This window comes from Phoenix dactylifera, chromosome 14 (genome assembly GCF_009389715.1).
Source record: "Phoenix dactylifera cultivar Barhee BC4 chromosome 14, palm_55x_up_171113_PBpolish2nd_filt_p, whole genome shotgun sequence".
NCBI classification, from domain to species: domain Eukaryota; kingdom Viridiplantae; phylum Streptophyta; class Magnoliopsida; order Arecales; family Arecaceae; genus Phoenix; species Phoenix dactylifera.
In genome coordinates, this window is record NC_052405.1 from 11119142 (window position 1) to 11186489 (window position 67348).

Here is a 67348-nt window from a genome sequence, read left to right on the forward strand (position 1 = left end):
ACTAGTAAAATATCATATTGAATTGAGATGCTTACATGAGTTATCACATATAGCACTAGTGATAGATATTCAGAATCTTGGTGAAGACGGATTTGGAGGTTAATGAAGTTAATTATACTTATGGTGATATTGGCTCAAAGACTTCTAACCTACTGAATTTGAAGTAAATCCTCTTGGAAGGAAGATCAATCTAGATTATCTAAACAAATTGCTAAGAGAATTTAGGGCTAATCTACTTTAAACTAAACCTAGATATTTTGGGTTCTAGAAAGATTGCGGAGATCATGCAGTGATCTTAAACTTGACTAATGACTTGAGGGTTAGTTATGATAAGTACACACTATATAAATTGACGACAAGGAGATCTAGATGTTCTGCTCTAGTTCTGCTTGAAATTTTGAAATTTGGATTTTCTTAGTCTCAATGCAAAGATATATTTTGGTCAGAACTTATTTTAAGGTCACAAAGTATTTTCTGAGTTAGATCGGAGTGCATAGTGGAAGTATGGTGGTTTAAGTTACTTTAAAACTGGTTAGAAACAATGTTACTTTGATCCGAAAGGTATTATGATAGAAGACCCGAGTTAGGGAAGGAGAATATCACAAATCTTTGGCTATTGAAGGTAGTTATGCAATTTTTATCAATAGGTTCTTCTATAATTGACAACTCTTAAGAGAATTATTGGTCATTTCAAATTTACCGTTAATAGATTGATGGTTCCATAGTTAAGCTTAGATGTGGAATGTTTTAACATAGATCTCTTTTTTCTAGCTCTAATATGGTCACTTCATCAATTTGAAGAGGTTTGAGGTTTTCCTAGAATAAAAATCTAATTATTAAATTATGGTCGAAGTTAAGAGAAGAAAGAGGATTATAGATTATGAAGAGCATTTGATGCTAAAGCTTTCTCGTATTTCTGTTAAGCCGATTATGATTTTTGTGTGGAATTAATTAAGAGCAATTAATTTCTTGGGCAAAGAATTATGATATTTAAATCCAAGGTTGGGAGGTTAGCATTCTTTTGAAAGAGATCAAAAGAACCTGCTATGTATTATAGATGGAAAGGATCAAGTTTTGAGATGCCATGATTTTGCATGTTATAATTCTTTATGTCAAAATTTTGTGCACAAGTGCTTTGAGAGAAAGACTGTTAGGAGCTCGAGGATGATATTATGGTTGTATACTTTTAAAGTCTGAAAATTTAGGTATATTAATTTCGAGGATGAAATTTAAGTAAGGGGGAATGTAAGGACCCAAAATTTTGTTGGGCCTAGGCCGACCGCTGGGCTGCATCATGTGCTCGACACACGTGGTAAAGAGGAAGACTTCTGATTGGAGTCTTCCTCTTCTCCGGTTCTGATTCCTCCCTTCGATTCCGCCGGGAGGAGTCTAAGGGAACCAAATCCTACCATATTAAGGCCACTTTTCATCTATTAAAGGGACCTCTCTTCCTCTCCTTTAGCGTCAACCTTGGGAGCTCTTCCAATTGAAGCTTGAAACTACTTATTTTTCGTGGGAGATACTCGGGGTTTCACTATCAATCCGGCCGGAGGAACTCACCGAAGGCAAGGTAAGCTTCCTCTCCCCACTCTTTGATCTTTGGGACCACTATTGCACCTTGAATCCGGCTGGCAAGTCGTTGGATTGGTGATAAATAGGGACTCCTTTGTTTCGTTTTTTTCCTCTCATTTTGGCCCGTCGTCGCTGCGCGTGGCACACCTCCGGCATCGCCATAGGCCGTCGACTGCTGGGGGTCGCCGACAACGAGTGGCTACTGCCACCGAGCACCTCCCACTGCTCGAGAACATGAAGAGAGAGAGACTCACGGTTCTCTGTTCACTTATTTTCTCTCTCCTCTCTCTAGTTTCTCTCTCTTTCTATTTCTCTCTCTTTCTCTCTCTTTCTCTCTATGCTTTTAAGTGGACCAATAGAAAATCCTGCTCTCCTTTGTTCCTCTTCATGCTCTTTGGTCAACCCCATAGAGGATCTTGGATAAACATCATTATAATCTCCCCGAGTAGCTATGGAACATATTGGCCCTCAACATAGCACTTATTGAGCATGTTTGAATTTCATCATCATCAATCTTTATTGAGCTATCTATACTATAGCCTGACTCTGAGCATGTTTGAATTTCATCATCATCAATCTTTATTGAGCTATCTATACTGTAGCCTGACTCTTATTCTTGATTTGACTTATTAGACTACCTGGATCCGATCAATCTAAGTACCCGGATGTTACTACCTGGTTGACCCCAATAGAGGGTCTTGGTCTAGTGTTGTTACGACCACCCATCGCTTTAACTTTAGCCCGACCATCATCGAGTACTGTTGGACTCTATCATCATAAATTCCTATTGTGTTACCTATACCATGGTCTGATTCTTATTTTATGAGTTGACTGATTTGATTAGCCAGGACGGACCGTCCGACATCTGACTATTATCAGCTACCATTGGACCCATAATTGATAACCCCTAATCTATTACATTTTTCTTAATTGGGACATATGTTTCTTGATCAGATGGACTGAGTTGCATTGTGCCGACCGATTTGAACAATTGGGTGTTGTTATCTAGCTGGCCTTGTATATTTTTCTATATAAATCTATTTTCATAGTCAAGCCCTGGTTTTATATACTATAGTCATCCGAAAAGGAAAAAGCCCAATAAGATTCTATACTTTAGTTTCTAAATTAAGATAAGGTCTGGACCCTTTATTTTAATTAAAGAAGAGTAGAGAATATGGGTAATTCAAATATTAGAACTCCAAAATTAGGTAATTACTGAATAATTGATTCATTAATATGGCAAGTAATTGATAAGGGATAAGTTGGTGTTATATTGATATTAAATTGACTGCACATGTTATATGTGGATTGGTAACGTTGTAGCTGTGTTGGATTGCGATAAAGATAAGAATCCCTATACTCGATCACCAATTATTTATCTATATATATATGTGTGTGTGTGTGTGTGTGTTTATTGGTTTATACCGCTGGATTTGTATCATGAGATTTACATCGATAAATTTGGTTTAATGTATGATGGCATGTTTTACATAATTTCCAGCACAAATATATTCGTATGGTTATTGTACGTATCAGATATTGAAAACATGTATATATGTACAAAAATATCTTGAATTTGAGAGAAATTCATTATATAAGTGAAAACTGATTTGACAATAGTAACATGTAAATCAGATGAACAAGATATGATTTGGACTAATCTCGTCATGAGATAGCCTCCACGAGCTTATGCATAGGATAGCCTCCACAAGTTTATGCGTGGGATAGCCTCTGCAGGTTTACGTGTGGGATAGCCTTTACGAGCTTACGAGTAGGATAACCTCAACGGGCTTATGTGCGGGATATCCTCTATGAGCTTATACGTAGGATAACTTTCACAGACTTATGCGTGAGATTTTTTCAGCCTTGGACTGGATCATGATCTTGGTTAGTCCAAGGCCGAAAGTTAATTAATAAAAAATATGAAAATCAAGTTAATAAGAAATAGATGATATGACATAAAAAACTGTTGTTGAATAATTAGATACATTGATATATATAAATATAAATATATATATATACACACACACATATATGCCTTTATAATAAAATGATAATGTGTATATTATTTGTATGAGTTTTTCAAGTATTGATATGATATTCATTTTATCTGGTATTGCTAATTGATTATTTTCTTATTACTTATGGTGTAGTGATTCAGGATTTTTACTAGGTCGTAAAGCTCACAACCCTCTTTTCTTTTTTCTTTTCAGAGTTACAGGGTACAAGTGGTTTAATACTTGTCTACGGTTGAGATTATATGGTAAAGAGATGAATTGATAGAGCATCGCTAATACTGGTTGGATAATTAAATTCTGTAATTTCATTATTTTTATTGTTATGCATTGAGATCATTATTGTTCACAGATATTGAGGTTGTGATAAATTTTTCAGACATAGCATATTCTCTAGGGCTTTGCCCTAGGGAGTACGTGATCATGTCATGTGGCCGACCTAGGTGATGGGTTTAGAGTGCGAGAAAGGAGATTGCATATCTCCATGCATTGCACATGGCAAATTCTAGTTGGTTCATAGCACGAGCAATTTAACTCTTTACTACTGATGCTCGACCCTTCAAATGCTCGTGGGAAGGACCTCGCATTTTCTCTTAAAGAAATGAAGATCAAACCTTTTAGTCAGGAAACGTGGATCGATTCTTTTTTTCGATGGAAAGGAAATATTGCTAGATATGGCTCCCTAAATTGTTTTGTTCATATCAATAGCATCTTACTTAGTCCAGTGTTTCTTTATCATAGTGCAACAAGAGGAATGCACCAACTAGAATTCAAAACTTGTTGAACAACATTGGAAACTTTGGTGTTAATGCTTCCTCTTATGAAGAGGCAAGCGAGGTGGCCGTTTTTTTTTTCTTTCAGCAGGACTGCAACTTTTCCCAATGAACCGCAAACAAAGCTCATGTGATTAGCTGGTCAAAAAGCCTTGAGAGGAAAACAAGTCGGTTCGGCTGAGCCTTTTCCTTTTCCTTGAACTCAGACACACACACAGAGAGAGAGAGAGAGAGAGAGAGTGAGACCATGGCATGATTAGGTCCACCAACAGCTCCAGGCTCCAGGCTCCATCCATCATCACAGGTAGGTCCGAGATTGCCGCACGTGCAGACTGGCACTCCACTTTCACTCTCTACTGTAGCTCGCACGTGCGCGTGCGGGGTGGTGATTGATGGCGGACCCCTGGAGAGACGAAGTTGCTGTGGGTCCGGGTGTTGGCCGCTGGACCTGAACTGCACCCCATTTGGAGATCTAGCTGAAGCAGAGAAGCTGGTGGCACTGGCAGGAATGTTTCAAGGCCAGCCCTTCCTACTGAACATAATGAAGCACAGCACTCAGTGCATGAACAAGACTTCTGACCTTGGCATATCTAGTGGTGTTATCTGATTGCTAAGCAGAGGACTATGACCATTGACCGAAAAGCCAAGCCACACCAATGGCATGCAATGTGGCATGAGAGGATTGATACAAATCATGGTGAAACACCAACCTTTTACTATGAGGGATGTCATGTTGCCACCTAAGTATGGTATTTTTCTTGCAGTAAACTACTAGCAGGTTTGCACCTCGTAGCGATTCTCTTGTTGATGTACAAGTTTATGGGTTGTTTAAATAGAAATTGCTGTTAGAGCAGGGAAAGGAGACTGTGTCCCCATAGAAGGTATTGTCCGCTTTGGGGCAGGGTACGACACAGGTCGGCCTCCGTCATGGCTTTGCCCTTTAAAAGGGTCTCTTGAGGGAAGGGTAATCGAACCCTCTATTTAAAGCACAATCATTTCCGCTACTTAACCGATGTGGGATTAAAGTCTCGGGTCCCACATTCGTCCCCCAACATTACCTCCTGAGTGGAAAGGATTCGTGCAGAGTCCAGCCCCAACACGACCACCCGAGAGGATTCGTGCGAGGAAGTTACGGCAGAACCCTTCCTCTAGCGCCATCTATTAGAGCAGGGAAAGGAGCCTACATCTCCATAGGAGGTATTGTCCGCTTTGGGGCAGGGTACGACACATGTCGGCCTCCCTCGCGGCTTTGCCCTTTAAAAGGCACCTCCCTAGGAAAAATCGAGCCCTCCATTTAAGGCACAATGCTTTCCGCTACTTAACCGATGTGAGACTAAAGTTTCGGGTCCTCCATCCGCCCCCCAACAATTGCTATTGGCCCATTATTCTATCATAACAGCCATGTTATATGATATATTTATACTGTTCATTGTGTTTTTCTACTGATACAATGAATTAAGATAATGCCTTTAATTTAATATTTTAATATCTTTACCATCTTTAAATTTTATTTTATGCTTCACTCATGTCTGTGTAACAATGCAGTGGGAAGTTTCTTGCATCTGCATGAATGAGTTGGCCACAACAAACTCGATGGGTGAATCTAGTTCCTTCTTTATCCTCTGAGACTAATCTATTGAAATTAATCACTCTGGCAGAAGGCATGCCCAAGAAACACATGGGGTGAGATTGGTTAGCTTCGCCAGGGTTGTCCTACAGCCCTTGTATTGGTGATTAAATTCCCTTACTCACATTGTTCATTTGTACACTAATTTTGTTGCTTTAGCTAAAAATAAAAGAAGTATGCCAATTTGTTGAGTTAATAAAGTCTCTTTTTTTTTTAATATTTTCTGGAAAGATTAAAAGGATAGGGAGAGACAATGAAGTCACTAGATAGGCAGAATGCCCAACCAAAATAGGGATGAGAGTTGGATGGACAAATATCAACACTTACACAGTAGAGTCAGCGTGTTGAGCCCAATTTTTTTTCCCAATTTTGATTAAAATTTGTCCCAACCTAGTTCTTTAATAAAAAAACAACATCGATAGCAACAACAACAGCAACAGTAGCATCATCAACAACAACAACACAACTTTCTACCTACTAATGTTATGAAGCATCATTAAGCACCAAATTGTCAACTATTCTTCAATTTAACCCCCTTTCACTAATCGAGTCCACACTTTCATTTATCCATCTAAGATGTTTGCATGGACAATCAAGTTAGCGACTCTAATTGTTTCATAGATTTTTATTTTTTTAGTACCAAAACTGTCATTTATCTAATATCTAAATACGACAAGATACAAAGGTGTATGTCCATTATAATTAGTGGATCAAATAATAAGGTAATGCATTCCGAAAATACTAGCTTGCAATCTAGTTGGCAGCTTTACCAATGCATATAAAGTGAAAATTTTGATTATTTTTTAGTACAGAGTCATGCTTGTGCACACTGTATGGATAGAGTATTGTCACACTTGCTAGTTGATTAGTATCATCCTTAAATTAATATCTTTACAACGCAGCTCACCATTTTAGCACCTGCTGCTTTTTTCTCCTTTTTCCGCTTTCGGCTCTTCCAACTGCCAAGCAGCCGGGGTCCCCAACAACCACCGGTAATCTATAGCCGCAGGATGAATGTTATGTAAGCACAATATTAATTATATATCCACAGTGTACTCTCTCTCTCTCTCTCTCTCTCTCTCTCTCTCTCTCTCTCTCTCTCTATATATATATATATATATATATATATATATATATATATAAAGGATGGCATTAATCTTTAGTAGCCACGGCTTTTGATTATTTAAAATAATAATTATTAGGCGGCCCAAGTACGAAATACGCAGGCGTCGATTAAATTCGAGGACCAGATGCCCCACGTCTGCACGCTGCCGATAAAAGCGCTACTGCTGCTCTGGTACTGGGATGGCGCTAGGGTGACGTACTCACACATAAATGATAAACCTAATGAGAAGAGCCAATTGGTTGGAAAAGGTACGCGGAAACTTGCGGCCTGCATCGAACATTTTCTAGTAGAAGGAGAGCCCAGTAGAGACTGCTATGCGGATGAGATTCGCCTCCCCCCTCCTACTTTCTCGCAATTTATAATTATAACAATAGTTATAAATGAATTATAATGAAAAATGATGGTCTATAAAATAATAATAATAATAATAATAATAACTTATTTTAAAAATCACTGTTCATGATTTTCTAAAAATATTTTATTAGAAAATAATATAAATAGCATTTATTACTTTTGGTATATAACAACCATTATAATTAAACAATGGTCAAAAACATAATTATTAGGAGTACGTATGTAGTAACAGGTACCCTCTGAAACTGTCTCTCGTTATTTTAAACCATGATATATATTCTCTCTTTTCACAAAAGGCATTGCTGGAAGCCTGGAAGGAGAGAAACGTTTGATCTTTAGCACATCCGCGCGGCACCAGAACTTGCCCCGCCCCACGCGGCTAAAGTAGTCCTCAGAAAAAATTGCAGCCTATAATACCGAAGGGTGGCATTTCTAGAATTTTCATATTAATTGAGGGGATTCCGTAACCCCACTCTTATAAATAGGCTCCGTCTCCGTCTCCGTCTCCCCCCTCGGTCTTTTTTGAACTTTCTCTCGCTCGCTCCCTCCAAAGCTGGCCGTGCTCTCGCCTGCTTCCTTCGGGCGGTGGATCGGTTAAAAGATCAAAATCCAAGAAATCCCGCATCCGAAACCCTAGAATTCGGTGCTCTCGGATCTTTTTGGCGAGAATGGCGGAATTCTGGCTGGATTTCCTCTTCCCCTCATGGTGGGAGGTCGAGATCACCGTCGCCGCAGCGCTCTTTGTGGTCGCTGTCGGGGGTTTGATATCCGGAGCTGGTGGAGGCCAAGGCGACCGGCGTCGCGGTGGCGATGGTCCGGCGGTGGCCAAGGAGCCTCTTGTTCTTGAAACAGAGGACAGGAACAAGGTTAGATGCGTCATAATGTCATTGTCTTGGAATTTTTTTCGTTCGATCTTATTCGGATATTCTCTAGAAGGAAAGGAGTGTTTTGGGATTTTTTAGACAATTAGATTACTTCATGAGTTTCAAGAAGTGTTCATAAGTAGATGGCGATTAGAGAAGGGAGCTTAGTAAAAACACCTTAGAGAGAAATCATCAAAATTTGGCCAGAATTAGAATGGAATCCATTTTCTTGAAGTTATGTTCATTATATGAGTGACGAGTCCAATTTATAAATTACACTATTTATTTGATTAATTCGAGTGTTTTACTTACTTAGACTTTTTTGATCTCACATACAAATTAGTTTAACGAAATCAAGAACTTGAAAATTTAAAACCCTTCCCTTTTTATGATTCAAAGGAAGTTATCAAAAAATGGGTTCATTTAAATTTGAACCAAATTTGAGGCTTATAATGACAAAAAATCATAGATGTTTAATAACATGGATCATTGTTTATATTACAGTAGTAGTTTAAATCAATTGTTAAATTCTTAATGTAGGTGCATGAAAAATGACATATATGTCTCAAGATCCATCACTTTGGACAAAACTTTGCTCTCTCCTTTTCGGAGGGTGGAATGGTGGTTAAAGCTTGAGGATGCAGCTTGCTAGATGTCCGAGGAACTGTAAAATTTAAGCAATTTTAGATTTTGGTCAGTTAGGAAGTGTATTAGCTCGATAGGGGCCTAGGACCAGGATTGAGTATGGGAAAAAAATATCCTCTTTGAATAATTTCAGGTATTAGGCATAGTTTTAATAAATTGCTCCTTTTTCACATTTCATTGGAGAAGAATACCATGTTGGCGGGAGATTGACAATTCAGCGAAATGCAGATTATTGATGGCAAGATGCTATCAATTCCTTGAATTATAATGATGGGATGTTTCTTCTTTAGATCTGGAATTTCCTGTCAGCGAACTTAATTCACTGATATTTCTTTATTTTTGATTTGGAAGTAACTCTTGAGGTTGTCTTGCATCAACTGTAGGCTGGTTCTTTTTTGATCCAGAATAACTTAATTTTTGTTGGAGTCAAAGTGAAGAAAACTGCATCGGATCCCAAAAATTGTTCTCAAATAATTACAGATAGCTAAAAAGATTGCCAATCTCTAGGGATTTGTACTCATTCCTCCTGAAGCTGCATTGCAGCATTGTGGTTCTCTGCAGCTGTTGGCTTAATAGAAGCCTGTCTTTACCCTCATTGTTTAAACGAATTTTTCTTAACTTGCAAACCCATCTGAGACATTTATTTCTTTTTAAAAAAGAAATGTTCCAAACTAACAGCGAATAGCTGAGAATTATAATTATTTTAGCTACTGCTGATGTCTATGAAATTTTTATGTAAACAGATCTATCTACCCCTTTGTGAGGCATGATGGTATAAGTAGATTATCAAGCTATCAAGCTGTTTGGTTTTCTGAGTATTTTGTGGGATGCTACGACTTTCTATTGCATTTTTCACTTTATGATTGCCTAACTTGTTATTGATGCCATGGAATAATTTCTGTATTTTTTTGACATGCAGTCATCCACTTATTTTGTAAATGATCCAGTTAAAAAAGATGACCCTCAAGACACCTCTGTTTATGTAATTGAGGTATTCTTTTTTTGTCTTGTTGCATTTGCAGTAATTTCTTGAATAACTTGAGAATTGGTGCACACATATCTTGCTTCTCAACCTTTTCTCAATTTTACACTGGAAAAGTTTTGATGTTTTTAGGATCGCATTTAACCTTTTTAAAAAGTAATATGTCTGGCTGTGTTATTGTATTACAGTTGGAACTACTAGCTGCCAAAAATCTAGTTGGTGCAAACTTGAATGGCACATCAGATCCCTATGCTGTAATTGCTTGCCGTGCACAAAAACAATTTAGGTGACCAACTATTACTTTTCTTCATGATGATTTGTTCAGAAACTTTCTATTACTTTGTGCTCCATTATTTATTCATAAAACTTTAATTTGCCTCATGTTTCTTAATATTTTAGTGCATGTTGTTCTGATAGAACTTTAGGTCTATTGCTTGTAGATGTATAAAAATAACAAGGACACATGAAATCACAAGGGCAAAATTGAAGCTGAAAATAAAGATTTCAGAAGTAGAGGCTCTGCCCGTCCTTTTGATTTTTTTTTATTTTTTTTTGCTAAAGAAGGGAAAGATCATAAATGTAGTTTGTGAAACTTTTTTTTTTGATAGCGAAGTGGGCACTATTTATTAAAATACAATACTTTGCAGTACTAGAACCCAAAATTTTTGACAAGCAGTAGTACATGCTATGGGTAATTTGTCCTATTATCATGGATCCCATCATATTCTAATAATTAGGCAGTCTTTTGGATTGAATGATTGGCCAATATAAGCAGGTGCAAGCATGCGTTTATGAGCATTCTTCCTGCTGGTGTTTTTATCCGCACTTACATACTTGAAGACATGCAGATGAAATATGCAAGCAAATAGTTGTTGAATTTAGCTTGTTCAGAAAATGTTTCAAACTTTGATGAAATGAACCTTGATCTTTACATGTATCTCATAATAATGAGTCAAGGATGTTAGTAAAGTTTGATATTCATTTTAGTAGTGAATGATGGCCAATTTGTTGTTCTTTCTAGAATTTTTTACATGGATTTGTATAATTAGCTGCTCTAATCACATTAATAGATGTTAGATATTTCTTGTTTTAGTTCATTATTTGTTGGCTTATTAATTTTAATTGCTCTGGATATTAGAGGTTATCATTAATTTTTGCACTTCTAGCACTAATAGTAATTCGATTCTGAATGAAGTCTCTTTTTAAATTTAAGCTGTCATCTTGAATTATGTTGGAATAGAACTTATTAGTCAAATTCTGTTGGAAACTTTTGCTCGTCAGATTTTTGTTTTGGTCCTAGATACCGAGTAGTGAATTGACCCTTTTTTTTCAAAAAAAAAATCATGCTGATGCAGCTCCATGGTTCCTTGTTCAAGAAACCCTTTGTGGGGAGAAACATTTCATTTCTTTGTTGATGACCTCCCTGCCCAGGTTATCTCTGGCTCCATTTCTTTAACTTATTTTGTGTAAATGTGGAATATGTGGACCTTCAAAAAATTTGTACTCATTTTTAGAATACAATAAGTTCATATCAACCTTGAACTATATTATGCTTATTTCTTTAAAGTGCTGCAAAAATGCAGCCCACCTCTTCTTTTCCTGTCCCATGGTCTTCATAGCTATCTACTCTTTTTGCAGATGCATTTGATTGGAAAAGTTATTGGTTTCTCATCTATTTTAGTTGCATAAAATTAAAAAGGACTATCTTTTAAAGTCGCTATTAACAAATGGCATTGCTATGAACTGCTGAAATAGGTCCACATAGCATATCTTTTTATTCTGCCATGCTGTCTGTAGTTACCATATTGCACCATGACCAACGCATTTTTAATTCGTCTTAAGCCATTTCATAGTAGGGTTGTTCACATTGCTCGTTATATTTGTCATATAAAGTGTGTTGGTTATGCCAAAAAATTGAAATATCGAGTAGTTCGTCACGTACTGAGACCTCTGATATGGGGAGGCTCAGTTTGGATAAAAGTGACTGTGAAGTGATATGCTTGCGTAGTGGTCGAGAAGTGGAATAAGGGTGATTCCTTCTTGTTTTCCATCATTTAAAATTAGAAATGAGAGGAAGAAAGAGGGAACAAGCTGCTACAATGTCATTGCACTGGATTGACCAGTCCAAGATCATTTTTGCACTGGTGATGGCACATATACCCAGAATTTAATTCAAAGTTGGTGTGATATGGCATGCTCAGGTTCCATCCAAATGAAGGTCCAGAGTTATTATAAATTTCAAATTTATTATCTAGATTTGATTAATTTAAAAAATGTATATATATGTGTAAAAGATGTTGTCAGATAACCCAAAAAGGAGATAAACTAATGCGAGCAGATAAGATGAATGCTTTGAGAAACTGCATGCAACAAATTTGCTTTTCAAGACATCCTATAAAAAAAATTGAGTATATAAAAATTAATTAAAAATATGGATAGGTAAGCTAGTGCCTAGTACATGATCATTGATAATAGAGGTGATCATTTGAATCATTGTAGATTGCAGTTGCTACTATTGTTACATTTTATTATAAATATACTCTTTCTTTGTTTACTTGTGTTTGAATTGCAATTTTAACTCAAATGTCTTCTAAATGTATTTTAGTTTGCAAGTTATGTAATGTTATGTCTATGCATGTTGATGATTTGAGCATTTAGAGAGGACCTTAATTAAGGAATTTAGCTCTATTCTCCTTTTTTTTCCAACAATATAGCATTTAGACAAGGGAACATGATGAAAAATTCAAAATCAATGTTTGGAGACCAGGAAGGGCCATATCAAGGGTTTTTGGGATGTACCATAACCATTGACACCTTTTGTTGATGCAATCCTTGATATGGTGCATTCTATACCCACCCTTCGTTGATAGTGTATCAATCTTGGGTATTCTGAACCTTGATTGTAGGTTGCATTTGTTACTATTGTTACATATTATTTAAATATACTCTTTCTTTGTTTACTTGCATTTGAATTGCAAATTTTAACTCAAATGTCTTCTAAATGTATTTGAGTTTGCAAGTTATGTAATGTTATGTCTATGCATGTTAATGATTTGAGTATTCAGAGAGGACCTTGATTAAGGAATTTAGCTCGATTCTGCTATTTTATTTTTTGCAACAATATAGCATTTAGACAAATGAACATGATGAAAAATTCAAAATCAATATTTGGAGGCCAGGAAGGGCAATATCAAGGATTTTTGGGATGTGCCATACCCATTGACATCTTTTGTTGATGTTGTCCTTGATATGGCGCATTCCATACCCACCCTTGGTTGATAGTGTATCAACCTTGGGTATTTTGAACCTTGATTATGCCATACAACATACTGAGACCATCATGTAAAGTTGTAAGCACATCATTAAGACTTATGTTAGGGTTGTTGATGGGCGGGGCTGTCCCTAGAAATCTGAGGACCTTACCTAGAAAGAAAACCAAGCCAACACAGATGTTTGTAGCCCTAAACCCAATCAAGCCCAGAAACTAGGGGGCATTTTTTGGGCTGGGCTGAATCTTGAATTTCTAGGACATATAAATTGAGCCCTCATTCAAGCTCGGCCTAACCTTTCAGGCTGGGCCAAGCTCCAGGCTCGAAGTTTTAGCTGTGGGCCAAATATGCTTTGCTTGACTCAGCCTGACACCCCTGCCTTGATGCTTTGGTCAGATCTCCTGTCAATGGAGGTGATTGAATACGAGATTAGGTTGCAAAACTCATATCTTCAGTGTTGAATCTTCGGTACTATGTTGTAGTTGAATTTTCTGCAGCAACATGGTCCCCCGAGCAAATATATTATCCTTATGTGTATCTCTCTATCTATATCTATAAATATGATCATCTTTGAGGGCATGAATGCTTTATAAGGTTTCCATAAATGGTCTGTCATACATGGCCTGTTAACAAAAATTATGGAAGCCAGTATGGGTCATAGAACTGATTAGGTAGAAGCAAGCTTAAAACCTGGTAATGCCAGTAGAACAACAAATTAACCAAGACAATTATATTAGAAGTGCTTCAAGTGGAAGATAACTGCTCAAGTCATTTTTACTATTGCCATCTAACAAACCAAGATTGTTATATCAAAAATGCTTCAATTGAAAGACAACCGTTCGTGTGATTTTTAATCTTTTAATCTAATATGTAGTTTTGTAATAGTGCTTTGTAGAATTCTTTATATCTTCAACAAAATCTTGAATTCAAGGATTGCGGAACTATCCCAAGCCGCACGGTTCGGGGCATACCGAGCCATGCCGACAGCGGACCGAGATGGTTCCGCCATTCAAAATGAGAAACTGGTAGGAGGGGGAGAGAGAAGAAAAGAGAGAAAGGGAGAGGGAGATGGAGAGGGAGGGAGGCCGTCGGAGGCCTCCATAGGGTGCCGGAGGGCTGGAGCAAAGGCTCCGCCCTCCAAGCCCGTATTTTGTTCGAAATAGGAGTCTGTCGGGGCTCCTTTTTTTTATTTTAAAACATTTAAGTGAAATCAGCCTTAAAATTTGTAAAATAAAAAAGGCCGCAAATTTTAAGTAAAGTCGGCAAATCACTTAAAATTTCTAAAATAAAAAAGGGCCTTGACGGACCCACCCCTGTTTCAAACAACATAGGGGACTGGAGGGTGGAGCCCCTGCTCCGGCCCTTTGAGGCCCTCCGAAGGCCTCAGTGGCTCTCCCTTCCTCTCCCTCTCCCTTCCCCCCCTCTCTTTTCCTCTCTCTCATTCTTCCTCTCCCTCTCCCTCGCTCTCTCTGCTGTGTCGGTACGACACTACGGCATACCGAACTATGCCACCAGCCGACCAGTACGGGCTCTGGTACCAGCACGACGAACCTTGCTTGAATTTGTTGAGGCTGTCATAGTTGGACTGAGCTTGAAAGAATGATCTAGCAGATTTTCTTCTTTGTGACTTGTGAGATGGTGAAAGAACTTCTTTGTATGTGGGGGATATCCTTCCTTTATCACTAAATGCATCAGATTTGAAATTCAAAATTCCGCTGTATCTTTGGTCTAATATTTCTAAGATACTCCTACTACGACATATCAAATTAGAAGGGGGTTCAATGTAGAAAGAAAAATAGAAAGAAGAGAAAAGGAAACAAAAAAGAAATGGAAACAGAAACTTGGTTTAATTCAGTTTAGATCCTAGCAACTGAAGTGTAAGTCACTAGATCAGATAGACATATCTATATTTTAAAGCAGTCTCCCACATTGGACCTTCTAGTGACATATTCTACTTCCTAGGCAATAGGACACCTTTTTTTTTCAAAAAAAATAATACTTAACTTTCTGTATGATATTGCTATCGGGCAAAATTTGTGTTTGTCTGCTAGCAATGAGTCATCAAGTACCAATGAAAACGTACATGTAAGTATGAACTTCCATGTTTCTCTCTATACCTAGTAGTCTGAGGGCATTTACATGACTTCTTCTGTAATTTCTAATGTTGGTAGTCAACCCCATAATATGTTGCCTGACACGAAAACCACATTTAGTCTTCCTCATGAAGATATGGTACTTGGTGCCTGAACAGATAGGTCATTTGTTCTCTTCTCATTTAAGGTTTGGAAATCTGCTTCATGTAAATGTTCAATACTTTAATTGTTTCCAAAATATTGTGCTACTTCTTTCTTTTTCTTTTTTCCTTTAGATTTCTGTAACAATTTATGACTGGGATATAATATGGAAAAGCAAAATTCTTGGATCCGTGGTAGTTCGAGTTGAAGGAGAAAGCCAAAGTGGAGCCCTCTGGTATACTTTGGATAACACACCAGGACAGGTGCCACATTAATTCATGCTGTCTTCTCTATGATAAACAAGAAACTATAATAGGTTTGCTTTAAATTTGCATTTTTTCTTTTCTCAGGTCTGTCTTCATATTAGTTCCTACATACTACCTGCAGTTTCATCTAGGTAATTTCTTGCTTTGGTACTTTGTAGTTTTGGACCTTTTTCCTTTGATGATTTTAATCTCAAGTCCGTGTTTATAAAGCTGAAAGTTCTAAAGCTTATCGCATTTAAACTTGGAACATATTTTTGCTTAGGCTGGTTCATGTATGTCTGGCTTGAACACAGATATTCTCTTTATCTCATGCTTTTTTTTTTATTTCCCATATTTTTCTTTATCTTGTGTCTGCATGTGTACATTCATCTATGCACATCCTTTTTCTGAAAACTCCAAGTTGATTGCAAATATATCTCAAAGAAATAAAAAAATTAGCCAACCAAGAGAGCTAGGCACATGCATTTAAGCTTATATGTCCTATGGCTGAATCAGTTAATGGAGTGCACTGAAGAATATTCATTGAGCACGAGATGTTGGGGGTAAGAATTTGTGAAGATTGAGAAATTCCAAAATATATCTTCAAATCCTACAATGTTTGTACGTCACAGTAGAGACAAAATAATGTACTTTTAGGAAATTCTTTAGAAAAAAAGGTTCTGGCTTCATATGCTCACTTCAAAAAAATCATACCCTATTGACAGAATGCCATTACTTGAGGTACATGGAAGAATCAATGCCATTATGCTCAAAAAATTCATTGGAAGGTATGTGAGAACTCAGACTCCTGTTGCTTGAACGGTTAAATGGGGCCACGTATGTCTTCTTCAAACTTCTTGATTTCAAAAGTACTTCTGGTTTATGTAACAAATTTTACCAAATCAAGGGAGAGATTTACTTAGAGCTTGGCAATATCCATGATGATTGAGAGAATCAAGGTGGATCCCTTAAAAGAGACAACAACTTGTGGTACTGGCTCTTTTAAGTCTATAATATGTGAATTCTTGTTTTAACTAGATGAATGATCAGATATGCTGCAATTATTTTGGAATATAGCAATGATTACTCTTTTTGTTTGGGTTGGATCTCAAGAAAGCCCTAGCTTTGTTGAATTATTGCTCAACCATTTGTTGGTGACTCTTAAACAAAGGGTTGGTTGGGGATCAAGTATGCCCCTAGGTCATATATTATGGTGATTGGTAGGGAAACACATGCTTACAGGCATACAAATAAAAAAAATCGTGGCAGGCAAACTTTCAAATCTAAAGAAAAGGAGCATGCAACTTCATAGGGCTATTAGGAAAAATCTGATATCTGCATCTACTATCAACAGGCTTTGATGGGCTTGAGATCTCTTGGTTTGGGTTGTACATTTGTCTTTTCTGGAGTTGCACCTATTTTTTTTTTCTTATTGAATCAAACAAAAGGGTGAATACTGTACTTTACATACTAAAGTAAGAGTTTACTCATGCAGATGCATGAACCAAATTTTGTAAGCATTCATATATGTTTTTGGAATTCCAAGCTGACAAACTTTTGAATCCCATTATAATCTGCTTAGTGGCTTCCATCGTTACCCCTAACGCGGTGTAGAGAGAGAGAGAGAGAGGTGGGGAGGGGGGTGCTAGGGGTCATGGGACAATCAAATATCAGCTTGAAGGATTGCTTTATGTTATATATCATCAAACCTTGGTTATTGCGTGATGATACCTGATAATTCATTGCTTCTCAAGATAATATTGAGTATGAAGTTTAGTATAACGAAAGAAATTGCTTAGGAGCTAACTCTTTTGATGTTGATGAAGTGCTTGATTTGGAGTTCACTTATCATTCCCCAATTAGGATGTTTTGCAGTAAGTTGGGACCAAAATAGCGAATTGAACTTTTCAAACCCATGCACTTTATCATATTGATTGTGGTCTAGGAGGAGAAGAGGCCGAGTTGTAGGAAGTGGAAGGAAGTCAAAACTAGGAATGCATATAGACTCCACCTAATCTAGACCCAGCCAAATTGGACCTATCTGGACTCAAAGTTATGCAACCTATAGGAAGTGGAAGAAAGTCAAAACTAGCAATGCACATAAACTCCACCCAATACATACCCAGCTTAACTAGACCTATCTAGATCAAAATCATGCAACTTGACTGATTGATGGCAACTTATGGCACAACTTGACTTGACTTGTCCAAGTGGACCTAGTCGAAGTATATTCAACCCCCCGTCCAAGTGAAAAATGGTTTTAAAAACTGCTAAAATGGGATGGTTACAAGTTCGCCGTACCGGTACCGAACCCCGTACCGGTGCCGCACTAGCATAAGCGTACCGAATGTCGGTACGGTACGGTACACGGTACGTCAGGCGTACCGACACTGGCGTACCGATACCGGTATCCATCGGTACGGGTACGGTACGCCCGGTACCGATCTGTACCGATCAGTACAGCATACCATGGGATGGTATGACTAGTACCATACCATGTTGACACAACTTTCGCACCGGATGGATGCTGGGATGCCGAAATAACTGTACCAATATATAACAAGTTAACAACTATATCGCTCTTTACTAGTCCATATTGGTGCATAGCAGCAGTATCACACTGGTCGTGCCGATGAGTACGACGGTCTTCAATTTTTTAGAATATGTCAGTTTTAGTATGTATCCTTAGTACTAATATCATTCCAATACCACCATTCTAATGGATAAATTGTACAGGTTTGGTGTCAGTCAGGGTTGGTGGAATCATCCCAAACCAGGTAGTTCCAGCCGTTTCGAGCCGTACCGGTGGCTCACCGGTATGGTTCTAGCAAAGGAAATGAAACCCGCTATCGGAGCCAAAGGAGAAGAAAAGAAAGAGCAAGCGGGAGAGGGAAGAAGAGGGAGAGGGCAGGAGGCTAGCAGAGGGCTGGCGGAGGTTGCAGGAGGCGAGGCCACGGCCGGTTCCTCTGTTTCAAACGAAACAGAGGTTCGGCTGCGGCTTCACTTTCTGGGGCTCCGCCAGCTCTCCGCCGGCATCCGCTACCCTCTATCAACCTTCCTTCCTCCCCCTTCTCTCTCTCTCTCTCTCTCTTTTCCTCTCTCCCACAGTCTGCGTGCCTTTTCCTCCATCGGTATAGGCCTGGCACGGCCCGTACCGACTCATGCCACCAGAGAACCAGTACGGTGTTCGGTATCGGTTTCGCCGACCTTGGTACGGGTATTTAAAACCTTAAAGTGAACCGAACTTGAGCTAACAAGATTTGATCTGAAGCAAGCCAAATCTATTTTGGTGTCATAACCATTTCAAAACTGATAATATAGCTACAAGCCTACAACTGTAATTCCAGTTCTAGTGACTTATATTATGATAGACACTAGCCATGAAGCTGCAATTTTTCCAACTCTAGTTATGCTGTGTATGAAAATTACATGAAATGTTGAGTGGATAACATTTCAAATGTCATTGTTTTCATACGGTTATATAATTTCATAATAAGAACTTTTCTATTGGATAACTCGTACATCATGATTTATGTAATTTTTATCATTCATCAGTCATAAAAAGTTGGTTATTACTTAGTAGTGCAACTTTAATTAATTATTTCAAGAATTGTCTAAAAGGATATGTTAAGGGTAACACATTCTTTGAGCTCTATGTTACCTTCTTGTTTTCTTCCTTTTGATGATCTTTTAGCGGTTTGATTTGGTTAATTTTACGATCTATGTGTTTGAGGCACTTTTATTATTTCTTAAACAAAGCTGCAAATCCTAAAATATCAGAAGAAGAAACTTATTTCTACACAGCTTTCCAAAATGTCTTAAGTCAATCAATTTTTTGATTTCTGTTACTATTGGTGGCTTTTTGCTGTCGTCCTTATCCATTATTTCATGCCTACTTGCAAATACTGTGCATGCCCACATACCTGACATCTGACACAATGCACATACTTGTCAGGTTATATGTAATGACTTTGCTAGGTGAGTCCAAGCACCTGAATGCGTCTAAGTTTCTTCCCACACTGCTGATAATTTACTTCAGAAATCATCCTTTCTAGTGCAATATGATGCTCTCTTAAATTTGTTCTATGTGATCAAGCATGAGATATTTTTTTTTTTTTTACTTAAATATGAAGTACACCTTTCTGAAATTAGGTCATTTGCTTGTTATGTAGGACACTCAATGCTTTTACTGGAGCCTCTGCTCGGAAAAGTATTTTGCCAGACAACCAAGGGCTGTTGCTGGTTAATAAAAAACCTGGGCCTCTGCAGACCTTATTTAACCTTCCTCTAGATGAGGCAAGTCACTCCATTTTGTCAAAATTATTCGCTGGGAATTCATGCATTAAAAGATTATTTGAGTTATATTATGACTATCTTTCTATGCATATTTTTTTTTTTCAGGTTGTTTTTCACAGTTATTCATGTGCTCTTGAAAGATCTTTTTTGTACCATGGGCGCATGTATGTTTCTGCGTGGCACATTTGCTTCCATTCTAATGTTTTTTCTAAGCAACTTAAGGTTATGTTAATCCTTCTTCTTGTAGGCTCACTACTTGTACTTTATGGCATCTTTTTTTTTGAATAATCTTTAAACTTTAAAATTTGAGAAAACTAAAACATTCAGATACATAATTTATTGTCAAAACAAACTGTCAATTTCAGGTTAGCCAATTGTTATCTTTTTTTGAAATTTTCTTTGATGTTAAAACTTAAAATTATTTCCATCGACATTCCATGCAATAGATTACATATATAGCTAATACTGCAATATATATTTTAGTTAATGTAGAGATACAAATACCAGATGAGCAAAAAATGGATTTAGGATAAACATATGTTCGGTTTTCCTCCTTGTATAGAGGAGCGGGACCCATATAAAATATTTGGAGGATAGCCAATGGTAATTTCCTCCGAACAATTTCTTTCATTTTTTATACTTGGAAAGTTGCAGGCCATGTTTTATATGACTGGTATTCAGCAAGCAAAAGGCAAATTTCGAATGTGTTAGCAAAAAGTAAGTTCGAAAGTATTGGCAAAAAGCAAATTTTAATGTGCCGATATAACTAGGTTTGGAATTGGGCTTAGACTGGCTCAAGGCTTGTCGGGCCAGGCTAGTTTTGGTTCTACTTGATCATCTTCTTTTTGGGCTTGAGCCTAAAAATCAAGCTTGATTAAATTTTGGACCAAGCCTAATGCCACCTTAACTCCACTGTTCTGCCGGTACCCCTCTCCTCTCTTCTGTCTCCCTCCCAGTTGGCCCACTTCTCCTATCTATCTCTCGACCTATCTCCTCTCTCTCTCTCTCTCTCAATTTATCTCTCCTTTCTTTCTATTAATCTCTCTTCTTTATGGATCACATCCCCTGTCTCTTGTTTTGTGATGGAGATGGAGGCACTCTCTTGAGACCTCGAAAGGTCTGATTGGGCTTCAAGCCGGTCTTGGGTTTGCAATAAATTACAGAAAAATTTCAGGCCTAGGCCCCATCTAAAGCCTGAAAAAATTTTACTAGTCAGGCCCGGTTGCAAGCCTAGCCTTGGCTTGTTTTGGAAGCTTAAGATAACCTATCTCTCGTCCTAGGTTTTGTGCTGGCTTGTGAACGTTGTTGCATACCTTGTTGGACTAGTCCTTGTGCTGGGTTGGCATAGCACCCCTTAGATCTTTTTCTAAATATTTATAATTAAGATAGGATTTTTATGTCTATAAAATATTTTTTTAATTTCAGCATGGCATATCATTTGCATAGGCACAACAAAACACTTGTCTAGGCATGGCATGGTATGACATGCAAGCAAGCCAAGTAGTGCTTGACATGCAACATGCTAGGGGCACTTAAATCCTAGCTTTATTTTGTAGTGATTCTTTGCCTCCCTTAAAGGATTTCCATGGGACAAGGAAAAAGTGAAGAGTATCTAAAAATGCTATCTTTCGAGTATGTGGCGCTTATGAAAGAGAAAAGCAAGAGAAGGGAGTGCTATTAGATTTATGAAGCCTTGCCCACAAGTCCATCTTAGGGTTTCCAACATTTCTAGGAGGTGTTCTCTTTAAGTTACTACGCTCTAGTTGGCCTAACAAGGCCAATTGTTCTCCACCAATGGATTTTTTGATTAAAATTCTTATACTTCACCCCTTTTTTTATTGTTTGTGGTTATTGTGCATTCATTATGCATTCTAAGAAAGCGATTGGATTTTGTTGCTCTAGCTTTAGCCCTGAGGTGCACAAGTTTCCACTTTACTCATAAGTTTTGCTTTAGGTACACAAGTTTGCCCTTCTATGTGCACATGTTTGGTGCTCAAGTGCACTACTTCATCCTTCTATGTGCTTTTACTTGCACTATCGTGTGCCCAACTATTAGCCTAAAGCATATATTTGACTAAAGTTGAGTTGGTTTTTTATGGACACGAACACTAGAATCGGATTTAGAAATGTGTCCAAGTGCTTCACTTGACAAGAGGAAAAAGGGGAAATAGAAAAATAATTACAAATAAAAATATATAATATAAAAGCCAATATTAAAAAAGTATTGTTTGTTAAGGTTTCCTAATGTATATTCTGATGTAGCATAGGGTGTAGCCAGCATATACCTACCGTAGTAAAAATGATACTTTCTCATTTAAACTTCCCAATTAGCCTAGGAATTTTAGTAAACATGATATTTTCCAAAATATTATTAATAAACTTTAAAAATGAAAAAAATATCTCACTTTAAATATTATTCTAGTGGGTTGACCACATTGTTGGAAGAATCCAATTCTTTACCAATTCCTAAAAGCTGCAATCAAAGTGATTTGATGAGCATCCAAGTGTCTAAATTATATCCATTTTGGATAAGCATCTGACATGTAATCTAGGAGCTAGGCGTGAGTGTCCGGTAACACATCAAATAGGTTGTATCAAACCATAAGTTGTGCTCCTACTGTAATGCGAGGAAGTAAAGGTGAGTGCAAGTTGTATGATCAGTTTTTAGCATAAGTATGGAACAAAATGGAAACATAGAATGGAAAACAGACATACCATGGAAAAGAGAAAAGGTATCTAATCCAATTATTTTTTTGCCCCTATCAGCTCTGTAAACACGATGGGTGATGGGGATATGTTTAAGGACATGCCTTGTGATGACTAGGAATAGCTTGACTAGAATGGGAAAAAAGGCATTTTGTTGTCTTCCACAAAATATTTTTTGGGTGAAATCACATGATTTCCAATTTTAAGAAGAAATGGTTAATTTCAATGCATCTACGAATGCAAAGTAAACATATTCTAAATGAATTTTTGAACTTTTATTTTTCATCAATTTATCTAATATGCTAATTTGTATTTTGCAAGTTTGCATAATCACATACTTGTAGACATGAAACTTCACAATTTACATACTCTAAAAAAGGGTTTTGTTTAATGAATATTAGCCTTGTGTTTCACAGAAGAAATGTTTTGTGCTGCATTGAATTCTATTTTCTTTTCAAAATATTCTTTGCATTTGTTCCTAAATTACCATTGCCTTGATTATTTGGCATTCTCCTAACTATATGGAGTCAACATTTTTTGTTCCTGTTTATTATTTTGCAATGATTTGGATTAACATTTTTGAATCTTTAACATGGACCATATTTTAAGTTCAAATCTATGTTATACTAATGGCAAAACTTCTATTACATAGCTCTTATGGATTCCTTTTCTAAGCATAATTTTATTTCAATTTTATAGGTTATTGTTCCTTTTGGAGATATACATGAGGTATGTCGACTTTTTTCGGCTTCCCCCAATCCTATTAGCTTTTAGTCCCAAATTTGATCATGTGGGTTTATGTGAATAGCTTGTCACTTGAGGTTATTGAAGTGTTCTATGTTTAGCGATACAGTTCAAAAGGAGCCGACATGCTTTTATCAACCCTGCGATTACGATAATTCTTCAAATGGGATCTGGTGGTCATGGTGTGCCTCCTTTAGGAAGCCCAGATGGTAAGTCATTCATAAAATTTATGCAATATCTCAAAATATTATGTCTAGATCTGGTTTTGACGTATTACTTTTTAATGCATCACAAAACATCTCATATTTTTATTCTTGAAAATTAAGTTTGAGAGTTGACGATACTAGAGTTATGACATTTAAACAACTGAACACAAGAGCCTTGGATGCTCAAGATTATCTAGAAGTTATAGCACTTATATAATGTATACACACATACAAACACATCTACAACATGCATGTATGTATTTATTCAGTCTTGAGGCAAGGTTGGATTAGTTGCAAGCTGCAACAATGCTATATGCTGCTATGCTAGGGTAAATAGACAAAGGCCCTAGATACATGTATAATTGGTTGCCATGTACAAGATAAGGAGATATTGCTTTTTCCCAAAAGAAAAAAAGAGTTGTAGGTAGAAAAAAGATGTGTAGAAACAGTGAGAAAATAGAAGAAAGGAAATAAAACATACTGAAATATCATAAAAACTAGAAAAAAAGACAAAAATATTGAGAAAAAAAAAGATGAAGGGGAGAGGAAAGGGGGAAAAAGAAGAGGATATTAAAAATGTCTTCCTAAAGAGAAGGAAGAACATGAGAAATGTGAAAAGAAAAGAAGGGACAAAGAGGAGAAAAGAAAAGATGAAAGGAAGAAATGGAAGTATGGGGAAGAAAATGCACAACATACTTTGGGAGGCCTTTGGATGGCTGGATGGCTACTGATGGTTGGTTGAGATGATAGAGAGTTTCCCACTGATGGTGCATTAGTAGAGAGTTGACAATTATGGGTGGAGCGCTGCAACTTGCCCTAGTGATGGTGAGATGAGGGAAGCATCGGATTGAGTCCAAGGGTGGGCACATGGATGAGATGGGTGATTTTGATGCTAGATGATAACATAAGCTGTTATTGTCTCTTCAAATTATTAAAAAAACTGTTTCTGAAAAAAGTTACATAAGCAACTCATTTAAGTCACAATAATGAAAAGAAAATAACACATGGTAGTAGTGTATAAGAAAAATAAAGTACAAATTTCACGGAATAATAGGGGACCTAGTTGGGTTGTGTATGCGGTTTGGCCTTTTTGAGTGCCTAGGTGGATTGCCAAGCGCTAGATGTCCATATTGGGCGACAATATTGATATGCTTGTAAGGTCTGCACCTGACAAGAGTTGAGTAAGGAGTATACTAAACATGATGTGTAAAGTGTGAATAAACTCAACATAGTTGATGAGGCATGGAGTCAAAGGTGTAACACTCGCGAAAGGTGAGCTTGTGCCCTTGCATCATCTCCTTTATCTCTGGTTTGTAGGGACAAACTACTAAAGAATATGGTCAATGTGATGTCATATATCATATGGCATGCATCAAAGAGTCAAAATGCAAGGCTTTAGGACAAATTGGATAGGGCTACAGATAAGCATCATATATCAGAATCCCTTGAGTGTTAGAATAAATAAGGTCAAGTTTAATTAAAGACATTTGTTTCACTTATAAATTAACGCCATAAACATGCCTGCACTATTAAGGGTTATCAAGTTTTGTGTGTCATGTTGAAACTTGGAACACATTGGCATATAAAGATACTCAATTCTGTAATTCATTATTGGCACACGAACTTGCTACTTTGTTTTACTTATTTTCAAATAAAACCAACCTTGGTTGCTCTTTTTACAATTTTATAGATGTGTTTTAAACAAATAATTACAGATCTTAGCTAATTTATAAAAAATCTAGTATTACAAATCAACTAGTTTATATGTCGAAAAACTTTACATGTGCATTGCATGGCTTCAAAGTTCAAATGATTTGTTATACAAATCAAGGTTTCAAGTACCAACCTGTACCTGCTGGTATGGGGTGTCTTGTGTACAGTATGGGTGCTTGCTATGCCCCCATGCCAACACATGGCACAGGTGCTATGCCGATTCCAATTCCAACAAGATACCCTATGTCAATATGGAGCATTACCATACCATACCACCTCTATCCATAATGTAATGGTATGTGTTCGGTGCTGAGACTTATAAAAATCGTAAGAATCAACATTATACAACTATTTTACAAATTAACAAAACGAATAAGTTCAAAATCCATGATGATAACTAGGGGGGTGAGGGACTATCTCTATTGACACATATTGTTATCCAAACATTACTGTTCATCTATATAAATTCATTCTTATGTATGACTGTCAGATATCATCATTGCATTTTCTGTACCTGCATCGTCATAATCCATCCAGCCCTTGCACATCGAGTTACAAATGACATGTCCTAGTTCATGCTCCAATTTTAATCTGTAAAGGTTATTCGATTGGATCAATACTGTGACTACATCAAACAATCATCTGAAATTCACAGCAGATGGAAGATGATAAGAAGTCTACATCTTAAGCATTCTATCATAATCTTATTATTTGATGCCTTCTAGTATTTTAATTCTGGATGTACAAATATGTGCACTAGGGCAAAAACAAGTGAAACTTTCCAATGGTTCAATACTTGGACCTTATGGTAGATTTTTTCCCCTTAATGAGATCTTGAATCCTTAACCAAATATTCCATTTGTCCACCATTCAGGGAGAGTTAGATATAAATTTGCATCATTCTGGAAAAGAAATCATTCACTGAGAGTTTTACAACGTGCTTTCAAGAGATACCGAGCCATGTTAGAAGCTGAGAAGCAGGTTAGTCCCTCTTGTCAGTTATTTTGATTTTTGAGTAGTATTTCATGCTTGCATAATTTTTTTTGGCTGTTTTATTGCTCCTACTTAAGTGGTGTAACTGCATTCTACTGATTATTTTACATTGGCAGTGATCTCAGTTTGGCTGCCATACCTTCAATCCAAATAATGTTGATAAATCAGTTGCTGAACTGCTTGAAACTAACTCATGTATATTGGACCTAGTTTATAGCCCAAAATTGAAAATCACATCCTTTTTTATTTTTCTAATTATAGGAGAGGGCACAGTTGGCATTGTATGTAGATAGTAGCTCCATCAAGGGTTGTAAAGAGCAGACAAAAATTACTGAAGAAACTATTGTCAGCACTAGAACGTACCAGGCTTTCATCAATGAACGAGTTCTAGTTGGTGTGGTCAATGTAAGAATAAGATTCTTCTTCAAGGTTAATTTCTGAGATTCATTAGTTTATTACCTCTCAATTAAATGTCTAGCAACCGCAGGAGATTTTCCCATGTACAGCTGAGGAGTTCTTTACCATGCTACTGAGCAATGATTCAAAGTTTATTGAGGAGTACAGATCAGCAAGAAATGATAGTAATCTCAATGTAAGTTTTATATGAGAATGCAATATTATTCTTGTAGAAATAATGTCAAGAACTGCATCAGCTAAGATGCATCACATTTGCCTTCTTATTTAAATCTGTCTAGTTATATGTTGATCAAGGATTAAAAGTTCAAACCCTTATACTAACTTGCAAAAATTATTTATTGATCCTTTTTTATGGTTTAGCTGGTTATTTGCTGTTTGTACAGCTTTACTACACCTATGTTTCCTATCATTTAGTTTTAGACTTCTCTTAGGCTTTACTATTATAGTCCTTAGTTTCCAAATTCGGGAGTGGATGTGGGAATGTGTACAGGTGGTGAAGGGAAGTGGATCTTTGATCACTTGAACTTACGAAGCACTTAGGGAACGGATGCAGATTTGTGTTTATAAGAATGTAAGAGGTGCGTTGCGTATATTACTTTGGTAGAAGTTTCCTGCTACTAAGATGTAGTTAAATACTTATAGAATACTAGTGACCATCTGCAAAGGGAGAATTCTGGTTGTTTTGTCCACCCCATGGTGGCATATGCTGTAGTTCAAGAATGTAATTTTAGGACTTTTTTATGAATATAATGTGAGGTTAGTGCCACCCAAAATTTATTAAGATAATGAAAGAGTGAAACAAAGGTCAAATAACGGAAGAAGAATACAAGAAAGAAGAAAGGCGAAGAGGCAAGATAGAAGAGAAAATGGTATAAGAGGGGAGGATGGGAGTTTGAAGATGAGAGATAAGAGAAGCAAATTTGTCAGGTAGGACCGTAGGACACTAACCGAGAAACAAAAGAGAGATCTGATTTATTCACAATATCATTAACTAAGAAAGTTATGTACTATTATACCTAGACTCATCAACTAACATCGACATACCCTTGTTGAGACAATACAATATATGGGGGGTATGGGCCTGGGATATGAGTTAGACCCACGGCAAATACCTGCGGACTTAGGCGCTAAAAGTTCAAGAGTAGGGATGGAGAGGTAAGGATTGAGGACCAGAGGAAGTGGTTGCAGAGCACCCACCTATGATGAGAAGGGCTGCCAATGGGCTTGATTAGGCTGATGGGGTCATCAGTGAACAAAGGAGAAGATTGATGTACCGGTTGGCATGGTGAAGAGTATCTCATAGTCAGATGTCGTAGAGGTCGCTGTCAAGTTGAGACCATCAAGTGAGATGAGAAAGTTAAAAGGCGCATGGTTAGGGTTTTTATTATTGTGCTAGTGACACTTCTGCTGCATGTAGATCGTTAAAGAGAGGAGAATATGACAGATGGCTGTGATCTCATCTACTTAATGAGAAAAATTAAGTTTAGTTATTATTTCACGTTCAATCTACTTTTTAGATCTTATTAACACTACATCTACCATTTGGTTCTCATTTTGATAAAAAAATTATTTATGAGTTCTTAATTTGTGTATAAAACTACATGATAAAATAAAAAAATTATATGCACAAGAAGTATTAGTGTACATCACGGACTAAAATAACATAATTGACGTAGCCTGTCCATGTACCTGTATCCAATTTTAGAATCCTCTTTTATCCGGGTCTCTATATCCTAAGTATTGGGGATAAGATGGATTTGACCCATAGAGGTATACTTATACCTGACACCCAAATATGAACCTATATAGCATACATTATGTTATCGAAGTTTCAGTTACTTTTTTCAAGCCAAATTTCCTGGCAGATAGCAAGTACTAGTAGACTTCAAACCAAGGATTTAAGTCATGCCAAATTAGTACCATCATACCATACCATTCCAATAGGAAATCAAGATCATGATATTTGCATGACACAAGTACATTAATGAACCAGGATTCCCGATCTTTCCAATCAAAGACGAACGAGACTAGCTAGTAGCAAGGCTAGTTCGATTGATACAACATACGACCCAACTAGGCCATTTGATTTTAAAATAAAGAAGAGAAAGAGGTAGTGAGGGCCATGCCTTTTTTCACTTTGACTACTCAGTGGTTTGATTGGTACCAACTAGACCATTTGATTTTAAATAAAGAAGAGAAAGAGGTAGTGGGACCATGCCTTGTTTTCTCTTTGACTTAGTTAGTTGGGGGCAGTCCGAAAGGACCGAGAAAGAGAGAGGGAGAGATAAAAGAGAGAAAGGACAGATCTGGCCTCTCATAACAATATAGATAAACTGGAGCTGGGCCAACCCATGGCTTACTTGACTCAAACCGTGTTATAAAAGGCTGGGCCAAATATTTTTGAGTTTGGCTAAGCTAGGATTACAAACTTTTGGCCCAATTTAAAGTTGGACAAGTTTGGCCGATGATTTATAAGCCCAATAACCCAACTAAGCCTAGCACAATACTTATATTTATATCATGGATTGTCATACTGCCTCGTGTCACCCAATACATGGATACCATACCATACTAGGGGGGAACTGGTATGAAACTCAAGTTTGGGTCTATACAGACTTTGTACTGCCCTATACCATCTTGTACCGTCTTGTATCGAAGCATACCAGGGCATACCAAGATGTACACCGACCTATACTGAGACATACCAAGGTAAAAAATGAGAAAAATGATGAGGGATGTTTCGGTACGGGGTGCATACGGTACTGTACCAATCCATACCATACCAAACTGGTAAAGTATTGATACAGTATCCGATATCAAGATTACAGACCTTGATTTATATAGCATGTACATATATATATATATATATATGTATTTCACAAATATAGTAAAACTATAATGCTAAAAATTCTGTGATATAGGTAAAGATACTAGTCATTTAAAGAATTATTCTTCTAATCAAGGATTGTACATAGATTGCCAATATATATTTGGAATTATAAACATGGTTATAAAGGGAGAATAGAAGTGTTCTGTCTTTGGAATTTTCATTTGTTACTAATTTGGCTTGGCCCAATTTTAGATTGAGCTCACTTTTACCTTATTGAGCTGAACTTGAATGCATGCATAGTGGGCTAAGCATGGGCTTGGTTGATCTTGGGCCAAGTATCTAGTATCCCAGTCTGAGCTTGAGAGTTGAGACCACCTATAGCCCGACCTAACCCGCCTGATATGCATCAGTACTTGACAATGATTCAGCCTCCTCGACGCCAAGAACCTCCTCCAAAAATATTAATATTTACTCAAATACTTATTTAGGATAAAAATTTTATAAAAAATAAATAATTTTAATGTGCTGGTGCGGTACCAGTATGCCAGACTATCTCAAGAGTCAAGAATCAAGATAGTAGCATGCTGATACCCTCCTGACTCAGAACAAAACTAGTACAAAGCTCGGTATTTAAACCTTGATCCAAACTATCTAGACTGATAGCACTAAGCTTGGATGATCTTAGGATTGTTGCCTAAAAGCTTGTCAAATAGACCTAGAGTATTGATAACTTACCAACTCATAGCAAGTGCTCTTAGTAGCTTTCTAGTAAAGAGGGAAATAGTAGTAACAAATTGCTTTTCATGATGTTCTATTCAGTATGTATTTTATTGTTAATTTCCAACCAGAGGAAGATTTTGGCTTTAAGAGCAACTGATGATCTCTATAAGGGATTATTTGATGTAATTGGAACTCTTGATCAACCAAGCAAGCTGTGTAGTAAAATTCGATGGTGAAAGAGTTGGAATGATTCTATCCCTAAGCACAGAAATCAGGGCCTTTGTAAGCTTGGTGGAATATAGGAGGTTTAATAGCTGCATGTATTTTTCAATGAAGTTGAGATCTAAAACTCTGGAAGAAAGGCTGCCAATTTGGACAAGATGAGGAAAGGGATAAATCAGCAGTGTTAGTCATGTTATGATTACATATCATGCCATACCAGTTAATATCAGTCCATACCAATTATGCTAATGGCCTTTTTCAGAAAACAGGAATCAGTATCAGTCTGGGGTTGGGCCGTGTACATTGAGGGATAAAAAAGTCACAGCTCTTTATTCTCTAATACAATGTTAACTAACCACTTTATACAAAAGGTTAAGCTATTAGGGAACGGTTAAATAATGTATATCAAGTTTAGCAAGAAGTATTGATTAGAAATTCTGTGCTATGCTTAACTAACCTTGCAATTTCCTATCCATCATAACTTGATTTTTTTGTTTTTTATTTAGTGTGTTGGTTGGGGGGTGTTGGAGCTGTGAATGTCAGTAACTGATGCAGCTTCTGCATGATATTGATGCATATGGAAGCAGCTAGGAATATTTTGAGCAGTGGTAGAATTACAATCAAGCATAGAGCATACATAATTCAATGACTTGATAATGATGATGGTCAAATGATATCTAGAGTGGTATGTAATAATCTCCAGTTGGGTGCTCTTTCCAGTTGAGCCAGTGGCACGTTGCTGATGAATATGATGGTCAAGTCCGTGAAGTGACCTTCAGATCATTATGTCGCAGTCCCTTGTGTCCTCCAGACACTGCTGTGATGGAGCGACAACATGCTATTCTTTCAAGTGACAAGAGAACCTTGGTATGATCGAGTTACTTAACAAACAGCTATCGACTGTAGTCTGTTCCAATTAACGTATCATGATTTTTCACAATTTCTTGCATATTTTCCAATGCAAATTACCAATTTCTTTCCCAAATATTCTTATTTCAGGTCTACGAGACAGTGCAACAGGCACATGATGTTCCATTTGGTTCCTATTTTGAGGTATTTAATAATTCACAGACATGCTTTGTACAACATATTGCTGTGCAATTGATTGGTGCTGCTGTCTAATTTTAATGCCCATCTTCATTTAACCTGGAAATATAGAAATGAAAACTGAGCTTACCCTTGATATGGATGAATTGCAAAAAATGTTTTATAAATCTGTCCCCAAATTTATGTTAAGCTTCCACTGTAGGTGCTAATCTTGAGTTTTTCAAGGTATACTTAAGAAGAGTTTGGCACATCTCATCTTGAGATCTACTGGGGTCTCAGCACCAAGTAATTAGGTTGTTGTAGGGTCACTACCAAGCAAGCAGTGGAGGAACAGTAGTTGCTTCTCATACAGAAGAAACTATTCACCAACAAATTTTTGTAATCCTTAATGAGCATAAACTTGGTTTTTGTAGATTTTATACTTTCAGGACTTAACGCGTTTCTTATGACTGCAAATGAACCAATTGTAAACATCAAAAACAGTCTACAACAAAACAACTACAAATATTTGGATCTCTCTAAACCTGTTATAGCATGTTTAGTTTCTATGAACTTAGATAAAGCTTTTCTTTGGAAATTTTAACACTAAAAGGAGATTTGTTTCTTTGAACTTATTCAAACCACATAATCAATAATGTCAAATTGGTCTTACAAATCATAAATTGTAGCGCTCCAAAGATTTGTCGATGTATAATTATGATAATTTTCTTACTGCATGCAGATTCTATATCCATTAAAAAGAATTTGCAGAAGCTCCTTACAGAATCTTCAGTTGAAATATCTTAGGAATAGTTGTTGATTGCTCATGTTAAATATTAAAATTTACTTGCTCCTGTCACTTGGGCTTGATAGTTGTTGTGTAATGGATAAACACATGTTTGAACTTGTGTGATGCTGACTTCTCATGCTGGTTGGTCAAGCATTATGAATTCCTATTAAATTTTGACTTCTTATAGTCTATCATGATCCATTACTATTTTTTGCTTGTATTATTAAGAATCTAGTTACAATTCTATGAGGTAAATCCATGAACTTTTTATTTGATATAAAAGAGTAGGCCATAAAATATGGAATCAGAGATTTTGGTGTCAAGTAGATTTTTTGGAGTCATATTGGCCCTCATTATTCCCTCCCTTGTTAATCCTTTTTCAGCAGCCAAAATCATCTCCAGATATTTAAATTTTGAAAGTTCCAAAGACTTCAATTTGTAATATCTAAATTCCAAAACACATTAAGATTTCTCATGGTTAAATATGTGAATATGGCAAAAGATTTGGTTTGATGAAAGGAAATTGTAATTAATTCATTTGTTACAGATTCACTCCAAGTGGTCGCTGAAAACAAATTCTGAGACTGCCTGTTTGTTGGATGTAAGAATTGGTAAGTTATGTATGCATCCTTTTCTTTGTCTTAATAACTTTTTCTTGCAGATCATTCATTATACTTTTGGATTCTAGTCTTTCATAGGGTCTATTTTGATGCTTTACTGAATTATGGGCATTTTGCAGGTGTAAATTTCAAGAAATGGTGCATTATACAGTCTAAGATAAAGTCTGGAGCCACTGAAGAGGTGTGCATCTCTTATGCTACTTCCTCTTCATTCTGTCTCTCTTGCAACTCTGCTCGCAGGATGCACATGAACTGCAGTCTCATTGTTTTTCAACAAAAATCATTTTAACATATCCAAATTTCCATAACATATGGTGCATTGTAGAATAAGTGGTGCTGATTAGCACATAGTGGGCTCTCTTTTCTAGTTTTTTTTAAATGTTTAATTCTGGGCTGACATCTCAAGTGTCTTGGCTGCAGTACAGGAGAGAAGTGGGGCAGATGTTGGAAGCAGCTCGTGCATATATTCTGAAGTACAAGGATTGTGTCATTGAGATGCATGAGGCATCAGATTCTCCTCCCTCGATTCAGGGTAGCTGAAGACCGCCACTTTGTGTTCCATCTTCTCATCATTTACCATTCCTTTCATCTTCCAGTCTAAGAGTTGATATGTTCCTATTATCTCAAGCTGTTTTCTTTAACCAGAGCAGATATATAAATTGCTCTCATAGTGGTGTTGCACCGTCAACCAGTGTTCACATGAGAATGCCAGTAGTTTGTTTTTATGCCTGTACAGTGCCTTCAAATATTTATGTATAACAAGTTGCTTCAAATAGAAAACAAGTCCCACACGGAGATCCCCCACACCAGCCAACAAACTAAGGAACAAAATTTGTAGATCTATCATACGATTGTAGAAAGAATGTTTCAACTTTTGTGGGTCATTCATTTCATTTAATATATTGGTAAGGTAAATGTAAATGGCTCCTTAGCTGATGCCATTTACCTACCTTTTGTACAGCGCTATTTGCGCTATTTCTAGCGATCATAATTTGAATGGGACTTTTCATGTTGATTCTCTCTTATTTGATATCAATCAAGCGTAGCGGCTCAGCATTAGATGGTTTTAATTTTTTAATTAATTTTCCAATCTTTTACTTCATTTGTAGGCTATTTCTGTTGGTGCTAGTCATTTCGCAGAATGGCAGATTAAATTGAAGAAAAAAAACACTAAAACATTGGTATTTCAAAATAAGTCTATTTTAGTTCGAGAAGATCATTGTGCTCAATATCTTGCTAAATGGACCCAAGTTGGACTTGTAGGGTTTCGGGTCAAAAAATAAATGCATGTGCTACTTGGCTTGACTTGTCGTGCACGGCTAGCTGGCTAACCAAACACATGTATGATGTAGTTTTTGGTCAAGTTTTCTATATATGTGTTTTAACTCTTGGACTAATGCAAGTTTAATTGGATGAACTCAGAGCATTAGTAGGTTTGTGTGGTTTCCAACTGTAGAAGAGATGCAGCTAACCAAACACATGTTTGATGCAGTTTTTGGTCAATTTTTCTTATTTACGTTATTTTACTCTTGGACTGATGCAAATTTAATTGGATGAAAAATAGAACATTAATAGGTTTGTCTATTTTTTAATTGTAGAAGAGGTAGTTACTAAAAATTCAACCTACGGCTCTACTCCTTTGTTGCAATTACTATGAGCTTCGCTCTCTTTTTTTTCCTCTCTCTACCTTTTTAGTTTATTTTAATCAAGTCTACTGGTTTCAATGTTCTACTATGAATAGCTAAAAAGAGTTATCAAATCATTCTACTTCCATGTGCTTGCAGTACGTCAGGAGGCATCTGAACTGCGCCAGAGATTTTTTGCTCCCTAGGAATGTACTCACAGATTACCTATATGAGAGGATCGATATTGCTTTCAGGAAGTATATAACATATCCTTAGCCCATGCATATTTTCTTAATTTTTGATTTTAAAAATTTGTTTAAAAGTTCCAAAATGTTCTACTAAACTTATTAGAATATGATTTCTAAATTACTTTCATATATTTTTCTTAATTTTATAGGTATTTTATCATCAATGCTAGGTACTTGATATATAGATACGCATGCACATGCGTACTAATTTTTGAACATTAAATTAGGCTCAAGGACAGGTGCTAAGATTTGTATTAAAAGAATCAAGAATGATGAAGTAGGTTTTGCCTCCTTGGTCGTACCTCTCTAATTGAGCATCTCTAGAAGAATTTGGGGCGGTGCATCTTCAAGAATTAGAACTTTAAGTAATTATAGCATGAGCAGATTTTTCTTTTCAAAAAAAAAAAAAAAAAAAAAAACAAGACCAACAACTTCCGCATTCCCATTAATAAAATTACCTGAGATTACCTAGAGAAGTCTGCAGTGACCGAATTCATAAAGCTTGACAGTTATGATTATGATTTTTTGTTAACATCCTGTAAAAAGTGCTTTCCAAGGACCAAGGTACATCTTTCTGCAAAATCTGATGCTTTTTCTTCTTTCCGGATGTTGTGTTGCAGGAGTTTGGATCCTTTCCAATATGGACCTGAGCTGGCGTCATCCATGATTTGCACAATAGCCTTGATTGTATAGGCCTTTCACTTACAGTATACACAGACAGGAAAAAGGAGCATGGAATCATTCAAGATACCAAAATTTTAATATCCACAGACAGGAAAAGTGATGGAGTCGTTCAGGACACCAAAATTTTAATCTCATGGATATTGAGAATCTACTGTATGCGTCCAATGCTTCAACCCATGAATAATTTTTAACGGTTAGTCAGATTTTGTTGAAGCAATGGTGGAGCAGGTTGGTAGATCGTGCTGATAACAAGGTGAGTGAAAGTGTTCGAAATCAGATGAGGTAGTTCTTAAAGCTCCAAACTAAAGGATCATTTCTCTGATCATTTGGGTCAAGAGCAATTTGTAAGCATTTTTTTCTCCGCCAGGTGCCTCATAGAAGCGGAAGAGCAGACTGAATCAGATTGTTCATGGGATAGGAGCAGCTGATTCTTCCAGTGTAAGCAGTGAATTAGCATTCAGTATTCTCCTATGGAGTTACACATATTAGTGAAGCTAGTCTTAAATCTTGTGGTATTTTGTTTGCGTTTGTGCTTTTACTCAATTTTAGTTATGGACAATGCTCTGTATGGGCATTCTCTCTCTCTCTCTCGCCCGCTCGCTCTCTAATCACACGGCATCTCCAGAAACTTGTTAGTTTTCTTTCTTTTTGCCTAACCATCCCCGGTCGTAATGGGATTTTCAGAGCTGAAAATTGCTGAAATTAGAGTTGATCATGGCCAGGCCTTGGGTCTATTTATTTTTAATCAGGCTTCGGGCAGGTCTTATATAAAATTTAATATTTTTTATTTCCAAATCTGACCCATAATCAGTTTTAACAGAAATCATGTCTGTGTGCAATTTTTTAGCTCTTTCTATGTACCACGCACGGCCGGGGCTACCATGTCCCTTGTTTTTTTTTTTTACTTTTTTGTTTTTGATTTTGGGAGGCTAAGCCACCCGACTTCCAAAATCTGCAGTATACGATCGGTAGGGCCAAACTAGGAATGAGACTTCCACTTTATGGAGTATTATTATTGTTAAATAATGAAAAAGTTACGGCCAGGTATTAATGATAACATTATTCCAATATTAGTAGATGTTCATTGAAATCATTATTACCTGGTTACAACAACAGTTATTCGCCCCGAAAGGATACTCTTTCAAAATCTTTAGTGTTAAAATAAATCACTATCGTAATGGCCATTATAATGATGTTATAACAAAAAGAAACAGGCCATAAGAGACGGTGTGGTTTTTCAATCATTGTTTATGTGATAAAAAATAAACTACAGATGGAAAGATTAGCTATTATTTTTGTTATTATGGTCGTATAATGCTAAATAATTTATTATAATGGCTGTTATATTTTTCCTCGTTAATATATGTAATAATGCTGCAGAGGTGGGACCAAAACCATTTTAACTGTTGTTTTGAACCTTGGTTTCGAGGATTAGCCTTTTGATTATTCTTCTGCCCAGCATATATCAGGGTTCAGAGACCCTTCTCCAGGAGCTTATTAGGGTACCCTTTCATCAGGTTAAGGCTAAGTAGCTCATATAACTTGCAAGTACAAGGGTCACTTTCTTTATTTCTGTCCCTACGTAAGATCATTGATCCCTGTTTTTACTGTGGCTTTATGCTGGAATAGGCCAAGCCATGGTGTCTCTTTGTACCAAGCGTTTGAGGCTCAAATTCCTTGAGGTCGCATCAGAAATATGAGGCAGAGATTAGAGAGAGAGATCACCGAAGTAGACTAATTACCTGACCACAGCATGAAAATGAAATATATCTGTAAATTACCAAAAATTTTCACATAATTACCTCGTGCTGATAGATAATTTGTAGCAGTGTCTCTCTCCTCAATTAGCTCTAGAGATGTTTCTTTTCCCCAGAGAGAGAGAGAGAGAGAGAGAGTCTCCTAAAGATACCTGTAGAATAAATGGGCTTGTTTTCAAGTAAAATTTATAAACAGATTGGATCTCCTGAAGAGCAAAAGGAAACAAGATTACTTCCGAACCCTTGGAAAAAAAAAAAATTAGAATCAAATAAACCTGTAGTAGTACAAAGGGAGAGAGTTGCCCACTGCCTAGGCTTAAAAGGAGAGTTTTATAAACAAATTCCCGGTGCTTCTAACTAGTCTTAGAAGAGCATCAGTTTCCTAGAAGGTAAATTTGATTGATCTTTCTCGCCTGAACAGCTGGAAGATTTCTTCTGGAGTTGATCTCACGTTTGCCTATTCTTTCTCGAAATCTGATTTCTTCATTTAGTCCAGAGGGAGAGCAGGGTGGAGGGCCTTCCTTTCACATCAAAACAATCTTTTACTGAGCACCAAACGAATTTAGCAAAATGGCAGTGCAATAGCAGGTGATTAATGGATTCAGAACTGCAATCCCAGAGGCAGCCACCACCACTCACTTGCCAGCCTCCTTTTCGCAAGCACCTTTTTAGCATGCAATCAATTTTCAGGGCCAACCACGTGGATTTTGATCTTCTTACGTGCTTCCAACTTCCATAGAGCTTTGAAGAAAGGCCAAAGAAGTCCCCCAGCATTTATGAACTCACCATGAAGGAATTAGCTGCTGTGAGATGCGTATCTGCTACTCTAGGTCTCATGAATGATACAGAGTGCTTGAAGCTTTTGGAGCTTTTCTTCTTCTTCCCTTCCCAGGCTGCCTTGTAATCTACTGTCCTCCAATCAGAGAATCTCCATCTGCACTTAGAAGTAACGGTGCTTTAGTAGTAATGAGTATAGCTTAGGGAAGAGTGATCCTAGGAACTTTAATAATTAAATTTGAGATAATGGTTCTCAAAATAGACTATAATCTTAAATCATGAATTAAGAATCTAGTCGCATAAATAAACTAGAGCACTACTTGCTCACATTTGTTTACTTGCCAACTAGATATGTTGGATTCCCCTGTTAAAGTTTGGTCGGAAAGATTTTGCTCAGTAGAGCATTAATACATACATATACATATCAAGTATCACTATGCTGAAACCAGGGCCTGTGCCGGTTGCCTGGCAGCATATTTCGGTATGCTCCCGTACCGTTTTGTGCCAAGCGTATAAAACATTGCAGAGAGGGTGGGGTGGGGGGGATGGGAGAGAGGAAGAGAGAGAGAGAGAGAGAGAGAGAGAGAGGGAGGGAGGGAGGGAGGGAGGGGAGGGAGGGATTAAAAAGGCCAACAGAGGCCAGCGGAGCGCGGCTTGACACGGCAGAGAGGGCAGGGTAGAGGGAGAATGGGAGAGAGAAAAAGAAAGAGGGGAGGGAGGGAGGGAGCGGGAGGAAGAGAGGGAGAGAGATGGAGGGTGGTAGACCACCAATGGAGGGCCGGAAAGGACCAAGGAGGGGCGCGAAGGGGCGGAGTAGGGGCTCTGCCCTCCGGTTCCCTTGGAACGAAACAGGAGTTCCAGAGAGGGACTCCTTTTTAATTTTGACGAATTTAAATGAAGTCAGCAACCCTATTGCCCACTCCACTTAATTTTTTTAAATAAAAAAGACAGAGGGAGAGGCATGATGAAAGGAAGAGAGACGAAGGGTGGTAAATGGCCGATGGAGGGCCATAGAGGGCTGTAGAGGGGCGCAGAGGGGCTCTGCCCTCTGGAATGAAACAGGGGTCCCAAAGGGGGCCCCTTTCTTATTTTGAATTATTTAAGTAAAGTTGACATCTCTCTTGCTGACTCTATTTAATTTCTTTCAAAATAAAAAGAATCTTTTTATTTTAAAAAAAATTAGGTGGAGTTGGCAATAGGGTTACCGACTTCACTTAAATTCTTCAAAATTAAAAAGCGCCCCCCTCCGGGACCCTTATTTTAAATGAAACAGAAAAATCAGAGGGTGGAGCCCCTACTTCGCCCCTCCTCGGCCCTCCGCCGGTTGTCCGCCACCCTCCCTCTCACTTTGTCGCTCTCCCTCTCCCTCCCTTCCCCCCTCTCTCTCTTTTCCTTTTTTCCTTCTCCCTCTCCTCTTTTTGTCGGTTTATCAATTTGAAGACTGGAACCATTCCAGTTCGCTGCTGGTACGGCTCAGTACAACCCCAAACTGGATGCTTTGAGACAATCTCGCCGACCTTGATATATACATATATGTAAATGTATAATTTCATGCACCTTGATGTATCAGAAAGAAGATAACAAATACGTGACCTTTCACCTAAAATAGCTCAAGAGAAGATGCCATGGAGAAACTTCAGTCAAAATCCATCACTTATAATTTGATCGACCATCTAGCAGAGGAAACCCAAAATATTATTATTCTATCCGCCTTCAGCCCTTCCATCGCAATCAACGTGTTATTGATTCCTTTGGAGACAAGTCTTATTCTTCGAAATTGTTTTACTTAAATTATGAAGGTACACTATGATGCTAACAAGATCAAAAAAATGTTTGAAGTAAAAATGTTTTGACATGCTTCAGGCAAGAATATTACCTGTGACTTGATTGACCATCTAGCAACAGCTACTTGTAATGCTACATTAAAAAGATATCGTCTGATATTATCTCAACAAGATTCTGAAAAAAATAATAAAAGAAAATTTTAAAGTAAAGCAAACTGGTGGAGCTAGATTCCCATCAAACTGGCAAGCGGATTCAAGAATGATCCTTGTATACTATTACATCCTCAAAAGTCATCCCAATCAAGGCCTTCAGTCCATTTGTAGGACATGGAAAACCCATGGAGGGGCAAAAAAGTCAAGATGCCCTTCCCCCGTTAAACACCATTATTATCCATTGAGATCATTCATTAAGATCTTCAAGGCCTTGGAAACAGAGGCCTTTTTTAATTAGAAGGGAGAGAAAAAATAATTCCCTAAGCTCCAATATAAAGCTGCTACAGCTTAATCCAAGGATTTCTTGGCTGTAACTTGTTCAGCATGCTAAGCTAAAAAAATTGTTTGGATGCTCCACAATATATCATAGGCAACAAGTCCGTTTAGTAAAATTGTGAATAGCCAAATCCATCTATACACCTACTGCCTTCACAAAAAGAAACTTGCATATTCAATTATCAAATCCTGACTCAATATTTTATAAAACAATATTAAGCTCTTCTCCTTCTAAAGGCCTCATTTGATTTCTGTTGCTATACCACAATCTAGGTTGTGCTCCCACCACTCTAATCTCAATAAGTTTGATTCTTATCATTGTCAATGTATTGTAACCTTTGTCTCTGTTATTTACCATACATCCACCTAAATTTTCTGATATGTTCAATGCCCATCTTGTTTGTCTGCACCATCAAAATTTCCAACTTCCTAATCCATAGCAAATTGTTGGCTTCAATGCTTCATCAAATGGAAAATTTTCCAAATTTATGCAGAAAGAGTGGTTGTAACCACAATATAGCTGATGAGCAGCATTCCACTTAATTCTATCATAAATTAGCATGTGCCGATCTCTGGATTCTTTTATACAAAAATAAGCATAGTTTCAAAAATTCTGCACAAGAGCTAACAACAACAATAGCAGCACAACTACAAAAAAAATGACATATAACTTGAAGATTTCTGAAGTACAAAGGGAAACGGTTCCAATAGAAAAAAATAGTCAAAAGCTAAAGCCATAACAAAAACAAAATTTCAAAACTACAGATGACCAAAACATGAAGTTCCACACATTTTACCCCTTCATCTGATAAAGAGAGGTATGTCTATCTTTGCACTCCTCTTTAAATATACTAATAGAAGATTCCAAAAGAATAGAGATCATAACAACACACCAAAAGCAATATCATGACTATGATGAAATCGAATTTGTAACTTAAGGATTAACTCGGTAAAGGGGACAACAGATTCCAAAGTAAGATAAGACATCACCCTTTGACTGGTAGTAGCAAACAAGAACATGGTTGTCGCAAATGTTAGTTCCTGTCAGATTTCCACTTATAAAGATCTGTAGGTTTCCCACCTTCCTACCCTTTTGGCTTTATACATACAGAAGGGACTTGGTTTTACCAGGTAGCAAAACCAATTATAAGTTCTATTTAGCAATCTTAGTTAAGCACAAAATTCTTTAATGATGTGTAATCCAGAACTAATGATGCGTAATCCAGAAATATAAGGTTTTATTGGTTTGCTCCAGAGAAACTGCTCAGCCAACTTAGAGTATCTCTCTATGCCCAAATGGCATAGTTCACTAAATCTTGAATACCGAAAGGAGTCAACAGGCTCTTTTAAATTACATTACGCCTGGAGCTATGTTACGGCCTCAGAACCTCATCAAGGTTACCATTCTTTTGGTTCAACAAATCAAATTCCTCTTTGACATAAGCTCCTCCTTTCATCATCTGATCACCACCAGCATTTCCCTCCCAGTTTTGAGTAATTTTCCTGTCACCTAACCAACTTGGTTGTTCTTCAAATGCACAATCCCCTTTAGCTTTCAGACCTAAATTTTTGTCGGCAAATTTCTGGGGAAGTATTTACAGAGCAATAGTCATACATTTGTCTGAGGATAACAATAAAATTATCAGAAAAGAGACTCATGTTAAAACATAATGTTAAAGATTTCTCCTCTTTTTCATTAAAAAAAAAGATTTCTCTTCTTTTATAAGCAAAATCCTAAGATGCGAGACATAATTTAAATCAAAGTGACACCGGAGCATCAAGGGCACACATGCTGCTGCATGGGTTGCGGGTCCTGGCCGTACAGGTCTCAGAACCCAACATGCATTTAGTATTTGATGTTAGTTTTGATTTTTGTGAACTTTCTTTTTGAGAATTTTTGATGTTATTAGGAAATTTAGTACTTAGGATTTTTTAAGTTAGAATGGGACTTGGACTCCCACATATGAAGGTTGAAGAAAAAAGTCTCCTAATACTACTTATAAATACCCCTATTGGGACTCCTTTTGTAATCATATTTGAGAACCTTGAGTAGTAAAAATTCTATTATACTACTTATTCTTCTCTTGTCTTTTCTATATTCTCTCTCTCCTTCCTTTTGTTGCATCCTTGGAGTGGCCGACCAATAGGTTGTTTTTTGGCCTTGGAAGAGAGTGATCCATCCGTGCTCCTCTTCCATCTACCCTCCATCCTTGTTAGAGCCTGCTGGCTTACGAGTCACTGCTGCCTTTAGGTTTAATATCTTATGTTGTTTGTGTCGTATTGGGATTTCTGCATAGCCATAATCGGTTGCGACGACATACCCTTTCCTCCTTTGAATTTTCGGTCCAAGTTCAACATCTTCCCGTCATCAGTTGGTATCAGAGCATGGTTTTAAGATGCCGCCCTACCCCAACAACATCAGAGAGCCTGTTGAATGTGAGCAAGATCTACGAGACATCGGATTAAATGAATTGCGCTGCTCGCTTGAACAACTTCAATAAGAAAATCAGCGATTTCATCAACAATAGGAGCAATATGAACATCGACATCACCAGGATTGCAATGATAGAGAGCCCTTTGACGATGAAAGCGAGTGCTCCAATGAAAAAGTGGAAGATATCAATCCATTCTGCAATAGAAGAGCATCTCAAGCGAAAAACATATCCATCGCCAACACGAATGAAGATCACATCACAACCATCATGACTTTGGTATCAAAATAGACATCCCTAATTTTGAAGGATACTTGCAACCTATTGAGTTCGTTGATTGGCTCCACACCACGGAACAAGTTTTTGAGCTTAACCAAGTTTCCGACAATCGACACGTGAAGCTAGTTACTATCAAGCTTGAGAAGTACGCATCAATTTGGTGGAAAAATCTAAGATGATGATGTGAGCATAAAGGACGTGGTAAGATCCGAACATGGGATAAGATGCGCTGTAAACTCAAAAGTAAGTTCCTACTCGAAGATTAGCATCAGAATAAATTCTTTAAGCTCCACAATCTTTGGCAACATAATATAACCGGAGAAGAGTATACAATAAAATTCGAGTAACTCCTCATAACGTGTGACATTAAGGAGTTCGAAAAGCAAAATATAGCGCGATATCTTGGAGGATTGAAGCCAAAAATTAAGCAAATCGTGCAACTCCAACCCTATTGGACGTTGAACGACATGATATGATTGGCAATAAAAGTCGAGAAGTAGCAACTAAGAACAAATAATTTGTGCTTTCCAAGGTATATAGATGAAGCGTCTAATCAGGAGAGTCCATGTCAAAAATATCGGTATCCTCCAAAGCTAGCACATCCTAACCACCTCAAAAGAAGGACAAGGGCATCCTCAGCAACCTCAGCCATTCCAACGCCATTGTCTCTAATCCTCGTAAGTATTTCAAGTACCAAGAGTTCGAGCATATTGCAGCCAACTGCCCAAATAAAAAGCTCGTCTCTTTGGTGAAACAAAAATCGTGCACAAAAGAGAAGAAGATCAGCCGGTCAAGTGGGATAAGGAAGGCTCGAGCGAGGAAGAGCTAATGCATGCAGATCAAGGTGAAGCTTTGTTGCCATGTTGATGGTCGATAAGCTGAAATTGCTTACAGAAGATCGCCCTTGTCCTTATAAATTGCAGTGGCTAAGGAAACGAAGTAAAGGTAACAAAGTATTGTTTGGTGCAATTATCCATCAAAAAATGATATCAAGATGAAGCATGTTGTCATGTTATTTCTATGGATGCATGTCATATATTGTTCCGACGTCCATGGCGATACGATCACAGAGCTATTCAATACCAATACCTTTGAGAAGAATGGCATGAAGATCACCCTAGTACCCTTGAAGATGGATCGTCGCCCCAAGCCCCCATGATCCGATCGAGGAGAAAAAAAATTTTCTTCAATCCGCTCAACTTGAATCTCTCAAAAAATAACTAGAAGACAGAAGAATTGCGAAAGTAAAGCTTAAGTCCCCTTTTCTTTCATTGATGATAAAAAAACGAGATATATAGCTTCTACTTATAATAGTGAGGTCCGTCCTTATATAATTTGGGTCGGATTTCTCTTTTTAATTCTAGTAAGACTCTCTTTTCTAAAATAGACATCACTAGCAAAAAAAAATTAGAAAAAGCTAAAATTCTTGAGGAGGTAGGTCTCGACTTTTACATCAACTCTGCCTTCTATCACTTCGCCTGATTCTTCTCAGATAGAGAGCTATGCTCGGTCAAACAGTAAAATAATAGCGTCACGCCAACAAACATAGGAAACCTATCGTCTTTGAAGAATGTGACCTTATTTGGGTGCACTTAAGGAAATAGTAATTTTCTTCCAAGAATGCCAAGTTATCTCCTCGAGTAGATGGCCCTTTCAAAATTCTGAAACACATCAATAACAATGCTTACAAAATTAAACTTTCTGAAGATTATGGAGTATCTACAACATTCAACATAATTGGCCTATCGCCTTATATGAAGACCAAGAAGATCTAGACTCAATGGCGAATTTTTACGAGCTTGAGGAGTATGACGTTGGAGCACCTAGGGCGCACGTGCTGCCACATGGGTCATGGGTCTTGACAGCACGGGTCGTGGATCCCGGCGCGCATAGGTCCCAGGACCTAGCATGAGTTTAGTCTCATTAGAAAAGTTTGATGTTAGTTTTGATTTTTGTGAACTTCTTTTTTGAGAACTTTTGATGCTATTAGACAAGATAGTAATTAGGATTTTTTGTGTTAGAATAGGACTTGGAATCCCACATTAGAAAGTTAAAAAAAAGAGCCCCCTTGTACTACTTATAAATACCCTTATTGGGGCTACTCTTGTAATCATATTTGAGATCCATGAGTGGTGGAAATTCTATTGTGGAAATTATTCTTCCCTTGCCTTCTCTCTATTCTCTCTCTCCTTCCTTTTGGTGGATTCTTAGAGTTTGTGAGCATTTGAGAGTTGTATCCTTGGAGTGACCGGCCAAGATGGTGTTTTTTGGCCTTGGAAGAGAGTGATCCACCCTACTCTTCTTTCATCAACCCTCCATCCCTGTTAGACCCTATTGGCCTGTGAGTCACCATTGCCCTTAGGTTCTAATCTCTTATGTCGTTTGTGCCATAGTGAAGTTTCTGCCTCGCCTCAATCGGTTGCAATGACATCCCCTTTCCTCATTCAAATTTTCAGTCCAAGTTCAACACCTTCCCGACGTCACAAAGAATGCATAAGTCACTATGGGGAGAGATGGCATAATAAGAAAAAGCAACATTACGAATTGCACTAGGCTAGATGAAAATAAGAGAATGAAGCAATGTTATCATAGCCATTGAATAAATGGAACCAATTTTTAATGATGAAAGCCTGACAAAACTAAGTAGAAACAGTGGTGATACATAATTGTGTAAAAGTATTGTAGAAGAGATTGTATAGGATCCAGCTTGTATACCAGACACCATGAAAGAACTTTGCATTTACCATAGTTGCAATGCCTTGTGAACAAACAAAAATACGGTAAGCGTGTTGAGTGATTTTTCCTGTGCAAAATTGCAGAACCCACACAAAGACCATGTAAAGGGAGGTGATTCAAGAGGACCTCTGCATCATTACCTGATATTATCTCCACAGCATTCAGTTAACTTTCTAAGTCTTGGAGTAAGTCTTCTTGTCCCTCTCTGTTTATTTCAGACATCCCATACCTTCAAAGTTCAAAGTAATAGGAGATTTGTACCTTCCAAATAAACTTTCTTGTCCGACTCAACCATTCCCTTTTCTATTTTGAGAACAAAAAAAACTAATGAGAATCTCATGACTTTTATCAATGCTATGCACATAAATACATGTATTGTTTCATGTGGCTACCAAGTGTAAAATTAAATGAAGTGCCTAATGCAGCAACCTTCCAAAGAACTTAAATAGAAAGAATTCCACACAGTACAAATAAATATACAATTACTAATATGTAAGTATATGTCAATGTAAGAAAATATTATACTAAATTAACTAGATAATACTTAATGCTAAAAAAAGCTTCCTGTCATATTATATGACAAAAAAAGATGAAAAGTTGCAACACGATAGGACAAGTATCAACAATATAATCAATCTACTTGAAACTTCACAGGACACTATAAAATATTAATTATATTCCAAGTGTAGACAGTTCAGGAAAAATGTAAACAACGCACTCCATTTATGGAGTAACGAGGAGTGTTATGTTGTGTTCAATAATTAAAATGTTAAGAGTTATAAAATTTCCAAAAATTAAGTGTCCAGTATTAGGAAGCTTGGTTCTTGCAGAATCATGGGATCCTGCTGTTCATTGAAAACATAAGTAACTATGATAGCTTATGCTGTTCTCAAAGCATGCGCAATAAGCATTCAGTAAGCTCTGCAAAAAAGCCCTCACAGCATGCAAAGATCCATCATGATCTATCCTACAAATGACTGCAAGAAACAAATCATGCCAAAAGTTGAGAATCAAAGATTACCAGGATCTCCTAACAGGATATGCATACTTACAGACCTGTGAAGAATCACATTTGAAAGACATCTTGCAGTAACATCTATAAAATATAAACTAATAATCAGTTTTTTTAAAATAGAAATAATTATCCTGGAAGGGTTCCAGATTTCGCTATCCATGTAGCCAGTTAATAACAAAAGGGATATACATTGCGTAGAATTTTGCTTTGAACTTAGGGTTGTGGATCATTGTATTGTTTACTATATGCATGGCTTCTATATAATTCATTGTCAGTGCAGCTATGTGATGAGACCACATATAACTTGCTAGAACTTTCAGATGTCAAGACATCCCTTATATATTTTTTTGAAATTCCCTTATCACATAAGAAAAGGTGTAATTGGTTTATATACAGGGTTATAGATCATTTTATTGTTAATATATACATGAATCTTCTATATAATATGTTGATGGTATAGGTGTTTAGCTATGTGATGAAACTACAGGTAACTTGCTGGAACTTTCAAAGGTCAAGGCATCCAATGCATGCTTACACAAAGTCCCCAAGCACATAGCAAAATGGTAAAATAAAAGTGCATGTAAAAAGACACTGTGACAGCCCCAAATCAAGTAATTTATCATGCAAGGGTAGTTTGGGTCACTTAATAAGACATTTAACAATTACTAAATATATCTGGAGAATTGGAACCCCAGACCAAATAATAATTTTGATATTCCTTATTTTTTCTTTTTCTAACCTTATTGGTGCAAAGGAATTTTGTGCCACTATTCAACTACTACTAGGCACCAGCCAACTTAACTAAGGACACACTTGTAAGGAAGTCAGGCCATACATATAAATTTTGTGTGATCAAAATCAATATTGTTCTGTTTTTAGTAGAAAGAGGCCCATAGACAAGGCTTGCACAGAGGAGTTAGCCCTCACTCAAGTATACCCCTAACTCATCCAACCCAGGTGTAGGTAGGATTTGAACCTAGATCTCAAGCACAACCACCAAAGAGACTTTAGCAGCATGTTAAGGTGGTACCAAGAGACTTGATAGAGGTCTCCAACCCTTGATGTTCTAGAATGTATTGAGAAGCTAGCAATCATACCTTGAGATAATTGACAAGCATACCTGGGTGACGTTACCTGCTCTTGATTCCTCAGATAATCGACAACCATATCGCAGTCATAATACTTGAAATACTTTTACTCCAATGCCCAGATAAGATAACCCAGCATAAAGACGAGCTTGCATAAGTGAAACATTTGGTAGCATCATCGAATCCATGGTCATTGTGAGATATGTATTGTGACAATAATTTTGTGCAAGCAGATTGACACTGCTTTAAATATTAAAACATCACAAACTCAAATAACTTTGGAGATTCTTTTTTATGTTCCTTGTTTGCCAGCATACTTAATATGCATATTTGTAAGGAAAATTTTCACTTCGTTGACTAAATTATAAAAAGTTCTAACTGTTAGTTTAGAAACACAAAAGAAGGATTAGTCCACGCTGCAAGCCAGTTGCATGACACAGTACCATAGCCATTCACCAAAGACATCTGCCAACACTACTTAACAAATTGTATAGGTATTTTCTTCCCAGGTAAAATAAAAAGAAACACATTTAGCAAGACCATTGATGTGAATTTATCACTTGATGCCAGTAACAGTAAACAGGTCTGACTTCTAAGGTGTGATTCTAGCAGAGTATTGCTACCTCACCAGCTCCACTACCTACTCAGTTAGCGGGACCCATATGACAGTCACAGACTGGTACAGTACACTGAGGTTAGGTGGATGTTAAATGAGGCCCAAGGGCAGTTTATTTAGCCATTACATAAGTGCCACGACAACATGGGTAACTTAGAGGGTAGTGGAGCAGGGATATTTAGCTTTTTCCGTGCTAGCAATGCATGTCAGCAATAGTATTTAAAATAACATTCTGACAGTGAAGAGCTTCAAGAAAAAGGTTTCTATCCTTCAATATGCGAACATGGTTAACCAGAAGTGAAGTCACATAATGGTTTCATCAGCTATGAAGAGCAAAGCTTAAATGTGCAGGATTTCCAATCAGATAACATGGGTTCTACAGTCACATACATCCAATTCTCATCCAGATACAATGAAGTATATATATGAAATTCGAATTCAAACTAAGCAGCCTCCATATCGATGTGATTAAACTAAAAATATCTGGCAAGGCAGACAAAAGTAAGTCTACAAACTGATTTTTAAAATGAGATTTTTCATGTTTGCATTTGTAGACATCTAACCTTAGTAGCTGGAATCTTTTACCTAATGTAATGCACTTGCTTCAAAATCTTCTGAGACTTTTGAACCCGCTCCAGCTTCCTAAGAGTTCTTAAAAAATTGTTTCTAAAGTATCCACTTTCCAGCAGCCACACCAGGACACACTCAGCACCCATTCCTGATTTTGGCAACCAAGCATCTAATACGGCTGGAGCAAGGGGCAATTGAAAGTTGCAGAGAAAAAAATGCACAAGATGGAAAGTTCAAAATACTTACATTGGTAACTGTGTATAGGATACTGAAAGTGCTAGTTGCGTACAAGACATAGCAAGTAGCTTGTTAATTATCCTGTCAACCAATACCCACAATATCTATTCCTACATCTACAACATGTACACATGTTCCTTTGCAGTATAGATCCCCCAACGAGCCCTCCCTACTTCTAGACAAGTATCCAAAGATATCCACCCAACAAAACTCAGAAAGACTGATGCACCATCATTTAAATGCATGCTCCTATCTCTTTAAGGCCTTATGGCTCCATTAGCAGGCTATTACTACTTGCTGAGCTGCCAATAACACAAGGAACATCTCGAACTTGAAGCTTTACACTATGGGATCCAACATACTCCAATACCTCAACACACTCCCGCAGATCAGAGTCACTTGCCAATATCACCCACTCTTCCTCATCATCCATATACTTGAGCTGGAATGTCCCAGCCAACAATTTGAATCTCTTTCCAACTTCCTCAAACAAATGGTGGCAACCCATGGATGGTAAGAACTTAAACCTCACAGTGTCATCTTTATAAGTAGCCTTCACTGTGATAACTGGCCCACTTTTTTCAGTAACAGATGCCTTACTTTTTGACCTTTTGTTGAATGTTGGGCAACTTGACGCACTACCACTGGAAGAGTCTGTCATGCTGGAAGAAGAAGGATGGCTGTGTTCTATGATTCCATCATCAGCATTTACTTTACCATTCATTTCATCCATTGGTGTCATACAACCTGAGCCCCTTGACATAATCTGACACTCAAGGCTCTGTAAACTCAAGTCACCCTTGCCAAATGCGCGTTGGCAGCCTGTTTCTTTGGTAAGATAAGAACTATGGAAAATATCTTTGGAATATATTGGCCATGATGGTGTACCTTCAATGTTGGCCTGCTGTAATAGTCCTCCACTGGCAGAAGTGCACTTGCACTCATTGCTGCAGCCATCTGGGGGAACAGGGAATTCATCCTTTTCACATTTGTGCATATTAGTGAATTTTAATTGGCCCGAAGTCTCTCGTTGGTGAACATCAACGGAAGAGTAGTTCGGTTCTGATTTCCCAATAGATTGTTCAGTTTCAACATGAGCAGAAGACACAGGCATATAAGCTCGGCCAGATGACTCTGATGTCATCATTGCTGGTTTTTGAGGTGAAGAGACTGCAGCAACAAGACACCCAGAAGCAGGATCATACCTTAATGCTCCCTCCACTCCCTGCACAGAGTTAATCACAGTTTGGATCTTCTTCAGTGAACGGTTGACCTTGTTAATCTTACGAGACGGCCACCTTGAAATCCCATGCTGTCTGCATATCCTTTTCAGTGTTGTTGGACAAACTGCCACAATGATGATCAAAATATATTAATGAGAATGTCTCCAACCAACATAAGCATTACCATTATTTTAATTCAACTAATAAATCTGTAGTTAATTTTCTCCATCTATAAGAGATTATATTAGCAAAGAGATCATATTTTTAGCTTTATGCTGAAGACTATTATGAGCTATGAACATATTTTCTGTTAGGAGACTAAGTAATACATTAACAAAAATGGACAGACAAGAACTAACCTCCAATGCTTTTTGCAGCATCCTTAAGACTACCAGAAAAGTATTGCTGAAGAACACTTAAGCTGATATTTTTCTCAGCCGTACTGCACTTTTTTTCCTTATGTCTCATTGAGCTAGACTTTGACTGCAATATGGAAGTGAGATGCTGTAATAGAATCATATGGAAAAAATAATCTAAAATTATAACTATAATATCAGATGCTACCAATGGAATGAGCAACTGCCTTGGTATATTTTCTTCGACTTATCATTGATCTTAACCAAATCATAGAAGTAACACAAGACAAATTTAATTGTCCATACCAAATATGCTACTGAAGGGTAATGTTACTCATCCTACAACCACAATTTCACCATTTTAAAGATAAAAAATAACGGAAAACAAAACAATCATGTCCATCAGCAGTATATTGGTTAACAATTGTATCGTAGTATGCAACATATAAACAGATGCCAGAATAGAGCATCAAATATGTTTGGAGCTATTTGGACCTAATCACTGTGCTCTTATATTTCAAATCTTTAAAACTTACCAAGCAGCAATGTCTGTTAATGAATATAAAGTTGTCCACTTCCAATGACACACTTTAACAAGAGATCATTAAAAAGGTTGCAGCATCAACACATTATATATTAGCATAAACTTATTTGTTTTGAGATGATATCTTAAGAAACATTTTTTTTATATATAATTTAACAGCCAGGAAAGTAAGGATTCGAAACTAATAGCTAGCATTTTGATAGGTTTAGGCAAATTATGGTAAAAGGATTCAAATGAATATTGTTTCTAAGCTTTTTGAGTGGATCACAATCATAGGAAGAATTTGAAGAAATTTCATAATTAAGCTTCAACGATAGTATCACAACAATTATTGTTATAATGTAAAGAAATTTTGGAAGAATGACTATCCTGATGAATCTGACTTGCTAAGATTAAAGTAAAATGATGATAGAAGAAGATATAACTATTCCTACTTCTGTTGCTTCTTCCTCACATCCTTCCAAATACTGTCTCCTTTCATCTCTTACTTGGAACTGATGGAGCAAGTGTTTAAGCAAATACATTTTTAACAAAAACATTAAGCCAATTATATACATATTAATAAGTGCAAGTGTTGAATTATCTAAAGCCTTCACACAAACTAACGCAACAAATAAATGGATAATCATAAAAAATAGCTGATAAAAATTATAAAACAATATGTGCCGTAAATGTATATGTCATATATTAGGCTCTATCAGTTATAAAAAATCTACATAATACAAATGGTTTATCCTTTTTTCCTTCTAAAATCATTATGAAAGAAATATATCATCACTAAATCCTCGGGAAAAAAAAAATCAATATGAAGTCAAAAAAATATGCACTTGCATACATTTCACATAAGCCATACATCATCAAGCTGTTGAGTATTGAAAAATCTAAGATCTGACAAAGTGTCTGATACCATCTATCATACCAAAATACCCAAGGTAGCTTCGTTCCTCTTCGTTCATTGATCTCTCAAATATTCCACATTAGCTTGCTTAGTGTCTTAACCTATCATACACACGATTCCTTAATCTGCCTCATTTGCTTTTGTGCTAGTAAGCCAGTAATCGAAAAATCAGAATTTTAGAATCTCAAAGCCACTTTGCTAGCCTAAGGTTCCAGACATTTCACCTAAAAATAAAACATATCAGTTGAATCTTCATGGATTGGATTAATTCCAAGCACTTCGATCTGGACTTCACCAGACATACATTTTGACTGAAACAATTAGTGGGTCATGCATATGTTTGAACCAACTATGATCGCATGTTTCAGAACTAAGTTATAACTGCCTATGACAACAGAGGAAACATGTATACTTTTTCTTTTGAAATCTGGAGGGGCTAACCCCCACCTTCTACCTTATACCCACCACAACCCTCTAGGGTGGACGCCAAGCAAATCGAAACCCTCTCCCCTTGCTCAAGTTCCAAGGAGTAGTGATACCATCCGAGCAAGCATTCAGTCATGGAAACATGTATACTACAAATTTTAATAGTAATAAACCATCAAGAGTGTAAATGGTCATAAGAACTACGAAACAACAAGTCCTCTAGCAAAAAAAATGTTATATGTTAATGATAACAGAGTGAATATATTTTGCGATAAGTGTGTTCCTACATACACCTCATAAGGCTTCCATTTATTGCTAGAACGCATTATCCATGCAGGTATGGTGCCTATGTGTTGCAGGGAAATTAAACCAGAAATCTAAGGAATAGAGATGGTTGAAACCAAGGTCCGGTACGGGCCGGTTCGTACCGTGCTCCGGGCGGTACGAACCGGAAAGCTCTTCCCCGCCGGAACCGGGGAAGAAGAAGAGAACCAGAGAGAGCGCGGGGAAGAGAGGGAGGGAGCCCACCTTCGGCCGCCATCGGAGAGCCGCGGAGGGGCATCGGAGGCCGGTGGGGGGCGGCGAAGCCCGGCGGGGGACGGGGGAACCCGCGGGGGCGCTGCGGAGGCCGCGGCCGCGTTTTTTAATTTGGGGATTTTAAGTGAAGTCGGCAAATCGGTTGCCGACTTCACTTAAAAATCCGCAAATTAAAAAGCGCCCCCGCGGGTTCCCCCGTCCCCCGCCAGGCTCCGCCGCCCCCCACCGGCCTCCGACGCCCCTCCGTGGCTCTCCGATGGCGGCCGAAGGTGGGCTCCCTCCCTCTCTTCCCCGGCTCTCTCTTTTCCTCCTCGTCTTCTTCGTCTCCGGCAAGGAACCGGCCTGTACCAGTTTCAACGGCTCCGGCGTACCGGTAGCTGGCCGGACCGGTTTGTACCGGCCCGTACTGGCCAGTATGGGCCAGTTCGGCATACGCTGGTTGAAACCGAACTGCTCATCGAAACTTTGGGAAAACATGACAAGAAGAAGAAGATTAACACAAAGACCAACACCTGCTCGTGATGAGAATCTCCTCCTTGCTCGTTAGATCCCATGTTTTGATTTTCAAAATGCTTCACAGTTGTTAGTTCATTATCACTGTCCACTAGTTGAGAGCACTTCGCAGAGACATCAGTTGAGGAGGAGCCTATTCCTTTTCCGCCGTTAATGCCTACTTTGGTTACATCAGCTACAAATATTTCAGCATCCGAGACAGTTCTCAAACTCTTACAAATTCTCTGCATGGTACATGAGAGGTTGTTTAATAAAAGCTGTTGTTCTTCACTACCTCTGCAACTGACTGGAAGAAAGAACTCAAGTATGTAATCATCGTTTCCAGTATATGTGCTCCTGAGCCTGATTGCAACAGCAGCATGCAAACCATATTTACGAGCATGATGTGCTAGGGGATACCCACGTATGTCATAACCTTTTACATCAGGAGAGAAAAAGGGGTGGTTTGATTGAAGTGCTTTTCCAGCAATTCCCTGTCCTTTCTCAAGGCAACATTCGGCACATGCATGAAGAAAACCCTGCATTCTTGTATCATTGACATAACAGGCTGATTCCTGGATGCAGAGCATACTTTTTTCTCTCAAACTTGACTGTACCTCCTTAACATCATCTTTTATGCATTCATTCATGCTACCACAATCATAGGCAAAGGGAATCCATGTAAGTGCCAAAGGTAACATGTGTGCATGACAAACAGATCTCAGAACATCCAGTATCTCTGTGAATGCGGATTTCTGATTTTTTGTGAGGTTCTGCAAATTAAGTAAAACATTCTAAGAAAACAGAGAATCATAACAGTTAAAAAGCAAAAACTGAAAAAAAGGCTTTCTTTTCTATCTTAATATAAATATGATTATGACATGGAATTAGTTTGCACCTGTTGATGAGCCTGGACTTTTGTGGTCTTTAAACTTACAGCCTGCAATATGTGATAAAAGAAGGAATATCAGATATGACTATGCATTTGTACACATACATGTTAAGCTATGCAAATATGCTTCCGTTCATCAATCTCAACACATGTAGATCTGAGTAGAAGTACTTAAATAGAGATATGCATATCCTTATATGGGCATTGTTATTAGCAACACACTATGAGGAGAGATACACCTAGGAAACCTATCTGCCACTATTTTTGCTACAGTGAAAACATGAAATTGACAGAGTAACACACCATCAGTAATTAACAACAAAACCTCCACTCCACCCTTTATTGGCCAAAAATATGAATTCATGTGTCCACAACTCCACATGCTAACATCTATCAGGTACAAGATCCTCTATCCACCTAAAGTGTTACCAATATGACTTGTGATATGTGATATTCCATATACCATAGAAAACCTGCAGCATGTTGGATGCGGACAAACATGTCGCTGACATGATTCCAACAGGAATACATTTGTGAGCATACTCTATCCACCTGAGACTAAAATATAGACAGAAAAATAATGTTTAAGAATGAGAAACCAGCACTGACCTCCAAGGCACGGCAAACCTTGTCCATCTCCATATCGAAATTGGATTTCTCCCTTGTCAAAACAAGCTCAAGCACTGCACAACACGAACCTTTAGAGGGATCAAAAACTGGCACCGCAAGCAATCCACGGACTCCATGACTAACCGCATGATCCAACCTCAAGTACTCCAGCTTATTATAACAGGCGACGTTTGAGGACCACTCTGGCATTCTGGATATGAATACACGTCCAGGAAGCCCAAGAAACAAGCCAGGCACTTCCTCTGCTGAAAATGTAAATTGCCTTGAAATTTCACGATAGCCAACAAGACTTTGGTCCAGCAGAAAGGGCTGCTCAGAGGTACTTAACATGTACTGATCACCTTGCTTGATGGGCATCCAAACTTGAGCGAGAATTCCACCACATGAAGAATCCTTAAACAAGGACAGTGCTTTGAGCATCCTCTCAGGAAGTGAAAAATCTGCTATGGGCCTGGGAACAAAACTGGCTCCCTCATCGGAAATGTCATCTGAAGCAAAATAACTATTGTTCCTGTTGATTCCCTCCATCCCCGAAGAATTCGGGGAGAACGCAAACTGCATACTAGTCCTTGGGGAAGCCACCTTCTCCCTGTTGCTAGAGAAAGCGGCAGCTGACACGTTGACATCCCCAGTCAAGGCATCCCTTCTCCGTGCCGCGAAGATGTTAGGCGATCCAGTGGAGGTCCAATTCCCAGGCATCAACTGAGCAGCAGCTGAGTAGCTCAAGGCAGAGTAAATCTGGTCTGCAGTCGAAGGACTGAAAGGTTCGTCAAAACCATCAAAGTTCATGAGTGCTGAAAGATTAAATGAATCCTCTGCACCCCCATTTCCGCAATCCATAGGTGAAAAACCATCCATCTCCGCTTGCTCGTAAACTAAATGAGCAATTTTTCACTCCTCTGGGCTACTGTTGGTATAGTAATCAACGCAAAATGAAATATTTCTTCTTCAGAACAGGGATTTCCATCCAAAGAGCCGGATTCCCTCGTGTTAAGAGCTTAACAGAAGAAATCCCAGGTCAACTTTTCCTCAAAAACCCCTCCAACTGGGCGGTAGAGATCAATTCACACAGAGAAGGGAATCTTCCTCGTTGAAGACGCTGAGACCACCGCTCTCTTGGCCCGGCCGTTCCGAAACCCAGCAAAACCTCCATTTTCAAATCCTCGGACCATTTTCCAGGCTAAAAACCAAATCTTTGCAATCAAAACGAGCTTTTTCTTGCTGAAACAAACCCTGGAACACCAAACCGACAGTGGCAGCTCGATCCTATCCACGAAACGAGCCGCAGAGCCCCCAAATTTCTCGGAGCTCGACCTCCAAGCTAACCACCGCTGATCCGGGGACTGAAAGCGAAACCCTAGCTGGTCGCAGAGGTGAAGCAGTGGAAGAACTGAGGAGCTAGCCAGAGGAAGGATCCGGAGCGAGAACGCCTCCTTCGGCGGTGGATTTCTCTCTCTTGCTTTCTTGGCAATGGATTCCGGGTAGTTCTATATACACCCCCCTATTGCTCAGGACACCCCCCAAAAACCAAAAAAAAATACCCAAACTAACCTTTAGTGTAATTACCATATTGCCCTTGAAATTTTCTCATACACTCCCCTCCTCCTCCTCCGTTTCGTTTTGAAAAGAAAAAAAAAAAACACCCCTCAAACCCCCCTTAAACCCCTCCTCCCCCGTTCCCCCTTCTCCCTCTCGTCGCCGGCATTCTCCCGATCTCCGACCACCTCGCCGGCTTTTCCCGGAACCACCTCGCCGGCTTCTCCCGAATTTTTTTTTTTTCACGGTTCGTGCTCCGTTCGGCACTGGATCGCCGAACAAAAGGCTTCTGTTCGGCTGAACAGTGCCGAACAGAAGCCTTCTGTTCGGCAACTCTCAACCGAACAGATCTGTTCGGCTGCACAGTGCCGAACAGAAGGCTTCTGTCCGGCACTGTTCAGCCGAACAGAAGCCTTTTGTTCGGCGATCCAGTGCCGAACGGAGCACGAACCGTGAAAAAAAAAATTTCGGGAGAAGCCGGCGAGGTGGTTCCGGGAGAAGCCGGCGAGGTGGTCGGAGATCGGGAGAATGCCGGCGACGAGAGGGAGAAGGGGGGACGGGGGGGTTTTGGGCGTTGGCGAGGTGTTTTGGAGGGGAAGAGCGGGGGAGGGGGGGGTTTGGGGGGTGTAGAGAGCAATTTAGGTGAGGGGGTGGGGAGGGTGGGGGGTAATTTAGAAATTTTTAATTTTTTAGGGGTGTCCTTAGCAAATGGGGGGGTGTAGAGAGTATTTAATTTTTTTTTAATTTTTGGGGGGTGTCCTGAGCAATAGCGGGGGTGTATATAGAACCACCCATGGATTCCCCTCTCTCCGTTAGCTTTCGGCTCCGATGAAGTAATTATTTACACCCCCGCCCCCGCCCCCGCCCCCTCGACGACCCAAAAAAAACTTCCGGGAAAAAAAAAGCGAAAAAAAAACCCTACATTATATGAATTTGCAATTAACCCCCTGAGTTTCTAAAATATCACCCTTTTCATTTTTCATATTATTCCAATATGGCTATCCTCCTCTTAATTGGAGTTAAGAGTTGTCAATTGAGGTTGATGTAGTTCATCAGAAGTATCTCCCTGTCAAATGATATAGAGGTAATTATATAGATATGGAACTGTTATCATCATCACCTCCAAAAACAAAACCTACTTCCAAACTCTAACCCTAATCTCATCCCCTCCTCCAATCTTAACTCACAACGCTCCTCCCCCAACATGGTGATGCAACCCCCTCTGCCACCGCTGCTCCGTTCATGGCTAGGATTTCTATAGATTTTTTATCATGAAAGCACGTTTGGATTTACCAAAAACAAATTATTTTGAGGGGCGGGAGTCAAGAAAGTTAGTTGGAATGGAATAGAAATTGCCAAAATCGACAAGGCAATGAGTTGCCTTATTGGAAGATACCTAAAAACAAATTTGGTCTTTAAAAGATCATTTTTTGGGAGGTTTGGAATCAAGAAAGTAGGTTGCAATGACGAGAAAAATGTCGAAACTAGCATGCGAATTTGAACTTTAAAAGATTTAAAGGTCAGCTATTTTACAAGAGATAACAGAAAGAATAAATTTGATCTTAGTAAATGACCAGAAGCTACAAATCATATAAGTCTCTCTGCAAGTATCTCAATGGCTTTTTTTATAATTATACTATGTTGTACCGATCCGAACTAGGCGGTATGGAGTGTACCGTACTGCATCGGTTCAATATCGATATTCGATACGAATGGCATACCAACATTCAGTATACAAAAAAAAATTCGTACCATACCATATCGATATTGTGCTAGTGTAGCATCGGTACAGAGGCCAGTATTGAGACAATGAACATTGCTTATGACCATTATAACTAATATGTTTGTCACTCTGTGATTATGTTTCTTTATTTGTCTCTTTGTTTCTTTCCTTGTAGCCATGATTGGCAGCCAAGACTAGCAGTCAAGATTGATATGGTGGCATTGTGAAAGTAAATGGTATTCTGTATTATTTTAATATTTACTGAAATAGTATCTTTTTCCTCATGAATTGAAAAATATTGTTTCCTTGTGGTACGGGCATAATTGTGGCACTAATGTTGTTGATGTAACATTACATAGTCTATTTTTGGTCATTACATCATCTTTGGTTCCAACACAAATGCTTGATGTAACATAAATAGAGGGAATAATTTCGATTCGAATATATCAACTTTCAAATTGTACATGATCTTGGTAAAGAGGTTCATTTTTGTTAGTTTACAATAATTTGAAATGAATTTATTGGTTAGTATCCTATCCTTTTCTACAATTCCTAACTCCTAAGCATGGATTAGATTTTTTTTTATCTCAACATGGAGAATTCTTAACCGCACTACGATAGAATAAATAAATAAATAAATAAAAATCTTGATATCTCCTCTAATAAATGGACTATATTTAGAAATTGATCAAACTTAGCACTAAACATCCACTAGAGACATAACTATACTTGTACTTGTGGATAAAAGAAAATGAACTTTTTTTTCAAAAAAATATCCATAATGGTGGGCAAATCTTAAGTGCTAATATCTTGCACAAAACTATTTAGTACCAAACTACATCCACCTCCATTTCTTAGCGAGTCATTTCTCTAGCAGTGAAAACGAGCATCATTTCACTCAGGTAGCACCCTGTGGGCTGAAGCTGGAGAGTTGCTCCTAGCACTCCGTAGTATTTTGTTTTTCAATTTTATTAGGTGCATCCATACTCGTCAGGTATGATCCACCCGCTTTAGCAAAAAATAAAAATAAAAATAACGAGCATCATTCCTTCCTTGCATTGGCAAAAGGAATTTGATAGCTCCCAAAAAATTATGTACATTCAAAAAAAATAATTAGGTTATTATCTCTCACAAAAAAAAAAAAAAACTTACGCTTTGATGATATTGTAATGACAACATCATGTATGATCAGTTACCTTTACTCACAGTCTAGATTTTGGACTTCATAATTCATTATATCTCAAGAGTATATAAGTATTTTGAAATGTCTATACATGCAAAATGAGTATCTGGTATTATTTGTCCAAATAACCCAATGTTTAGTTGTCACTATATGGCTCGCTAACTAAATCACTAGAACAGTCTGCTCCGAAAAATAATGTTCGACTTAAAACCTAAGTAGATTCAAGTGATAGTCCAAATATAAGCAATATATGCATCTTGTATATACAATTGCTGAAAGAATAACTCTTGAATAAAGTCTCTTCAGATGCAACAAAAGAAACACACAAATTCAAACCTTAGTTTTCATGATTTTTGTTACATAAACTAGCGTAATCTAGTGATAAATTGAAGTATTTAGATGAGTGGATGAAAGTTGAAGGGGACCGCATGAGTTTTGTTTCAAGTTGTGAAAAACAGACAAAATGATGGTTCTTTTTTCCATCGTTTTGAACAGAACTTGTTGGACAAATTCCATCGTTTGATTATGATTATAAAACACCGCATAGCCATATGTTGAATCCACCAATTTGACTGACCAAATGTTCTATTGAAAAAGGACATCAACATCTCCATTGTTTGCTGGTCCAGCATTTATTAGGATGAGGAAAACCTAGAAATTTTGACCACCAAGAGGCTCAAAAGACACCCAATAAAACAAAAAACACTCATTTTCTTGTGGAAATTAGTACATCGACTCCAAGACAATAGGTTTGTTAATGATAAACTTGTACCATATGCAATTTGTTTTCAAGAAAAAAAAATATTTGATGGATGGGCAAAACAAAAGATATCTACTCATATTAAACCATCATCGCATAATTAACTCGAGTCATGCTCCATAATTAACTCTAGTTATACATAAATTCTTACAAATGATGATCGTAATGATTGTCTTGCAACAATTATCGTTTTATTTAGTGTACAATCTTCGTTGTGTCTTTTTTTTATTGCTCCATAAGATTGAATTAATTAATAAAAAAAGCCCTTACTTAATTGAATTTTATTTTTTTGATTTTCTAATAAATATTATTATATCGTAAAGATTTATCAAAATACAAAACCTCAAGGGACATGTGGCTATACTATTAACTACGTGCAATTTGCTAATTAACTAACAAAAACCCTATTGTCAAGATGTTTATTTTATTATTATTATTAAATTATAAATTATATTTTTAAATTTACAATAAATAATACGATATCGTAACTTCAGGCTTCAAGGAGTTTAATTAATTCACTTGCAACTTGCTAACTAATTAATAGAGACTTTTTTTTATGGTACAAGTAGGAGGCATAGCCTGAAAATAACTTTATGTCTTATACAAGTTGCACTATAAGCATTTGACATCAAAATACAACCAAGATCAAAAGGAGCTTGATGGTTTCCATCCATTTCAAAATAACCAATGGAGATTCCACCATCAAGATGTTTAGTAGCAAATCATCTTCAAACCATCATATAGCCCAAGAAATGTGACAGATAGATATAAAAAAAATTCCTTTCTCAAGGAAGACACGCTTAGATGTGAGAGCACAAGAGGGGGAAAAAAAAATAGAAGCAAAAATAATGAAAGGTCAAGGGGGTAATTTGGTCATATCAAAAAGATCGCGTCAGGGCGCATCCCCGAGGCTTTTTTTTTTCCACAAGGAAAGGTGCATCTTAGGCGAGGAATTAGATGCAACGATAAGGTACCAGACACGTGTCGAACAGAGGATGATCGGTTGTGGGGTTGAATCTGGAATCTGGAATCTCGAGCACAAGATTTCAAGCGAGCTTTCGGTGGCCGCGCTCTCCCCCGTGAAGTCCCAGCTGTCACCACGCCTTGTCCCCCATTCCCCTCAAACTCTCCATCAATTATTTGTGTAGGAGAATGGTAAAACATTTAATATTTAATTCTAATTATTTGTGAAGCGCCGTCTTTTATACGACATGCACCATATAGTCATGCATCATGCAAATCACCTTGCCTCCTTCTTATGGGTCTTATTCATCGTGTGTTTGTTTCGGTATTGATCTACAGAGAGGACACGAGCTATTTGACATGGTGCATATGGTGTAAGATAGAATTTACCTTCTATCAAGGCTCAATCCACACTCCTTAAAATAAAAGTATGAGAGGGACCTCGTGCTAGCGAGTGGAAGTTGGACTTTTGCTGCGCACATTTCGGCGTCATCAGGGGGGTATTAAGAATTGATGTTTGTATTAAGTACTTCAATTCATTAAATCTTAAGACGCAAAGATAAAAGATAGGAAACTCCAAGAGCTCAAGTAACAATATTAGAATGTTTCGATAAACCTATAATGGGTTTGGGATGTGTTGTTTAGTTGTATAACATATTATATGTATCATTTTTTAAATAAAATAAATTTTAATAATAATAATTTTACATTAAATTGCCTTTCAAAAGTGATCATACAGTCTAAAAATAATACTTTTATCAAGTGGTGAACCATAATATTGAGCGAAAAAATACCTTTTTTTCTATTAGTGGCTATTCATTTTGTTGTTGTAAAAATAATTATTTTAACGCTAAAAAAATAAAATAGTATAATTCTGCAACCCAATAATGATCATTATGACCCGTTTTTGGTTCACAAGAAAAAATAACGGTCTAAAAACAATAACGATTTTGGCGAAGGCTTGCTCGAATAGAACAATATTATTTTTTCTAAGAACCCGTTTGGTTCACAAGAAAAAAAGGAGGAAAAATATGGTCAATGAAATGAAGAAAGGTTTCTTGTTTGGTTAGGGTTTTTAAAGAAGAAAAATGTGAAAGTAATATTCTTATGGGAATAAGATTTCCTTGTTCCATAGCACAAAAAATTCTTGAGAGACAGAAAAAGCTACTTTTCCATTGATTGGAAATTGAGATTTTTTTGTTAAAGCTATCTTTAAGCCATCAAAATTAATAGATAAAGTCTTTCCCTTTATTAAGAGTATAATAGATATTTCACCCAACTTTTTCAAAATAATAGATGCTCAACCAAATGTAAGGCACTCTGAAATAACCATATTTTTATAGTCAACCAAACATACCAAAATCATTTTTTCAGACGTCATATTTTCAGGTATCATGTTCACAAGAATCAACTTTTTAGAAAAAATATTTTAATAAAATAAAATTTTTTCCACAAACCAAATGAGTTCTAAGATTAGAAAGGCCTAATCCTTACCATTTGAGTCATGCCTCTATTGAAACCTTAGAGAGCTCTTCCTTGATATTCGCCGAGTCTACTCCACCAGCCTCTAGATCGATCCTAGTTATTTGTAGCTGGCAATTGACCAAGCTCGAGGGGTTTGTGTTGGGTTAGACATGGATCAGGGTAAAAATCTCTTGCATCAAGTTTGACATGATTAACGAACTAAGCACATATATATATAAGCAAACCAAACCCAATTACTACAAGCAAATCAGCAAGAATAAATTAGAACATAATTCTTCAAACTAGGTTTGAAAAATTCAGCAAGATATTTTTATAATAAGTGGAAACAAGTACATCTGACAGGATCTGACTTTCATATTGTGGACAGGTGATGGGTACGGTTTTACAGCTTTGCGGCACCTACGTAACCTTTTTTTTTTTTTTTTTTTGGTAAATCCTACGTAACCTTTGGAAATTAGCATGAAGTGACGTGCTTTGGAAAGAGTAGACTCCTCAAAAATTGGAATTGCTTGGACGGCTACGGAATGCCATGGGTAAGGTGTCTTTGGATGGTAGGCAAGACTGAGCTTGATAAGCACCAATTATTGAACCCAATATCTAACTTGCCTATGAGTTATAGTGACCTTGTAGCCCTATCAACAGTATTGGGACTTCCTTCTCCATACCATGCGCACATATTTTAGGGACATTACTGATGTAGCATGGATTCATTGGCAATTGCTTATTTTAGTAGTCAATCAAGCTACCGATCTGAGTAGACGACCGAGCTGCTGATTTGAGCGGATGACTGGAGGCAACGAGCTACGTGTCTTCGAATTAAAGTACATTTAAGATTGTTAAATTACATTAAAGACATAGTTATGATCTTATGTACTTATGAGGCGTAATGCGAGACAGTTATGGCCTATCTCGTACGATTGAAAGATTTTTACATGATTTGTGTAGTTAAGCCCCGTGATGTATTATGTAACATACGAGCAGCTATTACCCGCCGAGCATGAGGCTCATGTCCACCTTTTTCAGTAACTGATACTGATCTTCTATATAATCGATACCCAGGGGACACTCTTACTTTCTCTCGCTGACATTCTTACTTTCACTATTCTTAAATCTCTTTCATTCCTCAAAATCTCAATTTGACTTTGGTATCCCGCACAAAATCCAGTGATCTCTGGTGTTGTTTCTCTTGCTTTCATATCAGATTCTTAGCGAACCTCTTCGTCCGAGCTCAACCACAAACGACCACTCATTATTTACTAGCTCGTCTGATCTCTCTAACTCCGAGCTCGTCCTATCTCTCCAGCTCGAAGTTCATCCGATCTCTTCAGCTCGAATTTTGGCGGCAATAATTACTATATACAAAGTTGAAACTTGCATAAGAAACAACTTTGTCTTGTATAACATCGTTGCTGAACAAAAAAAAATTGTTTATGACAATGTTACCAGGTCACTATAAGTCCCTTTTTTTTGAATAATTGGTCATTATAACTTATTGTGATGGAACATAAATGTTGTGAGGCAACCATGGATAATTTTTTCATTTATAGAAGTCAAGCTTTTAACCTCCGTGAAGAAATTGTTACAACCATGACGACAAATTGTACCAGTTTTAGGAAATAATCATTATAGGTCCATGACAAGCACTATCAAAACCTTGGGTCCAACATCTATTTGTTGAAGTGTATAATGCTTGCACCACTTGCTCATTTGTGTTTGTATAAGGCTTGTTCAAGATTACTTCGTATTTTATCTTACATTGGATGGTGAACCAGAATCTAAATAATCCACAAAGTCATCCCAAAATAATATATATGGGCCTACATATATAAAAGCTAACCCAATCTTTTCTTTCCTAATGGCATAAGGATTCTAAAACTTTATCCACGGAAGGCCAATGCAACACTAAAATTTCAATTTCATACAATATAGAGATAAAATAACTAGGATAAGAATTAAGAAGATTTTTTTTCTGGATGCGCATGGAAGTATAATTACAGAGTACGATAAAAAAAAAAGTCAGAATTTTTTTTTTTTTTGCGAAACGATGTAGGGATGGATGCATAGGAGTCTTAGATCACGGAGCTTGCATGGTCGGCGATGAAGAAGACTGCCCATCTACTGCACTAACTGCCTTTCAATAGATATGTGTAGCTTAAAACGTCCTAAAGAAGCACTAATCTTCCAAATATCACGTAAGAGTGGGTGAGATCCCTTGGACCAAACTCTAGAGCATCAATCACCTGACTACGATCTTGGAATCTCCCTTAATCATGACCTTGTTAGCCACTTCACACCTTCTCATGCCCTTCTCAACTTTACTATTGGCACCAAAATATCATACAAATGTGAGCCACCCACCGCAATTAAGGAGGAATTGGGTCTTCTAATAACAAAGCCTGCACCACCGCTGGTGTCGCCATTGGGAATTAGTCCAGCCCAAACACCAAGTTGGTGGGGGTTGTTGGATATCTTGGCTTGTCACCCGTCCAAAACGAAGAGATCGGAATGTTCCTGTGGCCGCTGTGTTCAATCGGCGGTGATCCCAATATTGAGCACCCACAAGTCGACATTGGACAGTGGAGGAACGTCTTCGGATGGCGCTGACTCCGACCTGAAATAGCAAAAACAAATAAGTCCCCTTATTAGAGTGTGTTCGGCGGAGGATCGTTCGATGCCTAAATCAGATATAACTCTCAAGGGACAGGAAGAGACCTAAGAGAGACAAAAGAGAGCGTAAGAGAGTCGAAAAAGAATTTACCTAGAGGACCTCTAGGAATGCATTATATAGGCAAGGGTTGGAACCCATCGCCGAATAGTTTGCAGCTGCATGCTAGTTGATAACGTAACAACCGTCTATCCCATTCATAAATCTCTCTCACATTTCTCGGTAGCGAGATTTGCTCAGATACCACATTTGTTAGAAAATAGTTAGCGATATGTTCGAGTTGTTGCCAGCTGTTTAGAGAGTTTGAAATACAAAGGATTCTCTGCACCCTATTTGGATAGGCTATGTGGTAAGTTTGGATGATAAGCTTGAGGTAGGTGGCGAGCTTTCATTGGTAGGTTCGTCTTGTCATCATAGGCCAGTTACCCCCCCCACTTATTCTACTACCATCAAAGTTCATCTCGAGGGAGCAAAGGAGTGAAGGTTCCCACGTAAAATGGGCTATATAAGAAGATGCAAAAGCTGTAAGAGAGGAGCCCTAGGTTTTCTTTGTCGACAAAGATCCCTCCAAGATAGGAGAGCAAATAAATTTATTTGATTGGATAATTGCCCTCATGAAGACCATTTGGAGACTACATGTTGCTTTCAAAAGTATAATATCCATAGCTCCCCGCAGATGATAAGCAATATAACATGCTAAAATGGCATGATTAAAAGGTGCACCATATTGCAACTATGTAGGAGGCCAGGCAAGAAATGGTCCAGGGAAACACCAAGGAAAGGTAGATGCGTGAGGATTGGCTACCAAACCCCACACCTAGGCAGCTTTTGGACGGAGGAGACGTTGTCCATCGTGATACCTTGCAAGAAGAAATAAAGAGCTATTAAATAGCATATTCAATAATTCATTTGGGAGGCGTTTGGTATGGAATGATTATCCCAGAATCAAGGGTGATATGGGTGGAGGTGATGAGATCATTATATTTGGCTGCACCACCATAATCCTATATGGCAGTAACTCTAAATCATTCCCACCCCTCAAATCATCGTCCAACCTAGTGATTGGATGCTCGTCCTTGAGGTCAGGATTCCAAGAGCACCCCAAGCTAGTGATCTTGGGCTGAAAATTAAGAACAAAAATGTCCCTCGATTTAGTGAAAAAATTGGAATGTCAATATACCATTAATATATTATATCAATATTATATTATATTATATTGATATCGTATATATTATATTTATAATATATTATTAATCATATTATTGCCATACTACTATCCAATGATAATTTTAAATTAAGTAGAAATACATTATTATACTTTATATTTATATAATGGAAGTATTTAATATATTACTTCTATTTGTCTTAATTCTTAATTAAAATAATTAGTAGTATTAAAAATAATATATTATAAGTATAAATAAAAATATTAATTCTATAATAACAATTAATATATCTTTATAGGATTAATATATATATATAGAACTAATAAATATATTTTATAAAAAATATTAATAATTAATATATAAATAAATGTATTAATATTTTATTATAATATATTTTATATCATTAATAAATATATTTTTATGAAATATATCAGAGATAATTTTTGTATTATATAGTGAATAACCTTATATTTTCGTGGAATATCAAATAGATTACTCGTAGATATCTAAAAATATTTATTTATCGGATCATAGTCTATTAAAT

General features: G+C 37.5%; 2 protein-coding genes across 13 annotated transcripts; one reads left to right on the plus strand and one right to left on the minus strand.

The window, feature by feature from the left end:
* The first annotated feature begins 7968 nt into the window (after window positions 1-7968).
* LOC103715994 (BAG-associated GRAM protein 1) lies at window positions 7969-36260 on the plus strand. 7 transcript variants are annotated; one of them, XR_005514871.1, is made up of 21 exons: window positions 7969-8333; window positions 9895-9966; window positions 10146-10243; window positions 11313-11388; window positions 15595-15723; window positions 15811-15857; window positions 19878-20001; window positions 20107-20223; window positions 23407-23436; window positions 23561-23660; window positions 26245-26351; window positions 26625-26768; window positions 26851-26955; window positions 31273-31419; window positions 31552-31605; window positions 32916-32979; window positions 33108-33169; window positions 33409-33520; window positions 34773-34870; window positions 35482-35798; window positions 35913-36257. XR_005514871.1 is itself a non-coding variant. In XM_039133666.1 (19 exons), exons 1-18 carry the CDS (start codon window positions 8136-8138, stop codon window positions 33480-33482), a joined length of 1743 nt encoding a protein of 580 aa, XP_038989594.1. In that variant the 5' UTR covers window positions 7969-8135; the 3' UTR covers window positions 33483-33520; window positions 35482-36260. The 7 variants fall into 7 exon arrangements, 5 of the variants coding, with proteins under 5 accessions (XP_038989594.1, XP_026663559.2, XP_038989595.1 ...); XR_005514870.1 differs by having other exon boundaries at window positions 35482-36258; XM_039133666.1 differs by lacking the exon at window positions 34773-34870 and having other exon boundaries at window positions 33414-33520; window positions 35482-36260.
* A 1197-nt stretch (window positions 36261-37457) lies between these two features.
* On the minus strand, window positions 37458-56796 carry LOC103714958 (protein NLP2-like). 6 transcript variants are annotated; one of them, XM_039133671.1, is made up of 8 exons: window positions 55303-56796; window positions 54700-54741; window positions 53822-54574; window positions 50908-51031; window positions 49335-50672; window positions 49104-49236; window positions 45940-46102; window positions 37458-38236 (listed from the first exon to the last, which is right to left on the minus strand). In XM_039133671.1, the coding sequence occupies exons 1-5, from the start codon at window positions 56179-56181 to the stop codon at window positions 49591-49593; spliced, it is 2880 nt and encodes a 959-aa protein (XP_038989599.1). In that variant the 5' UTR covers window positions 56182-56796; the 3' UTR covers window positions 37458-38236; window positions 45940-46102; window positions 49104-49236; window positions 49335-49590. The 6 variants fall into 6 exon arrangements, with proteins under 6 accessions (XP_038989599.1, XP_038989597.1, XP_038989598.1 ...); XM_039133669.1 differs by having other exon boundaries at window positions 37519-38236; window positions 49104-50672; XM_039133670.1 differs by having other exon boundaries at window positions 37519-38236; window positions 49082-50672.
* Window positions 56797-67348: the final 10552 nt, after the last annotated feature.

Excerpts from the sequence above, each read along its gene's own strand:
- LOC103715994 (XM_026807758.2), top strand. The coding sequence starts at position 8,136 with ATGGCGGAATTCTGGCTGGATTTCCTCTTCCCCTCATGGTGGGAGGTC. Across the intron at positions 9,967-10,145 it reads CCTCTGTTTATGTAATTGAG|TTGGAACTACTAGCTGCCAA; the intron begins GTATTCTTTTTT and ends ATTGTATTACAG. Across the intron at positions 15,724-15,810 it reads TGGATAACACACCAGGACAG|GTCTGTCTTCATATTAGTTC; the intron begins GTGCCACATTAA and ends TTCTTTTCTCAG.
- LOC103714958 (XM_039133671.1), bottom strand. The coding sequence starts at position 56,181 with ATGGATGGTTTTTCACCTATGGATTGCGGAAATGGGGGTGCAGAGGAT. Across the intron at positions 54,742-55,302 it reads AGGTTTGCCGTGCCTTGGAG|GCTGTAAGTTTAAAGACCAC; the intron begins GTCAGTGCTGGT and ends CACATATTGCAG. Across the intron at positions 51,032-53,821 it reads GAGATTCTCATCACGAGCAG|TCAAAGTCTAGCTCAATGAG; the intron begins GTGTTGGTCTTT and ends TCCATATTGCAG.